Consider the following 60,948-nt stretch of genomic DNA (forward strand, 5'->3'; position numbering starts at 1 on the left):
TCCTATTCTCTACCTGTGGCACATAATGGTCTAGTCTCCTGTGCCCTGCAATACTGTGGTCTAATTTTGGCTGTTGTATTTACTGTGCAGATGCTGGTTGGTGTTGATGGCCTGTGCTATACAGGAGGTCAGACTACACAATATGGTGGTCCCTTCTGGCCCTAAACTCTATGACACTCTGCCAGTCTTTGGATGTCATCCACAAATTTCATCAGCAATGATTTTATATTTACTTCCAAATCATTGATGAAAATATTGATTAGTATGAGACCTACTACCCATCTGTGCAGAATCCCACTAGAAACGCCTCCTGAAATAATGTCCGCCAAGTTGCCCACATCTTATGCAACTCCTATATCTCACACCCTGACCACTGAACAATGTTTCTTGTCTGCCATGTTGTAGTTTTCTTTGAATAAACAACAGACAACAAGTTTCCAGATCTGTCGATCCAGTACCTCTCGGTAGCCCTCAAATTTATTTTTAAAAAAGATTTGAAAAATGAAAATGAAAATGTCCTCTCTTCTAGCTCTACTGTACATGAATGTATCTGTTTCTAAATCTTAACAACAAATACAGTACTGGGCAGATCTAGAATGAAACCTGAGCTGAAATAAGCAAGGATTATTATTTTTTTTAAATAATGCCAGAATAACCTACTAAAGTGTTATCAGTCTAGAATTACAGTAAGCTTACAGTAATCTAAATTCCCATCTTCATCTTTCGTTGCTGTAATTGGGTCATTTGCTTAAGCCTTCTAACCTAATTACTAAACTGCATTGTGCTCGGTAGTGCCATTTGTTACCCCCCGAAATAGTTTTCCTGCTTGAGTTGGAAAATTCTCAAACTATTTGGTTGGCCCTTGCGTGTTCCTAATTCTCACAAGATTAGGCCAACATAGAGCATCTTTGTTTTGCAGTTGTTAGGGCTCTAAAGCAGTTGTTGGCTCTCTGTATGCTGAACATTTCTCACCACTTAACTCCAATCTGAATTATTGGAACTGAAGAGGATGTAGCTCATTGATGAAAATTTTAAAGACAGAGGAAGTCTCTATGGGAAAGTTTTCAGGAGATGAAAGTGTTATGAATTATCTATAGTATTTGCATCAAAGCTGGTCAGAGGGAAAAACAATCTTGCAGAAAATTTCAGCCTTTGTGTGAAAAATTGAAAAGCAAAATATTTTGATTGGGAAACCACGGTGCATCATCACAGAGGTAGTTTGGGTGCCTTGTTGTCCCATTCTCCTCCATAGGCTGGGCTCCTGAGTCAGAATACCTTTCCCACAATGCACTACTGTCTTTGCTTTTCATGAGCTACTGTGGTACAACATGGAAGATACATACCAGTTTGGTCAACATTTTCATCTAGTCAAAACCAATTTTCTTTGGAAAACAGCATCAGTAGGAAATTTTTGACCAGCCCTAATGTGCATCCCCAAAGGGGAAGTTGTATGTGTGTATTTGTATTTGTGTGTGCAATGTCTTCAAAAATGATAAGTGATTCTAGATCCCTCAATTCTTGTACACCTAACTAGAGTTTATTTAAAGGAGCCTGATTTTAAGAGGTCATGTGTTCCGCACTTTCTGAAAATCAGGCCTTTTAAGACATCTAAAGCTGAATATTCCATAATGGAGACACCCAAAATCATTAGTCACTTTTCAAATCTTGGCTGTATAGGTAGATTGATACTATAAATAGAATGGTTGAGTCAAGGCATATGCTTATTTGTGTAGTCAAAGACCAAGCAGATAGTAGTGAGTTTCAGAAATAAATAATTTACATGGGAAAGATATGATCTAACTCACAAGCAGGCAAAAATAATGGTTAAAAAATATAACTATGGTGATATTATTTCATTGGGCAATTCAAGACTAATTAGAGATAAGGAACCCAGTTTGGGTAAAATGGAAAGCAATTCAATCCTTCATCCAAAATGTGAGCCAAATCCCAATTAGAAAATAATGGTTTGGAGGTTTGAAAATATTTGACAACTCTTTTCAAAGTTATTTTTTCACTTTTGTACATTCCTGCCTAGGCTCCTAGTAAATAGGGCACTGGACTGGGAGTCAGGAGAACCTGGCTTTATTCCTGGCTCTGACACTGGTCTATTGTGTGAGCTTGGGCAAGTCACTTCACCTCTCTGTGCTTCTGTTTCCCTATCCAGTGTTTGTCTTGACTAGTTATGCTTTAAGCTCTTTGCAGCAGGGACTGATTCTTACTGTGTGTTTGTACAGCACCTGCCACAGTGGGACCCTGATCTCTGTTGGGGCCTCAAAGTGATTTTATAATGCATATAAATATTATTAATAATAAATCCTGGCCTGGAAGAGGAAAGGCAGCTCTCAAACTATTTCTGTCCCATTCCTGATATATTATAGATCTATTGAAAATATCATTGCCCAATCAAGTTTCACAGATCCTAGAAATTTGGATTAGCATCCAGATTTTTAAGGACTTAGCAAATTCCCTTGCTTTGCCTTTTTTCAGAATAACCCTACACATGAAACAGTCTCTTTCTTCTGATTCCTCCCTTTCCTTCAAATCACACCCCAGGCTTGATCTACACCTAAACATAGGTTGAACTAGCAGCATTCCTCAGGGATGTGAAAAAGTCATACCTTGTGCATTATAGTTAGGTTAACTTAACCCTGACCCCCACAGACACCCCCAACTAAGGAAGAGATCATTCAAACCATCAAATCCTTAAAAAAAAGGGAAAGCTCCTGGCAAGGATAACTTGAATGCAGAATTGTTCAAGATAAATCCTAAGTTAGCAGCATCTATCCTGGCCCCACTATTTACATCAGTCTGGGAAAGGGGAAAAGTACCAGATGAGTGGACCAATAGGGTTATAGTGAAGATACCAAAGAAAGGAACTCTCAGTGATTGTAATAACTGGCGTGATATCACACTTTTATCTGTGCCAAGCAAAGTATTGTGTAAGATCAGAGTCCAGCGTATATCAGAGGCAGTCACTAGCATTCTCAGAAAAGAGCAAGCCTGTTTTCGGAAAGGGCATGGATCTTCACTCTACAAAACATAATAGGACAATGCTTAGAATGGCAACGGCAACTCTACATAAACTTCTGTGACGGGGCAAGGCCAGATGGCTGTAGTAAAGTAGCGGGAGACAGATATATTAGCCACAGGCTAAACAAAATCCCTGTTACCAAGATAAGTAAATGGCAGCAGCTCCAGGTCAATTAAGACACCTGGGGCCAATTAAGATCTTTCCAGAAGTCAGGGAAGACAACTAGGTTGATTGGGACACCTGAAGCCAATTAGGGGCTGGCTGAAATTAGTTAAAAGCCTCCCAGTTAGTCAGGTGGGTGCGCGTGTCAGGAGCTGTAGGAGGAAGCCGCGCTGTTGGAGAAACTGAGCAGTACAAACCATATCAGGCACAAGGAAGTAGGCCCTGAGGTAAGGGTGAAGGAGATATTGAGGAAGTGGGGGTTGCTGTGTGGAAGTGGCCCAGGGAAGTGTACACATCCTGTTTTCAAAAAGTCAGCTACCATAGCTGCTACTATTAGGGTCCTTGGGCTGGAGCCTGGAGTAGAGGGCAGGCCTGGGCTCCCGCCTTTTTCCCTTCCCTGTCTTCCCCCGATCAATCACTGGGACTGGTAGACAACAGAGACTGTGCGAGGGAGGGTTGCTTCTCCTCACCTCCCTTGCTGGCTTATGATGAAAATGGCTCAGTAGGCTGTGACCCTTGCCTCTACAGAGAGAAGGGCTATGTGGAGGGTCACAGTGAGCCTCAGAGGCTAGTGAAATCTACCAGGAAGCATGGGACCCATAGAGACAAGGTCAGAGCTTTGTCACACTTCATAGACTTTGAGAAGGCTTTTGATATCATTCACAGGACCAGCCTATGGCACATTCTGCAGGCATATAGAATCCTTCTCCGTATAATCAACTTCATCAAAAGCTTTTATTTCAACTTTACAAGCAGTGTTGATTACAGTGAGCTCAGTTTTGAAGTCAAAACAGGAGTACGTCAGGGATCCTCTTCAACATTGCCACTGACTGGGTAATGCAGCGTACAACAGAAGACATGCCAAGAGGTATTAAATGGACACCCTTCTCATTCCTTGAAGACCTGGACTTCACAGATGATCTTGCTCTCCTATCACGTACCAAACACCATATACAAGAAAAAAAACAACTCTACTCAACGCATTCAGCCACCACAGAAGACTGAAAATCAGCCGCAATTCATTTAGACTGAAAATCAGCCGCAATAAGACGTATATCATGACCTCTAATATTGTCTCACCATCACCAGTATGGATAGAGGATTATGTTCTCACCAATTTAGAAACATTCACATACTTGGGCAGCACCATCAGCCAGGACGGTGGAACAAGCCAGGACATCCAGAATGAAATCAACAAAGCCAGGAATGCCTTCAGGAGCTTAAATACAGCCTGGAAATCATCAAAATACAACACCAAAAACAAACTCAAGATTTGTCAGAGCTGCGTACTTTCAACATTACTTTATAGTGAAGAATGCTGGGCAATGAGAAAGTATGACATGTCCAAACTGTCTTCATTTCATACAACCTGCCTCAGAAAAATCCTCCATATCTTTTGGCCCAGAATAATCTCAAACCAAGATCTATTGACACAGTGCAGCCAAGAAGATACGAGCACCATCATTGCCAGGAGGTGGTGGAGATGGATTGGCCATGTGCTTAGGATGGAAACTGATTCCATCACCGGAGTGGCAATAAGATGGACACCTGAAAGCAAGCGAAAACGAGGCCGCTCAAAAACAACATGGCAAAGAGCTGCGGAAGCCGAGCTGAAAAACCTGGGGCACAGCTGGGGAACCATTGAAAGACTTGCCAAAAACAGACAGGAGTGGAGTAGCTTTGTCACTGCCCTAAATGCCAGAGGCGTAATAGGAACATGATGATGATGATGATGAACCATGGCTCCCCATAGATGCATCTGGGACAAATGAAGAATCTTTTTATCAACCTAGTTATCGCCTCTTGAGGGGAGGTGTTTACCACAGCGATAAAAAGCAAAAAAACCTTCTATCATTGTAGTATGTGTTGACACTACAGCAGCATAGCTGGCAGCAATGACTTAATCAAACTTGTCTGACTGAAGTTAAGCACCTCATTCCACAGTCAGGCACACAAAATTATAATTAGCAGCTAACCTCGTAACAGCCTGCAAAACTCCTCACCCTGATGTACTAACCGCCCTCAAACCTTTCCCTCTGTATCCACCTCAGCAAATCGATGCATCCCGCATCGTGCCCCAAAGAGTAATATTAGAACTGTCCAGAGGACAACAGTTCTGTTTTGCAGCAGCATTAGAGAGGGTTCAAAACTTGCTTTTGCCCTGCATTTGAACAAAACCTTCTGAATGTTTTTGTGAAATGGAACTGTGTCAAGATATCCATTTTCAAATAAAAGAACTCAGGGTTCTCTGTCTCTCTGGTCAGAAAAAGCCCTGAATAAAATTTAAAAAAAAACCAACCTTTCTGACAAAAGCTTAGTGAAAACCAGGACTCCTCTGCAAAATATTTGGGCTTCAACAAAACACTGTATTTCAACAGAATTTAATTTTGTCAAAAATGTTACAGACAGTTCTAGTCACCATACATAGGCTATCTGGGGCAAAGGACAGGAGCTTGTTCCAAAGCTTGAAGGCCCCCCTCAAGCTTTACTGCCATCTCCCTCTCTTATATACTAAGCAGAGTCCAGATCCAGTGTTTCCACCTATAGTCAGTGTGTCTGTCTGGCTACTTGTTTTCTCTGACATCACAGTGGGACAAATCCCGAGGTCTTTACTCATTGAAGTCTATCACAGTCTATCTAATACTGTGGATGCACTTAGAAAGGAAGGATGGTCCAGCGGTTAGGACATTAACCTAGCCTGCATACAACTCCTTGCGCTGCCACAGGCCTTCTGTGTAACACTGAGCAAGTCACTTAGCCTCTCAGTGCCTCCATTCTGCATCTGTAAAATGGGTATAATAGCATTGCCCTGCCCAGTAGTGGTATTTTAGGACAAATACATTAAATATTGTAAGATCTTCACATACTGCAGCAAGGGGGGCCATATAACTATGTAAGATAGAAAGCACCACTGAAGTCAATGGGATGACTGAAATAATTGCTACTTGGATTGAGGAAGGGGTGGAGGGCTGATTTCTGAGCTAGGACTTGACCAGTTTAGTAGCAGCATGGGCCAAATTAATAAGTGAGATAAGTAGAAGTAAATCCATTTATGTGTCCGCTCTGAGCTAATTAGCTGACCACGCCTCTGGATGCAGTACCTTATTAATATGGTGTTGGAGAAAGTTACACCAGTTCTTTAAAACTGACAACATTGGAAACCTTGACTAGTCATGAGAGCTCATAGACTAAATGAGGTTCTGGTTTCCAGTTTGTGTAAATCAGTAAATTATTGATAACATTTCATGCCTTTAGCAGTATTAATATTTAGCCTACCACAGTGACTTCATGGTGACTATATATTTAATAATTCAATTAGTCATTCTCAAGTGAAGTGTTCTAATTGATTATTTTTCAGCTTCCTCTGGTGATAAAGGTAATGGATGTTTTGGTCAAGCAAATTGGCTTTCTCTAGGTATCTGTTTCTTGATGTCACTGCCTCTCAAGGAAATGGTACAGTCTATTTCTATAAATAGACCAGTGGCTGGCCAAAAAAGAGCCATGCATTTCCTGACAATGCAAATTTCACACTAGTTTAATTACCACAAATTACACACCTGAGTCACTACTATTTCAGGGAGCTTTGCAGGAAGCAGGGAATAACTTGGATGTTATCAGATACTGCTTAACAAACAAAAGCGAAATGAATCAAGTGCTCCTGTGAAATGTCAGTGGTTTTCACTTTTGGGAATTGGCTTTCTCCGAAGAAGGTAAAGCCGAAGCTATGAGCTGTCTCACACATTGAGAATTTATATGACATTTATTCAGCTCTCCATCCAGGCTGCATTTGAAAAAAAAAGAGTAAGCTGTGTGAACATGTGGGCTTGCAAGCACACAATTAGTTCCGCATTTGCATAAAAGTTGTGAAGTTTTGTATTTTATCTATGTGTACAAATAGCTGCATGCAGTTTCACTGCTCCCCATGAAGGGACAAGAAGCTAAAAGAAGAGACAGAGTTACCTTACAATACACCCTGAATGCCAGTCTCTCTAAGGAGCAGTCGATTTCTTTGTGCATTTCCCTCCATCACCTAGAACAGCCTCCCTACCTATCTGCACCTGACAAATATCCTGGCTCTCATTTACATCCCATTGCAAGACTAGCACTGTGCAAAATATTTTTTGTACCTAAAGCAAAACCACTGGATGTTTGGCCTTTTACCAGTTCCACACTGGCTAGGAAGATCATTGGCTTTTTGCCAGAGATGTTTGCATTATTTTATGGCAGTGAAGCAGTTGTTTTTGTGGTTTAAAAAAAATAATCTGCTTTTGCCAACCCCTGGCTTTCCTTTCCCTCTAGATCCAGGCCTAAAGAAAAATAAAATAAAAATAAAAGGCCTGGTACTCTGAGGTTTTTTGGTACCTTCTAGATCGCAGGTAGGTTCATGGAGAAAATAATGAAGGATTCCTTGTCTAGTGTACAGTGGCATCCTTCCAGTTGGCAGTCTTTATGGAATGGAATTGTTTAACAACTACAGCACCTACTAGCTTGAATGCATTCTACAGTGGCTGTGATCCTGTCAGATCTACAGGCAAAACAGAGCAGTGCCAAGATTGTGATTGCATGGGAAACCTTTGAGGAAAACCCAGGGTGGTGCAGTGCCTGAAGATGGTGCTAGGGGCCATTATGCTTCTGTCCTTGGGATAAGATAGAAAAACAAGGTTCTGACCATTATAGGTCCCTAAAGATCCCATGGATTTTCTCATAAAGGAAAAGGTGTTAAATCAGATGTCTAGACCAAATTCCAACTTGCTTCATTACATTCTGCCTTTCTAAATTGCCCTCCCATGTCAATAGGCTATAGTATTCTTCTTTACTACCTATCCTGATGTGTAATATTGCTATGCACTCGCAACAACTGCTGAATGTTACTTTTGAGGTAGATAAAATGATCTTTAAATATAATTTCTATAATCGCTTGTAAAGTAGTTTATGTTAATGTAAAAAGAATTAGAATAATAAGAGGGAAAGATGTATTAGATTATGTTGTCTACCCCCTGTAAGTGCAAGATATGTCCTCTAACAAAGAACATATATGGCGTTAACTGTTTCAGTCCCAAACTCTTCGTAACAATATGAAAAATGCCTTGGCCTTTAGAGGCTCTTAAGAATGTAGTAATTAAACTGATAACACATTTAATATTAGCCATAAGGTGATATTAATCACCCACCAATGTAGGTATTTTGGAGCTATCACTTACTCTAGCATGAATCCAGAGTAACTCCATTAACTTCATTCGAGTTGCTTTGATTTTAACTGGTGTAAATGAGAGCAGAATATAGACCTTAATAAATAAAAACTGTTGTTTAAAGATTTATTTTACTCCAGGATTATGAGCACTGCAGGGTTTGGGTACCCTGCAGTTTCTTCACCTTGTGCCAGGAGCAGTTGAGGGTAAAGACTTTTGCACAGAGAAATTGGAGAGATTGGCTTAACTTTCCTCTATATCCTTCCTTTATCCCTGACTTCTGACTCCTATTTTCTCTATAATACAAAATACAATCTTATTCTTTGAGCACCTCTCCTTGGGTGGTGAACAAAGACATATCTCTATTGATTTTGATGTCTGTTGGTACCAATTTATGGCAGCTGAAGATCTGGCTCTCATCACTGAATCTCTAAATTCCCCATATGATATCCCACTGAACTCACATCCTACTTCAGCAGATGTTACTTGCATGGCACGCAATGATCTACATACTTGGTTTTGCACATATAGCACAAAATTTTACTGGCAGGCTATGAGAGGGTGAGAATTTTGATGGCTCTGAGCATGAAGTGACCATATTTATTGTCAGTTCCAGAAGTTAGGACCTTAAGATTTGTCATACTGAGTAGTACAAACATACAAAACATAATGGGTCAAAGTCATCCCTGATGTAAGCCATTTAGGTCAATAGAGTTAGTTTCAGGAAGAATTCTGCCCAGTTCCTATCAGAACAACATGAGAGCACCAAGAATATTGACTCACTAGCCCTGTAGTCTAATTCCTGGAGATATGTAGTGCTTCTGGGAATGATGATGATACCAAGAAGAGAGGTAGCAGCTCTTTAAGTGTGATATACAGAGATTAAAATACCTCCTTTGCAATCCAAAGCTTCTACCCTGTGTTAAATCAAGCTATGTGTGGGTTGCATTGCAAGTGGGCTGGAGGGAGTCTCAAAGCACAGCTTTTTCAGTTAAATTGAGCAAGACTAATGGACTAGACACTGTGGTGGTCGGCACTATAGAAAGCCCTAAGATAAGCAGTGTTCATATGCATCTGTTTCCTAGTGCTCAGGGGGCTAGCTGGTATGTGGGAGATGGTGCAAGCTCAAAAGGAGAGGAGGATGAAGAAAATATGTTGTGGAACCTGCACAAATGAGCTAGGAATGCTGGCTCCTGGAGGAAAAACTCAAACAATGTGCCGTGAAGATGTGTGAACAAGTTACACTGTGCCTTAGGCAAGTCCAGCTTCTGTGACACATGATAAAAGCCAACACTGACCTCACAGGCATTACAGGTGTCATGTTTTTACTAGGATAGTGATTACAGTGGGTTTTTGACAAGGGGAGTCTTTATATGTCACATGTCCCAGTCTACCCCACAGACCAGTGGTTCTCAACCAGGGGTACATGTACCCTTGGGGATACAGATTGGTCTTCCAAGGGGTACATCAACTCATCTAGATATTTGCCTAGTTTTACAACAGGCTACATAAAAAGCACTAGTAAAGTCAGGACAAACTAGAATTTCATATAGACAATAACTTCTTTACATTGCTCTATATACACTATACTCTGAAATGCAGATACAATATTTATATTCCAATCAATTTTATAATTATATGGCAAAAGTGAGAAATTAAGCAATTTCTCAGTAATAGTGTCCTATGACACTTTTATTTATTGATTGATTTTGATTTTGTAAGCAAGTTGTTTTTAAGTGAGGTGAAAATTGGGGTACACTAGACAAATCAAACTCTTGAAAGGGGCACAGTAGTCTGGAAAGGTTGAGAACCATTGCCATAGACAAAGAATCTTCTTGGAGGAGGAAGAAGTCAGAATGAAATTTTAGGCCATTACTCCACATTTTAGCTACTGGCACTTGAATGCTTCAATTCACTAAACAAAAAACAAGCACAGCTTCAACATTAGCAATGAAAGGGCAGGGCTGATCCTGCAGTTGATTCACACCTAAAACATCCATTGAGAATTTGGCCTTCTAGGAGACTGCAAAATCATCATCATTATGATTCAAGTTGTCCAAATTTGGAATGTCCATCCCTTGGAAATTCTGACATTTAAACATTTGTTTTGGTCCCAAATTGTGATGAAAAATTTTGAAATTTAAAGAAAATTTACATTTCACAGAAGGGAAATGTAAAAAAGATGTATTTGGAAATGTTGAAAAATCATAGAAATATAGGGCTGAAAGAGACCTCAAGAGGCCATCTGTCCAGCCTCCTCTCTAGGGCAGGATTAGGTATAGCTAGACCATCCTTGAAAAATGTTTTTCAGATCTACAGTGATGGTATTTCACAACCTCCATAGGTAACTTATTCTACTGCTTACCTATCCTTATAGTGAGAAAGGTTTTCCTAATATCCAATCTAAATCTCCCTTGCTACAAATTAAGCCAGTTACTCCTTGTCCAATCCTTGGTGGACATAGAGAACAACTGATCACTATCCTCTTTATGACAACCTTTTACATATTTGAAGTCGTTAAATCATGATTGGAGGACTTCAGTAACCCAGCCAGAGGCTAGGGGTCTATTACAGAAGTAAGTGGGCAAGGTTTTGTGGCCTGCAATGTGCAGGAGGTCAGACTAGATCATTACAATGGTCCCTTCTGGCCTTAAAGTCTCTGCCCCACCCCCATTCAGTCTTCTCTTCTCTAGATTAGATATGCCCAGTTCTTTAGGTCATGTTTCCTAAACCTCTTTTGTTGCTCTTCTCTGGACTCTCCAGTTTGTCCACATCTTTCCTAGAGTGTGGTAACCAAAACTGGACACAGTACTCCAGCTGAGGCCTCACCAGTGCTGAGTATAGTGGGACAATTACCTCCCATGTCTTACATAGAACACTCCTGTTAATACACTTCAGAAATACATTTACCTTTCTTTTGCAACAGCATCACATTCTTGACTCATGTTCAATCCGTGACCCACTGTAACCCCCAGATCCTTTTCTGCAGTACTGCTGCCTCACCGGTTATTCCCCATTTTGTATTTGTGCATTTGATTTTTACTTCAAGATTTGCACTTGACTTTATTGAGTTTCATCTTATTGATTTCGGACCAATTTTCATATATATCAAGATCACTCTGAACTCTATTCCTGTCCTCCAAGGTGCTAGCAATCCCTCCCAGCTTGGTGTCACCCACAAATTTTGTAAGTATATTCTCTAGTCCATTATCCAGGTCATTATTGAATAGTACCAGACCCAGGACAGACCCCTTGCTATGTCCCCCCAGTGAACCACTGATAACTACTCTTTGATCACAGTTTTACAACCAATTGTTCATTCACCTTACAGTAACTCAGTGTTGTTGCTATTACACTTTGCATTTTGTTTCAATTACATTTTGTTTTGATATTTTCTGTCAAAACAGAACATTTCAACATTCCTAAAATTGACATGTTTTATTTCAGTTTATTGGCTGACCTGAAATGTTTTATTTTGAGTCAGTCTAACATTCAACTGCATTTTCCCATAATAGTGCATCGGCTCCTGGGGCTTGTATTTTGGGAGCCTGATGCCCCCATTCTTTGATATTTTGCGGCTTTCAAGGCTGACACCTTTTCAGTAGTTGCAGTGTTAGATTTCTGTATGCAAAAGACAGCTTTGTGCCATCAAAAAACTTCACAAACCTTAAGGAAAAATCTCATGCTGATGCAGCAGTAAAGGGGCTGATACTCTGAGGTGCTCAACTAATTCCCATTGATTTCAATTAAATAGCTTGATTCAGTGGAACTTGAGAGTGGCAGAAGGAAGGAAAGATGGTCTTATGTTTAAGACACTGGATTAGCACCAATTCCTGGCTCAGTCACAGACTTCCTGTGTTACTTGTACTCTGTGCTGCTGTTTTTCACCTGTAAGATATTTCACTAATGTCATGAATTTACATTCATTAATATTTGTGAGCTACTAAAGCCATGGAGGCCATATAAATATCTGGATGGATGGATGGATAGAAGGATGGATAGATACCTTTCAGGAGGTACTCATAGTATTGGGACTAACATTCACAAACTACTGGCAAGTTCACAATATGTGGTGAAAATTCACCCTTTTTTACATTCTGTAACTAGTCATGAAATCTCTGTTTTGCTGCATGCATTTGGCAAAAACAAAACCAAAGACCGCAGATGCTTTTCTTTGCATTCCAACAAAAGAGTCGACGACTAAACAGCATAATATGGCTAAGGCAATTTCCCCATATATTGCCACTCAGCCACTGCAATTGGGTTTACAAATCCCATACTGAGCATTGGCAGAAGGAAGAGGAATGCCTTCGCCACTTACAGGCAGCCAGGCTGATCACATCCCAGCACAGCTGCCAAGAACTTCCAGTCAGGGAGGCCTGCACCCCCAGCTGAGACCAATAAGGAAAACAAGCCCAGCTATAAAGGAAGTGGAACAGAGAGAGAGAAGGAGGCAGAAAGGCCCAGGATGGGGATGGGGATGGGGATGGGGATGGGGGCAACAGCCCCATGCCAAGCTGCCTCTAAGAACCTGACGGGGAGGCAAAGGAAGACTGAAAGCCCTTGTGATTAAGGTCTGATTCATTGTAGGTTAAGTTGATGGACTGGGCTAATTCGAGATGAATCGAGGCAGACCAGTAGGAGGAAGCTGGGAGCTCTAGAGAGACTGCCCCAAGAGCAGTTGACAACATAGTACTACAAGTGGGATTGACTTTAACAGTCCCTGCAGAAAAGAAAAGCTCAAAAACAAAACAAAAAATGTTTTTTTTGTGCTTGATATATATGCAAGAGAGCTATGGAGGAGACTCGGCTCCTGCACTGGCTGGCTGACTCTCAGGCACAGCAACAACAGAGGCAGCAACAACTGTTCGAACAGATGGCATCACACCAGCCACAGTTGTTACAACAGATGGCAGGCCTGATACTGGCTGCTATTCCTCAGGGTCCCACCATCAAAGGGAATGCATCCCCTGCACTTCAAGGAACTACTCTGACCCTGAAGCTTCCCAAGATGAAGGCAGACAATGACCTGGAGTCCTTCTTAATAATTTTTGAAAGGGTGGCCCAGGCTTCCCAATGGCTCCCAGATCAGTGGGCAATCCTGCTTGCTCCATTCCTCACTGGGAAAGACCAGTCAGCATACTGGGGATTGGATGATGCAGCATCCCAGGACTATGAACAGGCGACAGCTGCCACACTGGACAGGCTAGGTCTAGATGAAGAAACCTACCATCAGCATTTGTCACAAGCGCTACCTGCCCTCAAAGCAAAGTCATGGTTAATTGCCCAAAGGCTAAAGGTCTTCTGCTGGCACTGGTTAAAGCCAGAGACTCTAACAGGACCCCAGATAGCAGAAGTCATGGATATGGAGCAATTGATACAGATTCTTTCACCAGCAGGCCAAGACTGTGTTTGTAGACATCAACTGGTAACCCTATAAGGACACTACCTGCTGCAGAAGCACCTGCTCCATACACACTGGAGAAGGAAACAGACCAAGTATCTGAGGATGGAGTTGGCCCATATTGGGTAATCTCCAAGAAAATCCAGACACTGACTGGTCATCAGGTAGGACAGTTGGCAGGTGCCCCTCTCAGTGTCCATGTCCCAGAAGACAGCAGGCCCACGACTTTAAACGCCTTTCCAGCCCCATGCCAACACAGCAACAAGAGCCTAGTGAAGTTCAGAAAAAAGACTAAGCCACTGGAGGACAAGGGCCAGACTCAATAGTCTGTTACTGCTTTGGAAAACAGGGACACAGGTTTTGCGACTACATGGAGTGTAATATCAGGCAAAGTGTGGACAGGAAAAAATAGGGCCTGAAAAAAAGTTCCAGGGAAACTCATGATTCCAGTAGAGATGAATGGTCAAGAAACACTGGCCCTCGTAGACACGGGGTGTGACTGGACATATGACAGGTAGCAGATAGTGGGAACAGTAGGGAAACCTTCTACATCCAACACTAAGCTGGAAGTTTGCATGACAAAATGCCAATTTTCTGTCAGGAGAAGTAGCTTTCACCAGCTTCGGCCTTGAGGGGGAGGATATGTAATAGGATTTACAAACCCCATTCCAAGCATAGGTAAAGAAGAGAGGAGTCTTCCAGACTTACAGGCAACCAGGCTGACCACACCCCAACACAGCTGTCAGAACTACCCGACACTGAGGCATGCAGCCACAGCTGGGCTAAATAAGGAAAACAAGCCCAGCTACAAAGGAAGAACAGAGAGAAAGGAGTCATAAGAAAGGTCTGGGACAACAAAGGTGCAACAGCCCCACATCAGGCTACTTCTAAAAAACTGACACGGAGAAAAAGGAAGACTGCAAGCCCAAGAGGTTAAGGGCTGATTAATTGATTTTAGGTTAAGTTGATGGACTGGGCTAAATCAAAGCAGACCAGTTATGAGAAACCTGGGACCTGTAAAGAGACTGCCCCAAGAGCAGACAACAACCACTCTGTTCATGAGTAGCATCACTGTTGCTGACCAAGATGTAATATGTGCAAGATGCATTGCAAAACAAAGCTATTTCTATTGTTCAGTCAAAGTTGGGGAGTCTCTTTGCCTGCAATTGAAACTTATGCTGAAATGTACCTTCCCAGATGCCAGCAGTGTATTGCCATGTGTTTTTTTTAATTTCTTTGTTGATAAATGTCATGCAGACAACACCCCCCACCTGGTCATACAGAATAAAATATCAGAAAGCTATAGAAATCATTTATTGATCAATAAAATCCTTATTCCATACTCAATGTTGGAAAGTCCACTGTATGTTAATAAGTTACAGTTGAAATCATACAGGCACAGAAGTTGAGAGATTCAAAGTTACGGATATTGTAACAACTGCAGACCACAATACATCAGGCCAGATCTCCACTCACTTACACTGGGAGAGGATTTAGCCCATAGTGTTTTATATTACTGTATAAAGTGTTCTTTAACATGTACAATATGTGTATTATAGATAATTTTAATAGTTTAATACTTATGTGCAATGTGACTGAATCACATTTCATGTGAGAAAAGTTCTTCCTTTTGTTTCATGTACCTCATGTGAGCCAGTGGTCTGGATGAGCTCTCCCTGCCATCTTTTGATGGGCTGGGGGAAAAGATCACAGGACCAGTCTGTATTTGCATAGACACACCTACTTTGCCTAGGTGATCAGCAGCCAGAGATGATGTTTAGTTTTCCCAGATTTCTGGGTGGGGACTTAAGACAGTTGTTTTCTAATGTTAAGAGGAACTCCTAGATATTAAACCTGGCCGTTGTTGCTGCTGACACCACCAGCTAGAATGATTACACTCAATTGTAGCATTACACAGTAGCTAGTGCTGTAGGGAGACCATACATCTCATTTTGGCAGGGACAGTCCCTTTTTTAAGCCCTGTTCCAGCTGTCCTGACTTTTTTTGGCAAAGGTGGACATTTGTCCCATCTGCTCTTGCCAACTTGGTCAGTTGGCAAGAGCAAACGGGACAAATGCCCATTTTTGTCAAAAAAGTGGGGTACGGAGGAACATGCAGGGGATGAGCAGCGATGCCAGCCCCGAGTAGGGGGGGCAGGCAGGGCTCGGACGGGGGGCAGGCAGGGCTCAGGCAAGCAGCAATGCTAGCCCCACTCTGTGTCCCATTTTCCCTTTGTGAAATATGGTCACCCTATAGTCCTGGGGCTTTAAAACCACATCAATTTAAATGTATTTTTGCATTTATTTCCTTAAAAGAAAAGCGGCATGTACTTATATAACAATATAAAGGTTTGGACTAGAAATAGCACTGATGGGATGTTCACCTGGCCAATGGCACTGGCACGTTCCCTCAAACAACAAAGGCAAATGTAACGTCTTCATAGAATCTTTCTGTCTTTTTTTTCCTCTATTGATCCATGCGCACTGCAGTCCTTCCAGACTGCACATCTATCCAAGCAAAGATGTGATCATGTTCTCAATACTGTTCTCAGTTTGGGTCCCCCCAGGATTTAGTTTTACCTTAGGTAAAACTCAACAGATTGAGACTGTTTTTGACCCACACCGCATCAATAGCTTTGCAAACAAACAAAACAAAAACTTAAAAAAATAGCTACTTTTCGGGGCTCATATCTCCACAACCCTTAGATCAAATAACCCCAAATTTGGGACACTAATCCTACCCTGCACTCTCTTGAGTCACACCAAATTTCAAAGGAACCCAACCAAGCATGTTGATTTAGAGGACTTAAAAATGTCAACCTTTAAACAGAAAATTGTGCCACAACCTTAATTATTGTGGTGCTGCCACATCACTATAATAACAATAAAAAGAAACATTCCAAATAAAGACATCAAACCTTATCCATCACGAATACTGGTGCCCAATGAACTAGGATCCCTATAGCCCAAGCATGACAATATGAAGAAAAGTTGAACTTCGGAAAAGAAAAACCCCACACCTATCTTCAAACAAAAGTGTGATAAAAGAGGAAACTTTGGGTAACAAATAAGGCTGCCAAGTGATTAAATTAATCATGATTAATCGCACTGTTAAACAACAATAGAATACCATTCATTTAAATATTTTGGATGTTTCTACATTTTCAAATATATTGATTTCAATTACAACACAGAATACAAAGTGTACAGTGCTCACTTTATATTTATTTTATTACAAATATTTACACTATAAAAAAACAAAAGAAATAGTATTTTTCAATTCACCTAATACAAGTACTGTAGTGCAATCTCTTTATCATGAAAGTTGAACTTACAAATGTAGAACTATGTAAAAAAAAACCCCTTCATTCAAAAAGAAAACAACGTAAAACTTTAGATCCTACAAGTCCACTCAGTCCTACTTCTTGTTCAGCCAATCACTCAGACAAAGAAGTTTGTTTACATCGGCAGGAGATAATGCTGCCTGCTTCTCGTTTACAATGTCACCTGAAAGTGAGGACAGGCATTTGCATGGCACTGTTGTAGCTGGTGTCACAAGGTATTTACATGCTAAATGCCCTAAAGATTCATATGTCCCTTCATGCTTCAACCACCATTCCAGAGAACATGTGTCCATGCTGATGACGGGTTTTGCTCAATAATAATCTAAAGCAGCGTGGACCGATGCATGTTCATTTTCATCATCATGAGTCAGATGCCACCAGCAGAAAAGTGAGGTGTTTTTTTGGTGGTTTGGATTCTATAGTTTCCGCATCAGAGTGTTGCTCTTTTAAAACTTCTGAAAGCATGCTCCATACCATGTCCCTCTCAGATTTTGGAAGGCACTTCAGATTCTTAAACCTTGGGTTGAGTGCTGTAACTATCTTTAGAAATCTCACATTGGTGCCTTCTTTGCATTTTGTCAAACCTGCAGTGAAAGTATTCTTAAAACAAACATGTGCTGGGTCATCATCCGAGACTGCTATAACATGAAATATATGATAAAATGCGGGTGAAACAGAGTAGGAGACATACAATTCCCCTCCCCCATGAGTTCAGTCACAAATTTAATTAACACTTTATTTTTTAAAAAAACAAAAACAAGCGTCGTCAGCATGGAAGCATGTCTTCTGGAATGGTGGCCGAAACACAAAGAGGCATATGAATGTTTAGCATATTTGGCACGTAAATACTGGCTACAAAAGTGCCATGTGAATGCCTGTTCTCAGTTTCAGATGACATTGTAAATAAGAAGTGGGCAGCATTATGTGCCGTAAATGTAAACAAACTTATTTGTCTTCGCGATTAGCTGAACAAGAAGTAGGACTGAGTGGACTTGGAGGCTTTAAAGTTTTACATTGTTTTGTTTTTGAGTGCAGTTATCCACATTTGTAAGTTACACTTTCAGGATAAAGAGATTGCACTACAGTACTTGTATGAGGGGAATTGAAAAATACTATTTCTTTTGTTTATCATTTTTATAGTGCAATATTTGTAATAAAAAATATAAAATGAGCACTGCACATTGTATTCTGTGTCGTAATTGAAATCAATATATTTGAAAATGTAGAAAAACATCCAAAAATATTTAATAAATTTAACTCGGTATTCGGTTGCTTAACAGTGCAATTCAAACTGTGATTAATCATGATTCATTTTTTTTAATTGCGATTACTTTTTTTGAGTTAATGATGTGAGTTAACTGTGATTAATTGATGGCCCTAGTAATAAACATTCCAGCCACACCCTTTTGTAATAATTACTGATACAAATGTTATCTAGTATCATAATTATAATACCTCTGATTAATAATAAATGTGTATATTGTTGTGAAACTCACTGCTGTCCATGCAGCTACTAATTTGTGATTTATTAACTTCTGAATCTCACTTTCTCAGGCTCTAACCAGGGAGGTAGTGTCCAAGAATCCAATTCAACTCCCATTGAAGTCAGTCCCATTGGAGTCAAGTATCGGGGGTAGCTGTGTTAGTCTGTAATCACAAAAACAACAAGGAGTCTGGTGGCACCTTAAAGACTAACAGATTTATTTGGGCATAAGCTTTCATGGGTAAAAAAATTCACTTCTTCAGATGCAAGTCCCATTGGAGTTTTCCCATTGATTTCAGTGGAATTTGGATTGGGCTCCATGTATGTAGTCTCCCTGGTTAAATAATGGTGTTTGACTGTCATAGTAATTAATAAAATAAAAGGGTCAGGGGAATTAGCAATGCAAACAGCCCTAGAAACTCATCTACAATCTAATGAAGGGTGATCACTAGAAAGCCTATTGTAAGGTCTTTGTCCAGTTTCATTTTAAAGGTCTGCAGTGATGGAGTTTCCAGTGTTTCCCTTGAGACATTATTCCTGTCTCATTGCTCGGAAGTTTTTCCTGATATTTAGCCTACATTTTTATTTTCTTAATTTTACCAAGAAGATCTGTCCAGTACTATGTACATACTAGATACACACGTGCATGCACAGTTTTCACTTTCTTTTGAAAGAGAAGCAAACAACAAAATCATCTAGGAATTTAAAATCAGTGAGGCCTATTTTATTGACAAAGAGCTCAAATAAGTCATAACTGGATCCTAGCAAGGATTCCAGCAAGCTGTTACTTTCTTTACTTGCCGCTGAGTGCCATACAAGGAGGTACAGAATTATTTGGCTTCTGGTTCTAGTCCTGAATTCCTTAATCAGTCTTTACACTCAGTGACTTCAGTGGGAATTGTACCCGAGTAAGGCTGTTGAGTAAGGTCTCCAGGATTGTTTCTGGTCTTGCACAGGTGTGTGTGAAGACACAAGGAGCTTCTCCACCCTCCTTCCTTTTGTTTCCTTTGAGCAAGGGCTATTTTTATTCATTTGTATTATAGCAGTATCCACAATGGGCTAAATGTTCTCTAAACAAGTGGAAGCTCCTAATCTATGAAGACAAACAGGAGGGGAGAGGAATAAAACACGCAGTGTATTATGTTTGATGTAAATATAAAACATGCCCAGCTTACCCTCGATGTAGCCACTAGCTAACTAGGTAGGTGGGTTTCTTCTTGGGGTTGGGGTAGGGGGTAAGAGAGTGTGTTTTTTTTGTAGGTGCCCTGGTAGAAGTGGGGATTTGAAGGAGAGAAGGGTGGAGGCTTGCAGACTGAATCAGGAAAGGCACTCCATGCCTGGGGACAGAGTAGAAGAAAGTGAGAGACTGGCTGCAGGAGTGGTGGGGAAATGGGAGGTTGAGGTTGGCATAGGGGGTCTTGTAGAAAAAAATAGTATGTGATCATGTAATTACAGTATAATGCATACTTTGCAACTGTGACAGTGTTCCTTTCACATAGGTTTTTTTTGCATGTAATGTGCTGCATTTTTAAAAAAACAAGCTGATAAAACAGAAATACCATCATGTAGCATCACAGGGTTCATCAGCAGGATTGGAACTTTCAGATTCACTGCACACACCTCTGCCACTTGTGTTGCCTAACTAACTAAAGTAGCTGTACGACGTCATCCTCTATGTCAGCGATTCTCAACCGGGGATCCACAGCTCCCTGGGGGGGCTCAAGCCAGTTTCAGGGGATCCACGAAGCAAAACCAGTGATAGACTGGCTGGGGCCCAAGGCAGAAAGCTTGGAGCCTCAGCGCCTTATGGGGCAGAAGCCCAGAACAGGGCTAAAGTCCCAAGCCCATACCCTGCCCCACGGCTGAAGCCTGGAGCCCCAAACCCCAGAACCTTATGGGGCAGAAGCCCCAATCTCTCTCCCTCCTCACCCCACAGGGCTAAAGTCGAGGGTCCCAAGCCCCACCCACAGGGGCTAAAGCCCTAAGTTCCCCCAGGCCCTATGGCTGAAGCCTGGAACCCTGAGCCCCGGCATCCCCCACAAGACAGAAGCCCCTAGCCACACTAAGCCCTGAGCTCCCCATCCCCCACACTGCACCCTGGAGTTTTTTTAGCATGTTTGGGGGGGTCAGAAAGAAAAAGGTTAAGGACCCCTGTTCAGTGTGGACCAGCACTAGAAGGGAGTGAGACAGTGGGTTTCATTGGTATTTGCTAACAGGAGAGGAATCTGTCCCCTATGCCTCCATTTCCCTCCCTGGCTCCAGTTTCAATCTCCTTGCCCAACAAACCAGTTGAAATCTCTACCTTCACGCCTCTGCAGTCCCAGTTCCCCCCATCACCTCTCCTCCACCCCCACCAGTCCTGTTCTTGTCACTTCTGCATTCTATTCAGACAGGTTCCTCCTTCTTACTGCTTGGGACTAGCAAGGGGTAGAGGTGTTGTGGGCAGACAGGGAAAGCACCAGAGAGACAGTTTCTCCCTGTTCCAGTGTCCAGTTCTGTCCCATTCCCCAGTCCCAGGCTCATTCTCAGCAGCCCAGACTCACAACTGCAGAGCAAATCCTGCTCAGCCTTGGACTGGAGCAGGATCAGTGCAGATGGAATCTCTGGGGAATTTACATACGAAGCTCTTTCTAGTCTCCTGAGCATGTGCACATTGCAATTTTTCAAAGGCTTACATACAACTCGGCTAAATTTGGGCTGATCTTCATGGGGTTGGCAAAAGACACTTGCCTGACACACAGGTTACCATCCCATCAAATTTCACGTCCTTGCCCCAAAATATTGGTGCACTAGAGTTTTTCCAAGCGAAGGCTGCCAGAATTCTTTAACTTATTTTTCTCTAATCTTTTTTTCAGAACAGCTGAACGTTTTTGGCTGAAATTTTCCAAAAATCAGTCTGAGTCAGATACCCAGCATGGAAAATTTCAGCTTAAACAATTAAAGTTTGGCAAAGTTATAAGCAATTAAAAACAGGGTCTTAGGACGGGACGTGTCAGACAACTTTAAAAATAGGCAGAACTACCAGCCTTCCTATAATGATTGTTGACGATTTAACAACATGACTTGAGAGATTTAAAAACTATGTAATATGCTACTGGCCTATTATATATGGTAGGCGATGAAGCCTAATAATTTTAATCAACAGGTATTTATTGGCTATGTGATTACTTTCCTATTAATTCTAAATTAAATGTTTAGTTAAGGTATAGTTCAGACATTTTGTTATAATTTAAAGGGTTGCTGATATTTCTTTTCCTATTGGAAAAAGATTACCACTTATTGAAAAGGCAATAAAGCAAATCTGAAAATCTTTAAGCCTGGAGTTCATCTTTCTCACATAGCCCATGGTGTCATCAATAAAACATGTTGTGGACAGCTCACTGCTAGGCAGCGCTAAGGAGGACTATTAAAAATAGCAGGTATTGATCATTTTCTGTCCTGACCCGTCCTAACAAATGTTTTACTGTTCACATTGCTCTTGGATCACGTCTCACTTCTTTAGGACATGTCAGTTCAGTATCCATGCAGCTGACCTAGCCAGCATTCCTAACATTACTTGAGTCAAGCCTCAGTGCTGAGATCCTTAAAAAGCCACTTTAACTGACAGGGTACAGTATGAAACCCCCAGTTTGTCTAATCTGTTGTATGAAGTAGTTTCGTGGCTAGGTGGCCTTGTCGCTTTATTGCTCTTGTAAACTGTAAAGAACAAATTACATCCCCCCCGGTAATATTGAGTAGCATGAGAGAGGACAAGGGAGTGGTTAAATCTCTCACTAACTGAGTATTAATACTTACAAATTACTTTGAATTTGCACATGTCCCTCTTCCATATTCAGTGCATATTACAGTCTTGTCCTTTGCAAACCTGGTGGGTTCCCTTAGCCTTATGGGATTTACGTTCAGTGCAGATCTGTATCACTCAGCCAACATGATTTAAACCTATTCACTGCACCACCCAGAAACAATGCATTATTTTTTGACTCAGGCTGGGATTGGCAAAGAAGCTTCAGGGAGTGAGGTGTCCAGTCCCCACAATTTTAAGGGAAGATGGGTGCTTAACTCCCTTAGGTCCCTTTAAAAATCCCAGCCTGAAATACTAAAAGTAAAATTTTCTCTCCAGTGTACACAATCTGGGTAGGATTTCCAAAAACTCCTAAGTCACTCATGGGAACAAGTCCCATTGCCTTTCATTTGGGACACGTGAAAGTTAGTGGACCTGTTTTTCTAAGTAACGTAGGGCTGGTCTTCACTACGGGGAGATTGATGCTGCTGCAATTGATACAACAGGGCTCAATTTAGCGTGTCTAGTGAAGACCCACTAAATCAACAGCAGAGTTCTCTCCGGTTGACTCCAGTACTCCAGCTCTCCGAGAAGAGTAAGGGAAGTCGCCTGGAGAGCATCCCATCGATGCAGCACAGTGAAGACACCGGGGTAAGTTGACCTAAGCTACATCGACTCCAGCTCAGTGGTTTGAGCATTGACCTGCTAAACCCAGGGTTGTGAGTTCACTCCTTGAGGGGGCCATTTAGGGATCTGTGGCAAAAATCTGTCTGGGAATTAGTCCTGCTTTGAGCAGGGGGTTGGACTAGATGACCTCCCGAGGTCCCTTCCAACCCTAATATAAAAAAAAATTATTCAAGTAGCAGGAGTGGCACCAGGGTTTTTGGCACCCTAGGCGCAGGGCCGGCTCTACCCATTTAGCCGCTGGTCCCGCGGCTCCGGTGGACCTGTCGCAGGCGTCCCTGTGGAGGGTCCGCTGGTCCCGGGGCTCCGGTGGACCTGCCGCAGGCATGCCTGTGGATGCTCCACCGGAGCCGTGGGACCAGCGGACCCTCCGCAGGCACGCCTGCAGGAGGTCCACCAGAGCCGCCTGCCGCCCTCCTGGCAAAATGCCGCCCGCCCCCCCAAATCCTGGCACCCTAGGCGACTGCCTAGGTCGCCTAAATGGAAGTGCTGGCCCTGAGTAGCGTAACTTAGGTCAACTTACCCCCATAGTGAAGACAAGCCTGTAGATGCTTTTGAAAATCCCACCACTGGAATGAGCTGTGCAATAGGAAGGGCCCTGGCAACTGAATTCTCCCCACCCAGGCAATGGAGCCACCTTACTGCTGTTAATGAAATCCCAGGATAACAACACCACAATGTTTGGTACAGCTGTGCCGACCCATAACCATTGGCCATGCCTCCTCCTGAACCCATAACCGTACTCCATGCCGACAGTTCTTCTAGCACCTCGCACAATTGGATCCTGTCTTCTGAGATATGAGGCAGAAGCCAGGGGCCTCAAATGGGCAGCAATAAGCCAATCAGGTGTGAATCCACTGAGCTCTAATACATCATAGTCATTCCTCCATCACTTAGAAGAACGCTGCTGTTCCAAGTGCAAGTTCACAGACGTAGAATACTTCTCCTCAGAAGTAGAATATTCTCCCCCCGGTTGTAATGTCTGCTATTATTAATATTGATATACAATGATTCTAATGTTTTACATTTATTGGCACCACATGCCCAAAGGCATGAATGAATAAAAGAACATAGTTAAGAAATAAATCATGTTCCCTACGATGGGTTTGTTTAAAGTTCTGATTGCTTATGTAGCATAATTAGGTTTTGGTGTTTGAGGACTTACTCAGAATACATAATGTTCAATTTACTTGCAAGTTAAAATCTTCCAAGAAAAGACATTAAAAAGCAGTGAGCCTCCCAACTATGAAATGCCTTTGATAATTCACATCTTTGTGAAACAAAAGGGAATTTCGGTTTGGATCACAATCTTAGGGATATAGGATATCTTAAAATGGACCCAACCTTAGGAAACTCATCTAACTCTATTCTCTTTTGAATTTGACGTTATCTCACAATATTTTATGTGCCAAACATTGTACATATTTAACTTCTTTAAAAACTGTTTACTTTTGTTCTTATTTTTCTGCCTTTTGCAGTTTGCTTTATAATCCAACTTGTGTTATGAACTTTCTCCTAACTTCTGATGAAACCCAATGCTCTTTTAGTTGAAATTCATGTATAGCTGTTCAAAATACAGAATAAAGGCCTGCTTCCCTTCTGCTGAAATCAGTGGGAGCAGAATCAAGCCCTACATTTGTTATCAAGAAGGAAAATAGCGAACAGGGACATGTAGGGTTTATAGGACAAAACTTCTCTATAAGGTTGGTGTTGATTTCTCAAAGTTCAGAGATCATTTCTAGTTTTAATAAAGACCCCAGTGAAATGTTATTTTGTCAGCCAAAGAAGTAGAAGAGCTTTTAACATTAAATGCAAGGTGGGGAGGGGTCCCTTTGGGGGTAATTGGGGATCAATGTGGGTTTCATTGAGCCCTAGAGGGAAAGATCCTGAAAAGAATTAGGGTTGTTTTGAAAAATAAGGATGATAGAAGTATTGGGTAAAAATAATAAATGCAAAGAGGAAAAGTACATGGGTCACCGAGCTGGGACATGGTATTCATTTCCAAGATATGTCTGTTCTGCACTAAAGGGGACCTTTACTGTATGTTTAAAGAACTTAAAAGTTGCCCCCTCTAACCTTGCAGGAAGCTGTGTGTAGCTTTTCACAGTCCATAATTTAAATGATCCCACTGGGGGGGAAGGCGGTGGGGGGTGCATGTGTGCATGCATGCCCTTGGAGCCCTGTCACTGATGGGAAAAAGATTAGACCTGCTCACAGAGACATGGAGCAACATGATAGGGAGGATAACTCAGCAGAGAGTCTATCCCAAAATGATTTTACAAAATTGCAGCAGTTATAAGGAATGTTTGCCTCGACAGCCCCCCACTAAACTGGGATTAGCATCAAGGCTGCAATGTGGGAACAGCTCCAGAGTGACCAGTATTGAAGACAATAGACAATGCTGCTTTCTTTAATCTTATGGCTAGTGAAACAGACCCTTGACAGGTGATGGATTAGCAGAAACTAACACAACTTCCTAATGTCTTCATAGAACACTGTATGGTTTATCGTCAGGCACACTGTAGCCATTATACTGCCTCTCACAGTCCCGCTTTCTCTAATCCTACTCTTTCCTCTTGCTGCTGATTCCTTCTCTTGGTTTATCCTCCCCTCCAAGCTCCCCAGAATCCCCTTAATCAGCATCTAGCCGGCTGCTGTCACAGCAGGAAAATTGATAGGATCTGCATTGCAGATGAATCAGTAGAGCCAGATTAGCTGCTGATGCTGATGATGAGGCATCCTCTCTCAGCACCGCTGCTCTCTGCAGTTTCCTTTGTCTTCTACTGTCTGCGTCTGTGTGCAGTTAGTCAGATGCTTTCAGCTGCTGGTGCCAGCTAGTTGCATTCCTGCTGACAGATGGCCCAGCCTCTGATACAGCAGCACCACCTAGAGATCGATACAGGGTATATTATTACTGGTAATTTGCACATCTGCTGGATGAGAGGAAGTGAAAAGGGAAAACAATCAATCTCAGCTAATACAGGACCAAGTGACATATAGGTCTGGACTCTGGGGTTTGCAATGCAAGGAACAGAGAGATACCATTCATACTAAGAGTAAATGAATCTACAAGGCCTGTGCATTAGGACCCTTAAAAGGGCAAAGTGAGAGATGCTGCTGCTCCCAAGAGTTTCAGGGTCCTGGAGAAAGAGATCATCATGTAGTGGCTTGTATAGACTGAGCTGTGTCACTACTCTGCAATTCACAGTTATGATTCAGTACTTTCTAATCACCTTAAGGGAATCCTAAGGTGACAGATGCACATCAGAGGGATCCAAGCCAAGAATGTCAGACTAAGTAAAGGGCCTGAGGGTTTAGGTTCAAAGTACAATCCATTTCAAGCATTTGGTATCACTTTGCTTGTAAGGGAAGGTGAATATCAGCTAGGGACTACAGCTGTGTGCAAGTTTTCAGATGAATAGTTTGACCTAAAACTGCATTTTTCTGAGAATACTCAAAACTATTCATCAATTCAGGCTGAATTCAGCAAAGAGCTTTAGCCACAAAATATTTGATTGTTTTTTTAAGTCAAAACATTTTGTTTTGACATTTTCAAAAGGAAACAGTTCAACTTTCAAAACATTTTATTTAGAAAATTAGCCAGATTGTTTTTTTAAAAAACAACAACAAATCAATTTGGGGTCAACCTAAACTGAATTTATTTTTCATATTTTTTTGGTTCGGACAATGAACCAAAAAAATCAATTATTCATTCAACGCTGAAAGAGACCCTTAAGCAGATGACTTCTTTAGGTGAGTAGTCCCACTGATTTCATTGGTATTACTCATGTAAAGCTTTACTGCATGGCCCTGTGCAGGTATAGGCATTAGATACCTTATTCTCTTCTTTTTCATTTTTGGTCCTGTGCCTATCACTATGGTATCTGAGAAACTAACTGCCCATTACCATAATATCTGAGCACCACCCAAACTTTAATGAATTTATTTAACCGGCTCTGTTCAATATCTTCATCAACGACTTAGATGTTGGCATAGAAAGTACACTTCTTAAGTTTGCAGATGGTACCAAACTGAGAGGGATTGCAACTGCTTTGGAGGATAGGATCATAATTCAAAATGATCTGGACAAATTGGCGAAATGGTCGGAGGTAAACAGGATGAAGTTTAATAAAGACAAATGCAAAGTGCTCCACTTAGGAAGGAACAATCAGTTTCACACATACAGAATGGGAAAGAGACTGTCTGGGAAGGAGTACGGCAGAAAAGGATGTAGGGGTTCTAGTGGACCACAAGCTAAATATGAGTCAACAGTGTGATGCTGTTGCAAAAAAAAAAGCAAACGTGATTCTGGGATGCATGAACAGGTGTGTTGTGAGCAAGACACGAGAAGTCATTCTTCCGCTCTACTGTGTGCTGGAGGCCTCAACTGGAGTATTGTGTCCAGTTCTGGGCACCGCATTTCAAGAAAGATGTGGAGAAATTGGAGAGGGTCCAGAGAAGAGCAACAAGAATGATTAGAGGTCCAGAGAACATGACCTCTGAAGGAAGGCTGAAAGAATTGGGTTTGTTCAGTTTGGAAAAGAGAAGACTGAGAGGAGATGTGATAGCAGTTTTCAGGTATCTAAAAGGGTGTCATAAGGAGGAGGGAGAAAACTTGTTCATCTTAGCCTCTAAAGATAGAGCAAGAAGCAGTGGGCTTAAACTGCAGCAAGGGAGGTTTAGGTTGGACATTAGGAAAAAGTTCCTAACTGTCAGGGTGGTTAAACACTGAAATAAACTGCTTAGGAAGGTTGTGTAATCTCCATCTCTGGAGATATTTAAGAGTAGGTTAGATAAATGTCTATCGGGGATGGTATAGACAGTATTTGGTCCTGCCATGAGGGCAGGGGACTGGACTCGATGACCTCTCGAGGTCCCTTCCAGCCCTAGAATCTATCCCCGCAACACACATGTGTAGTAGAGTTTTACAAATGGGGACACTGAGGCGCACAGCGATTTAAGGGATTTACTCAAGGTATCTCAGGAAAGTAATATCCGAGTTGACAACTGAACCCAGCTCTTATTAGTTCTAGTCAAGTACTTTAGCCAGTGCTCATACCTCTTATCTAATTGGGCAAGTACTATGTGTCCTGCACTGCAAGCATTCAGTTGTCAAGGTTTCCCTGCCTAGTTGCTTGCATAGGAACAAATGCCTACTAACTACCTTTACAGTAGCTTAGTTTGTACTTCAGAGAAACAGATGTTAACTCCCTGATTTGACCATCTCCCTGGAGCACTGCCCTATGGTACTTGAAGTCCTCTGGGGTATTGTGCTTCAAACTGATATGTATTAATTAAACAAAAGAATTTAAACCTTAGCCCTCCTCTCTGCACAGCAATGACTCTACTTTGCGAGCTAAAAAGGTAGATCTGACTGGAAAGCAGGAAGTTCTCAACAGTTTAACCTGGATTATTTCACCGGGTTTCTATTATGTTTCAAATAATGAGACAAGAAAGACCATGTGGGATTAAACAGAGAAGTTTGAGGGGAGAGATTAACGGTGTAATTAGTTACAGGCCTTCAAACTGGGTTCAGGGAGGCTAGAACTGTATGATAGACTCAAGGAGTAAGTGATGTTTACACAGAGCTGTTTTTAAGGGTGTGTTTTATATGTACAGTTTGTGAGTATGCATGTGTCCATACCCTTTAAGAATAGCATGGAAAGGTCATTATTCTGCCCTTCATTTATGGGTTAACATAACCCTGTGTTTTCCCTGCAAACACAATTACTAAGTACAGCTACCTTTTCTTTCCCTTGCTTAGTCATAAATCACAGAGGACTCAGTGTTTTGTTCTCTGTCCATATGAATGACGGAGGTGGATGATTATTCAGAGGCATAAAAAGCTTGTGGGGGAAGCAGTGAAAAATAACCCATACTTGTCCCTGATAGACCTTGATTGAGCTGCTACGTATTTTCCTAGTATTTCCAGCATTACCAAGTCAAGTACTGTTCACAAAGACTAACACTTCGGCGGAACAGAGCAAAATTGATTAATATGGAAGCCTTCCAGTCAGTAGAGCTATATAGCTGACAAGTTTGTAAGTCCAAACTTTCAGTCAAACCGTGACAAATGTGTGCTGTGACATTGCTGAATAATGTACTATGGTGCTGAAAAAGAATGTCAATGATAGCTAGATGGACTGGGGGGAAAATGAAGTGGAGATGAATACAGCTGAGTCGCCTGGGCTTCTAAAAGGAAATTGGCAACTTATTTCTGATTATTAGTTTTCAGAGGATTTCCTTCAAACTTAATGATGGCAGCACCTCAAAAGGCTGAGAGGGCTGTTTCTGACCAATTGTGTGAAGAGCATGGTCCTCTGCCGTTAGTGTCGATGTTTATATTGCACAGACATACAATAAATGTATAAAACTGTATTTTTGAAATTAAAAGCTTGCCTGCAGCCATGCCACCTCCAGTGCTTCTCAAAGAAGTTAAACAGAGTTGGGCTTGGTCAGTACTTAGACTGCAGACTTCTCACGAAAACTCAGGTGCTGGCAGAGTTGATTTAAGTGTTAATCTTCTCATGGAGGGCCCAGAGTTCTGCAATCCTTTATCACCCTGGATAGTATTTACCTATGAAAGTAATCAGTGAGTTTATTCAGGTAAATTGAATTACATGAGTCCGGATTGTGGCAAGGGGATGGCATTAAGTATGCATTTAACAGCTTTCTTGAATCAGGGCCTAATTCCCCAATACAATGTCAAGGGAGCTGTAGGATTGGAGGTGTTCTCTTATGGCACAGTTGTAAATCTGAGGACCTGACAACTGGTGCTCATGAAAAATTCCCCATGGCACTTTTCATAAGAGCAGAGGCCTGGTAAAATTCCAATCTGGGTAATCATGTTCTAGCAAACTGTGATTTTAACTGGAGAAATTGGTCTCTGGAGGAAGGATGGTCCAGTAGCTACATTGCTAGCTGAGGAGACAGGTGATCTGAGTTCAATTCTCTGCTCTGATAAATAATTCTTGTGTGGAGTAGGGGCCTGGGATGTGGCAGGGGGAGGGCTCCAGCTGGGAGTGCGGGCTCTGGGGTGGGGCAGGGAATGAGGGGTTGGGGGTGTGGGAGAGTGCTCTGGGCTGGGACCGAGGGGCTCAGAGGGCAGGAGGGGGATCAGGGCTAGGGCAGAGGGTTGGGGGGCAGGAGGGGGTTGGGGGGCAGGCTCAGGGCTGCACTTACCTCAAGCAGCTCCCTGAAGCAGCTGCATGTCCCCTCCCCCCCAGCTCCTATGTGGAGGTGCGGCCAGGCAGCTCTGCACACTGTCATGTCCGCAGGTGCCACCCCTGCAGCTCCCATTGGCCATGGTTCCTGGCCAATGGGAGCTGCAGGGGCGGCACTTGGGGCGGGGGCGGCACACAGAGCCTCCAGGCTGCCCCTACGCATAGGATTCAGAGGGGAGACATGCTGCTGCTTCCAGAAGCCACACAGAGTGGGGAAGCCCCAGATCCCACTCCCCGGTGGGAGCCCAAGAGCTGGATTAAAATGTCTGAAGGACTGTAGTTTGCCCACCCCTGGTATACACCAAACCTAATGCAGCTCACTTAGCACACAGAAAATTGCAATAACTTAATTGAAACTACTCACATGAGTGAGGTGAGCAATATTTTCCCCATCTTTACCTTTGTTACTAATAACCTTAACTTAATACTATAACATTACACCCTATTGAATATTATGAAATCTGTACCCATGTAAGGTGAATTGTATCATCATTTGTACTAAAGATTAGCATAACAAAATCCTTCCCGTACAAGCATTCAGATTTCAGCATTTGTTTTCACTAGATCTGGCCCATCCATATCTGATGGCTTTCTTCAGTTCTCTTAGTCCCTGCAGTACGGTTTTCTCATTAGTAATGCAAAGGCAGCAATTGCATCAGAGATTTTTTTTAAAAAAAATCTTCTTAGATTTCTTTGATCTGATGGAATTACAGTTCTCTCTACGTACATTGATCAGGGAAACCTCAGAGTGGTATTTGGAAATGTTTTATTCCTTGGGTTGGAACAAACCTCCAGCAGCCTTATTGTGGAGTTTCTCTGAGACTGACCTCACAGTTCTGCAGTAGAGGATACTGAGTAATGCTGAGAAAGCACAATTAGAACAGGTTGCTGCAGGGAGCTGAAAGCTGTTTTCTCCTTCCTCACCCTTCTGCTCCCACATGTGGAGTGCACATGATTCTGTGGACTGCCAAGAACTGTTAAGGACAAAGAAAACTGATGTGGCAAAAGGCTGAGAGAATAGAACGCCCAAAAATCACACTGAACCTTCTAGCGCTTGTTTATTAACCCTGGGCTGATCTCCCCAAAACATTTTATCACGTTGCTTTTCATCAAGTGAGAACTGGGTCCTATGTTTTCCACATTCTCAGATTGTTATTGAGCTTGTGAATTATGTTTCTTTATACCATGCATGGCGTGTATTACCAGGAACTGGGGGGGTTAATGAACAGTTTGTTGATGTACAACAATTTTTCAAAGCAGGATACTGAATACCAAGGGTGTTTCACTAGCTGACATTTGGATTTGTTCAAGTTCTTATTTGAGTTGCTCCTGGTCAGCTTGGTATTATTTAGCACCTGACTGTAGCTTTGAAATAAGAATGCATGGTAATATCTAAGAGTAAGAAGTTGTTGGAGGGATGAGATACAAGCAGAGATGATATTTCCCTACCTTCACAACTGCTTATAAAGAGTGATCTGCAAAAGGATTTTTTTGGTCTGTTTATAAGATTGCACAAGGAGGGGAAGTGAGGTATCCAGCCTTTTTGTTTAGAAGAGGCCCAGTTTGTCCCTGGTCCTTGCACTGATGTGAGGAAGACACATGGAGGCAAGATACCTTCCTCCTCTTGTGCACTCAGTGCTTTGACCAGGGACCTGATCAAATCCCAGAACCTGGTCTCAGTGTTGTGCAAAGACTATGTGGCCATTGGGATGCACATCAGGACAAGGAGAAGCTGGGAGAAAGCAGAGTCTTGGCAGTGAATCCCCTGTTACGCCCCCCAGAACTGGCCAGGCAAACTACAAAAGCAACCTACACAATCCCATTTCAACCAGATCCAGCTAGAAGCAGATCAATGTACTTAGTTCCGGTCTGATGCTCACAGCAGCAGCTGTCAGTAAGAGCAAGGACAGGTGAACAGAACAGAACACCCAGTATACCAGATAGCATGTATTCAGTGGATTAAATGCTGCATGCGGTTTATCCATCCCTGGTTTCTGCCATTCCTACTCTAAGGGTATGGCTACACTTACAAATCTGCAGCGCTGGTAGTTGCAGCGCTGGTCGTCCAGCTGTGCAGGGCCAGCGCTGGTGTGTGGCCACACTCACAGCTACCAGCGCTGCAGTGTGGCCACATTTGCAGCGCTGTTGGGAGTGATGAATTATGGGCAGCTATCCCAGCATTCAAGTGGCAGCAACGTGCTTTTCAAAAGAGGGGGGTGTGGGGCAGTGTGACAGGGAGCGGGGGGGGGATTTTTGGAACTGACACTGTGCAAAATCAGAAAATTTTCCCACCCCCTTACTGTTAACTGCAAACAGCCTGCATCCAACATACTCTCTTTCCCTCCTCTGCCCCCTCCCCCCGTTTCTCTCAAGCAAAGCAAACACTCAACCCCTGTGAATCACGCAGGGAGGAGGATCTCATTTGATTGTTCACAGATTGATCACAGCAAACAGGAGCTGATAAGCAGCTCCGGTAGAGCAGCTCCGGTAGCAACAGAGCTCCGGAGGTTCACAACAAAACAAAGAGAGGCTGCATAACAAAACAAAGGGAGTAATTTAGTTAAAAGCATTCTGGGATACACCCTTATACCCTGGAGGCCAATAACAGCGCTGGTGTGTGGCCACACTTGATGACCAGTGCTGCAGCACCAGCGCTGCAATCCTTATTCCCCATGCTGAGTGAGGTGTACGGCCAGTGCTGCAGCCAGGGAGTTGCAGCGCTGGAAGTGCCCTGCAGGTGTGGCCACTTACTAATTGCAGCGCTGGAAAGCCTCCACCAGCACTGCAACTCGCAAGTGTAGCCATACCCTCAGGGTCAGAACATTCTGTTTATGTCTGTGAGTGCCCCTAGGGACGATCGGATACATGATCCCGAATAGCTGCAATGCTCTTCTTAAAATCGTTATGCATGAAGTTTGGACCAAGAGACCAAAATGTATAGAAATGTTTATTGCCTTGAAAAAGCTGATGAAGTTAAAACCCATCCTGCAGAATCTGACTGTAGCTCCTGGGGAATCTGAAGTATTTGGCTGCTATTGACCTGGTTTAAGCACAGTCTTAATGTGGGACTTAATCCCCTTTTATTTATTTTCAGCCTCCACATTAGGTTCATTTTGATGATGATGATGATGATACAGCTGCTGGTGCTTTGGGTTCCTATTCATCAGGCAAGCCACTGATGGTGTCAGCAGTTGTGAGTTTAGTGCTCTCTTAGGGTCAGAGTTTTAAAGGTATTTAGATGCCCAACACCCATTGATTACACTGCCAGGAACTGCTTTAGGAAAATATTTCTCTGACTCCTAAACCAATCAGAATCATAGAACCATAGGGTTCGAAAGGACCACGAAGGTCATCTAGTCTACCCCCCTGCCAAAATGCAGGATTTGTTGTGTCTAAACCATCCAAGACAGATGGCTATCCAGCCTCCTTTTGAAAACCTTAATTGAAGTAGCTTCCACCAGCTCCCTAGGCAGTCTGTTCCGTTGTCCTACTGTTCTTACAGTTAGGAAGTTTTTCCTGAGTTTAATCTAAATCTACTATGCTGTAGTTTGAACCATTGCCTCTTGTCCTGCCCTCTGTGACTAAAGAGAACAACTTTTGGCTCTCTTTTTTGTGGCAGTCTTTCAAGTATCTGAAGACAGCTATCATGTCCTCCCTTAATCTCCTCTTTTCCAAACTAAGCATACCCAGTTCCTTCAGCCTTTTCTCATATGGCTGAATTCCATCCCTTTGATCATCTTTGTCACTTGCCTCTCGATCCTTTCCAGTTTCTCTTCATCCTTTCTATATACTGGTGACCAAAACTGGACACAATATTCCATCTGAGGCCTACCCAGCACTGGAGTGGTACTATCACCTCCGATGACTTGCATGCTATGCCTCTGTTAGTGTAAACTTTCAGTTGCTTTTTTTTTTTTGCAACAGCATCGCATTGCTCACTTGTGTTGAGGTTGTGATCCACCACAACTCCCAGATCGTTTGCAGTAGTGCTGCTGCCAAGCCATGAGAATGGAACACGGGGTCCTGGAAGAAGAGAGAGGCAGACGGTGCAGTAAAAACACCCTTCAAAATTAAATACGGGAAACTTCCTGATTTGTATGTGTCTGACTAGCTCTTCAAAAAATGCCCACCTGTATACTCCAAAACTACAAATCTTAGGCCCTGTGTACATCAAGGGCCTTATTCCCAGATACAACCCTTCTTTTGTGTGTACATAACAACATCAAAATGTGCATGTTTTGAATACCCTAGATTCTAACACCTGAATGTGTAAGGGAAAGAATTTATGTACACAAAACCCACTTGTCTAATGAAGGTGTTACCTGCACACCTAGCTGCCAGATTGTCTGTTAATACAGCATTACGCAGTCACAAAAGGAGAGTGGAGGAAGTGTTGTTAGGAGTCTTTTTTGCTAATTCTAATTCCTTAGAGCAATTGTTCCCAAACTTTCTCCGTCATGCCCCCCCTTACCTATAATGGAACCTCTCCATGTTCCCCCCACACTCCCTAAGCTTGCCCCATCACTGCACTCTGAGCCTTTCTGTGCAATGCATGGGGAGCACAGAGACACCTTGCTCATCTGCTCCACTAGCCTCCGCTGCATGCAGTCCCATGGCAGTGTTTAAATTGTGCCCTTACATCTTGCTCAGTTTGACTGCAGGTCAGCAGTTTCAATGGAAGCTGAGCAAGCCAAATCGATAAGTCAGAGCAGATCACGGCCAATTTATGGCTGAAGGTAAAAATCACGCAGTATCTAACTCCAAACAAGGTGAGCTAAGGCCACTTTGCCTACCCTGGAGACATCCATACCCCACTCTCCACCTCTTTTAAGCCTGGTACTGATTTCATCACAGAGTGTTGTGTGCCTGGTCTGCACCCTTTAGAGTATTGGGCACCTAGATCATTAACTCTGAAAGTAGACTTGCAATTATCATACTTAGGTTGTGCATCAGACTGACCATCTTGCACACAATGTGCGGTTTCCCTCTATGGGATACTGAAGCTACAGGATACCCTACAGAATTATAAGGGCCAGTTTCAGACCTTTTATGCTGATGTAAAAATAGTGTAACCCCATTGACTCCAAGGGACTTACTCCAGATTTACATTAGTGTAACTTACAGCATATGTTGCTCCAAAAATCAGAAAGCCTACAAGGAGTGGAAGATGGGCGGGATTAGCAAGGAAAGCTACCTTGGGGGAGGGATAGCTCAGTGGTTTGAGCATTGGCCTACTAAACCCAGGGTTGTGAGTTCAGTCCTTGAGGGGGCCACCTAAGGATCTGGGGCAAAAATTGGTCCTGCTAGTGAAGGCAGGGGGCTGGACTCAATGACCTTTCAAGGTCCCTTCCAGTTCTAGGAGATTGGTATATCTCCAATTATTACCTTATTGAGGTCAGAACATGTAGGGATGAAGTGAGAAAGGGTAAAAGCCATGTAGAGTTGGACCTTGCAAAGGGAATTAAAACCAGTAGTAAAAGGTTCTATAGCCATATAAATAAGAAGAAAACAAAGAAAGAAGAAATGAGACCGCTAAACACTGAGGATGGAATGGATATTAAGGATAATCTAGGCATGGCCCAATATCTAAATAAATACTTTGCCTCAGTCTTTAATAAGGCTAATGAGGAGTTTAGGGATAATGGTAGGATGACAAATGGGAATGAGGATATGTAGGTAGATATTACCACATCTGAGGTAGAAGCCAAACTCGAACACCTTAATGGGACAAAATGGGAGGGCCCAGATAATCTTCATCCAAGAATATTAAAGGAACTGGCACATGAAATTGCAAGCCCATTAGCAAGAATTTTTAATGAATCAGTAAACTCCAGTATGACTGGAGAATTGCTAACATAGTTCCTATTTTTAAGAAAGGGAAAAAAAGTGATCCGAGTAACTATAGGCCTGTTAGTTTGACATCTGTAGTATGTAAGGTCTTGGAAAAAATTTTGAAGAAGAAAGTAGTTAAGGACATTGAGGTCAATGGTAATTGGGACAAAATACAACATGGTTTTACAAAAGGTAGATTGTGCCAAACCAACCTGATCTCCTTGCTTGATAAGGTAACAGATTTTTTAGACAAAGGAAACACAGTGGATCTAATTTACGTTGATTTCAGTAAGGCATTTGACATGGTTCCACATGGGGAATTATTAGTTAAGTTGGAAAAGATGGGGATCACTATGAAAATTGAAAGGTGGATAAGGAACTGGTTAAAGGGGAGATTACAATGGGTCATACTGAAAGGTCAACTGTCAGTCTGGAAGGAGGTTACTAGTGGAGTTCCTCAGGGATCAGTTTTGGGGCCAATCCTATTTAACCTTTTTATTACTGACATTGGCACAAAAAGCGGGAATGTGCTAATAAAGTTTGCGGATGATACAAAGCTGGGAGGTATTGCTAACACAGAGAAGGACCGGGATATCATACAGGAAGATCTGGATGACCTTGTAAACTGGAGTAATAGTAATAGTATGAAATTTAATAGTGAAAAGTGCAAGGTCATGCATTTAGGGATTAATAACAAGAATTTTAGTTATAAATTGGGGACACATCAGTTGGAAGTAACAGAGAAGAAGGAGGACCTTGGAGTATTGGTTGATCACAGAATGACTATGAGCCGCCAATGTGATAGGGCCGTTACAAAAGCTAATGCGGTTTTAGGATACATCAGGTGAGGTATTTCCAGCAAAGATAAGGAGGTGTTAGTACCGTTATACAAGGCACTGGTGAGACCTCATCTGGAATATTGTGTGCAGTTCTGGTCTCCCATGTTTAAGGAGGATGGATTCAAACTGGAACAGGTTCAGAGACGGGCTACTAGGATGATCCGAGGAATGGAAAATCTGTCTTATGAAAGGAGACTCAAAGAGCTTGGATTGTTTAGCCTAACCAAAAGAAGGCTGAGGGGAGATATGATTGCTTTTTATAAATATATCAGAGGGATTAATATTAGGGATGGAGAAGAATTATTTAAGCTTAGTACCAATGTGGACACAAGAACAAATGGATATAAACTGGACACTAGGAAGTTTAGACTTGAAATTAGATGAAGGTTTCTAACCATTGGAGGAGTGAAGTTCTGGAACAGCCTTCCAAGGGGAGTAGTAGAAGCAAAAGACATATCTGGCTTTAAGACTAAGCTTGATACATTTATGGAGGGGATGTTATGATGGAGTAGCCTAATTTTGGCAATTAATTTGGCAATTGATCTTTGATTATCAGCAGGTAAGTATGCCCAGTGGTCTGTGATGGGATGTTAGATGGGATGGGATCTGAGTTACTACAGAGAATTCTTTCCTGGGTGCTGGCTGGTGAGTCTTGCCCACATGCTCAGGGTTTAACTGATTGCCCTATTTGGGGTCAGGAAGGAATTTTCCTCCAGGGCAGATTGGCAGAGACCCTGGAGGTTTTTCGCCTTCCTCTGCAGCATGGGGGGTCACTTGCTGGAGGATTCTCTGCAGCTTGAGGTCTTCAAACCACAATTTGAGGATTTCAATAACTCAGACATAGGTTTGGGGTTTGTTATAGAAGTGGATGGGTGAGATTCTGTGACCTGCATTGTGCAGGAGGTCAGACTAGATTATTATAATGGTCCCTTCTGATCTTAAAGTCTATGAGTCTAAATCACATGAAAAACAGTTGCAGCACAATCACTGCAATTTTAAATGAATTCATATTCTTCTTCACTTCCTGTCTTAAACTGTTGGGTGGCTTGCTGCCTGCCATGTTTCAGGCTAAGGCTGGCTGCATTTGAGTGGTTAATGGGAGGTGTATCACAAACAAGGAGGTGGGAGGATATGGGCAGGTCTCCCCGCTGTCAACTGGAGGAAAGGAAATAACCCTTTTGAGGTGCACACATATTATGTACAAGACCCAAACCCACCGTGACCCTGCCATGTTCCTAGTTAGTGTACAAACACACAGTAAGTGACACTCCTTGCCCTAGAAAGTGTATAGTCACAAAATACAAGATAGAGAAATGGTGGGAGAAAGGAAGTAGTATTCTCAATTTATAGACATACTGAGTACTGAGAGATTAAGTGACTTGCTCAAGGTCACACTGGAAATCTGTGGCAGACCAACGTGTTGAACCTAGATCTTCTGAGTCCCACTCTAGTGACTTAATCAGAAGGCCATCTAGCCGCTAGTGCCTTGCTTACCCAACCACTTTCTCAGGGGTGGGCTGTCTCCTTTTTTTCTAGCTGAAGCACAGCTGTGTATAGTGTGTATATTGTAAACCACAGAGGTAATTCACATTCACAGAGGTTGAATTAAAAGTTACTATAATAACATATACACTATTATTATGACTGGATAGTGCACTGCTTGTATTTGGCCACACAGTACCTCCTCCCTCCCCGAGTACCCACCCCCAAACACTGCTGTATAGCCACACAGGATCTTCTTGGATCTTGGGTCCAGGAGTAGTGGGGAAAAGGAAAAAACAGGGGCTATACATCTAATGCCATCATCCCTTTCCTGTGTGCAAGTGGGTAGGGAGCAGATGGAACAGCTCAGAGTCATGTCTTCAACCTCCCAAGCACTGGGCAGCAGAGCTGGTTGACTGTGATAGAGGTATCCATTCTGCCTGATTAAGAGTTGACTCAGCATACTCTTCCCGCAGCAGATAAGGGGAGCTTCAAAAAGGGATATCTCTGAGGCACAATTACTTTGCCATGTTTCTACTGGAGATTTACAATTAGATACTGCCCCACATGGGGCTGGGCCTAACGGTTCACTCTAGCCCTAATTAGAATCATAGAATTGTAGGACCGGAAAGGACCCTGAGAGGTCATCTACTGCAGTCCCCTGCATTCATGGCAGGAATGTGTATTATCTAGACCATCTCTGACAGGCATTTGTCTAACCTGCTCTTAAAAAATCTCCAGTGATGGAGATCCCACAGTCTCCCTGGGCAACTTATTCCAGTGCTTAACCACTCTGACAAGAAGTTTTTCCTAATGTCCAACCTAAATCTCCCTTTCTGCAATTTAAGTCCATTGCTGCTTGTCCTATTCTCAGAGATTAAAGAACATTTTTTCTCCCTCCTCCTTTTAACAACCTTTTATGTACTTGAAAACTGTTATGTCCCCCCTCAGTCTTCTCTTCTCTAGACTAAACAAACCCAATTTTTTCAATCAGCTCTCAGAGACCATGTTTTCTAGACCTTTTGTCACTTTTGGTGCTCTTCGCTGGACTTTCTCCAATTTGTCCATGTCTTTCCTGAAATGCGGCACCCAGAAGTGGACACAATACTCCAGTAGAAGCCTAATCAGCATGGAGTAGAGCAGAAGAATTACTTCTTGTGACTTGCTTACAACACTCCTGCTAATACATCCCAGAATTATGTTTGCTCAAGTGGAGTGCCCCAAGGGTTGGTCCTGGGGCCAGTTTTGTTCAATATCTTCATTAATTATCTGGAGGATGGCGTGACACTAAACTGGGAGGAGTGGTAGATACGCTGGAGGGTAGAGATAGGATACAGAGGGACCTAGACTAATTAGAGGATTGGGCCAAAAGAAATCTGATGAGGTTCAACAAGGACTAGTGCAGAGTCCTGCACTTAGGATGGAAGAATCCCATGCACTGCTACAGACTAGGGACCAAATGGCTAGGCAGCAGTTCTGCAGAAAATAACCTAGGGGTTACAGTGGATGAGAACCTGGATATGAGTCGACAGTGTGCCCTTGTTGCCAAGAAGGATAATGGCATTTTGGCCTGTATAAGTAGGGGCATTGCCAGCAGATTGAGGGATATGATCATACCCCTCTATTCTGCATTGGTGAGGCCACGTCTGGAGTACTGTGTCCAGTTTTGGGCCCCACACTACAAGAAAGATGTGGAAAAATTGGAAAGAGTCCAGCGGAGGCAACAAAAATGATTAGGGGGCTGGAGCACATGACTTATGAGGAGAGGCTGAGGGAACTGGGATTGTTTAGTCTGCAGAAGAGAAGAATGAGGGGGGATTTGATAGCTGCTTTTAACTACCTGAAAGGGAGTTCCAAAGAGGATGGATCTAGACTGTTCTCAGTGGTCCCAGATGACAGAACAAGGAGTAATGGTCTCAAGTTGCAGTGTGGGAGGTTTAGGTTGATATTAGGAAAAACTTTTTCACTAGGAGGGTGGTGAAGCACCGGAATGGGTTACCTAGGGAGGTGGTGGAATCTCCTTCCTTAGAGGTTTTTAAGGTCAGGCTTGACCAAGCCCTGGCTGGGATGATTTAGTTGGGAATTGGTCCTGCTTTGAGCAGGGGGTTGGACTAGATGACCTCCTAAGGTCCCTTCCAACCCCAATATTCTATGATAGGGCTCCAAGGAGTTTGTTAGCTGTGGAGCAACTTCAGGACTTAAGTAGCTTTCACATGACCACCAACATAAATTTAAACACCTATGGGACATTAGGAGGCAGCTGAACAGTGGTTTTGAGTATGCCCATGGCACCTAAATTTTGGAGTTAGTTGCTTAGAGACAGAAATAAGTTTTGAGACTTCTGCTCTAATGAAGTTTTGATACACTGCAATGAAAGTTATGGAATTCATTATCTATAATAGATTATCCATTGAAATCCAGGCCCCAAATTTTCTTTATTCAAGTGGAGTAGGAGTCCAGGGGAAAGGAGAAAGTATGACAGAAGTATACATGGTAAGATAATGAAAGAGAAAACAATTTTAGGTTGAATTAATAGAGGCATAGCATGCAAGTCACAGGAGGTGATAGTACTGCTCTACTCAACACTGGTTAGGCCTCAGATAGAATATTGAATCTAGCTCTGGTCACCGCTGTATAGAAAGGATAGAGAGAAACTGGAAAGGATCCAGAGGCGAGTGACAAAGATGATCAAGAGGATGGAATGCAAGCCATATGAGCAAAGGCTGAACCAATTGGGTATGCTTAGTTTGGAAAAGAGGAGATTAAGGGAGGACATGATAGCCATCTTCAGATACTTGAAAGGTGGTCACAAAAAAAGATGGCGAAAAGTTGTTCTCTTTGCCACAGAGGGCACAACAAGAGGCAATGGGTTCAAACTACAGCATAGTAGATTTAGATTAAATCTCAGGAAAAGCTTCCCAACTGTAAGAACCATAGGACAATGGAATAGACTGGGTAGAGAGGCTGTGGAAGCTTCTTCACCTGAGGTTTTCAAAAGAAAGCTGGATACTGGATAGTCATCCGTCTGGAATAGGTTAGACAACAAATCCTGCATCATGGCATGGAGTTAGATTAGAGGATCCTTATGATCCCTTCTAACCTTATGACTATGATTAAATTTAAAGAAATCTAATTGTTTCATATACAATTTGGAGGGATACCTGCCTCCGAAAGGCTTGCTTCTTGGAAACTTTCTTCTGAGTATATCCTCTTCTGGTAATGGAATAAAGAAACAAATTTACCTTTAGCAGAGCAAAAGATTCGTGCAAGAGACATCTAGCTAACTTCCTAGATGTTTGGGTAAAGGAAAACATGATGCCATTTACCTTTTCCCTCAAAAGAAACTCTCTGATTTAAAATTTAAGGGTTGCCGCATGCTGTGGGGCTTCTAGATGGTACTGTAAGTACTAAACAATACATCTGAAGAGTGTAAATGGCACTGAAGGGATACAGACTTTCCATTAGCTTCTGGGATGAATATCACCTTTTGTGTCTTATTTTCCCCTCCATAACATAGGAATAATAATACTAGGCTTGACCAAGCTCATCAGTGATTTAACACCACTAAAGTAGATGAAAAGACCTCAGGGATGAAATTTGACCCTCTTTCCTTATTTGATCCACCTTCCTTATTCCTAGTTCCATGAGAGTGGTGTGCTACAAATGTTAATTGATATAATCTGGGAATGTTGTAAAATATGAGATACCCGTAGGCCAAATTTATAATTACTTACCAGTCAAAGTAATCAGTCCAAGAATAAAAGGAAATCCAGTAACTATCATGATGGATTTAGTAAGCATGAATGAAATATAAAAGCTAAATTATGTGAACAAATCTTTACTTTTATCTCTGCGCTCACTGATTTGACCTGAAAAAAAAAAATCTTTCCCTCTTTAGACTGTAAGTCATTGAGCACAAATATATTTGAAAGCAAACACTGAATCCAATATGAACAGCTTTTTATTTTCTGGGAATCTTTTTTAAGGTACCTATAGAGTAAAAGCAAGGGCATGTGAGTTACTGCTGACATAGGCTAGACGCTAAACCACCAACCTCACCACCCTGTGGTTTGCTCAGCAGCCAGGGATATAAGGAGCTATTTAGAGAAACTGGTAGGCCTTGCCTGGTGCTGATGTAATGATGCATTCCTGTGGCTTGCAGGCTGTTTTAGAAGAGAGATATGCTGTTCATGTGCAGAGGGGTGGGAGCCCAGGCTCTGCTACATCCTGCCCAGAGGCCAAAAAAGGAAACACAGCAGCAGTAAGAATAAAAAGAGAACAGGCAGCATATAAGATTTTGGAGGGGGGGAGGGGAGAAAAAACAACCTTTGAGTGAGTTGGAACAGGGAACAATACAACTTTATGCAAACCCGCACTCCATAAAGAATGATGTGCGTATGGCTCAGTGAAGGGTTTTCCTTAACCAAACCCCTCTGTAACCACAGTTTAATGGGCCTGATTCTCTTCTCCTTCACATCAGTTAAATTAAAAACAATGGAATTTTGATGGCATTTTCGTGTAATGTAATACCCTAGAAAGCACCCGAACTTCCTACAAAAAACACTGTGCGTGCACACACTCCCCTGCTTCCCTCATGGGATAGAATGAGGGAACATCTCATGTGATAGATGTTCACCACACCTCTTAATGCACTATTGGAAGGCTCTCTGATACCATGGTGATGAGGGAGGTGTCAGAGCCTGTATAGAACAGGACACAATTGATTTACTCCTGATTTAAGAATCAGGCTGGAATTTCTTTTCTGAACCAACTGATACAATTTTTTTTTTTTAATACCATCTGGATCCTACAAGAAAACCAGTAGTAGATGTCATAACACAAAAACAAACAAAATGGACCCAGCCCAGAAGTCCATAGTCACTCTCTGATCAACCTTCCACTCTCTTCTGTGGGAGTTCTGCCTGAGCAAGGACTAAGTAAACCTGAGCCAGGATTCTAGTATTTGGCTAATTACGAATGTACAAAAAGGTGTGTTAGAGCAACGCGTCCAGTTGAAAACTCTTAACTGTTCAACTTCATACTTTTTAACTGCAAAGGGAAATATACTAAAGAAAACTGGAGACAGTAAATAAGACCTGTTTCTAGTGTGTGAATATTAATATTTATTTCTTGGGTGCTGGCCAAGGGCTTGGTGCTGCCTTGAAGGATGGTCCCTGTTTTAGGGGATTTATGATCGAGAGGCAAAACAGTTCAGACAAATATTACACAGACCTAGGAGCAAGAAGGTGCAGACATGAGCCCAAAGTCCTCACAGAAGTAAAGTGTGTTGTAAAAAGTAATCTCATCTTGAGACCCATCAATGATGCTCACAAGAAGTGAATTTAGCAGTAATATTAGACAGTAGTAATGAGCCCCAGCTAAGATTTTCCCACATGAATTCAGTCTTCTGAATGGGTATTTGAGAAAGGTTGCACTTTGGGTGAGGACTTTATCTGTTCTGTACAGTCACATGCAGTTTTTGGCACCAAATATATTTTTTAAAAGGAAAGGACTCTGGGCTAGATTGTTGGAACCTTTGCTCAGCCACACAGGAGAATGAGAAGAGAGTGAGGTGTGAGACCTCCCTTACTTCTTTTCTCCAGCTTGCTCAGATGGTGACTCTGGCTGTCGGGTAGAGAACAAAAGCCACTTGCCTGATACTCCCTGGTCAAGAAGTGCTTGGCTGAGCATATCAGGGTAGTAAGCTGCGGCATGAAAAGCCACAAAGTAGCTTGTTCCACTTTACTCCCTTCAGCAAGGGGCAGGGGCAGGAGAGGAATTGAGAGTCTCAGTTCATTCTGTGCTTTCTCCTGGGGAGGTACAGTTAGGCACCACACTCTTTCAAGGCACAGTTAGTCTAGCCCTATAATATCCCAGTTATATACAGTATACTGTACTACGTACAGCTGCTAAAAGGAGGGATGAACTTTGAATTCTGAGCTCAAGCATCCTGAATGTCCACCCTACCCAGATGCCAATATGTTGTCAGATATGCTAGGATTTCAGAGTGATGAACACTGTTCAGCCGATGCACCTGTTTGGTGCTGCAGGGGATTCACATACAAATAAAGATACAGTATGTTGTTTCAGTCCAGTATTTATAAACAGGAGCCCAGTATATAAATGATTGCTCTACCTCCTGGTCATGTGACTCATTACCGTTTTTGGTGTCAGTGTTTTGCACAATCCTGGAAAGTGAGTGAGTGTGTGTGTAAATATGTAACTGAATGATGGATATTGTAAATCATGAAGGGAAAGTTGAATATATTGATCCTGCTTCTGCTCCTATGGAAATCAGTTTGACTACAATGGGTTCAATGTTGAGTTCTGTGTGCTTAAATGAGTGAGCCTTTTAAATAGAAAAAAGAGTCAGACTGTTAGAATTTGCAGGAGCTGAGGTGGTTCTACTATACCCCAATTTCTCAGCGCTGCTGCCAGTTTTAAAAAGTGAGGGAAGCTGTAAAAGGGTGAAAGGAGACCAGCACTTTCTGCAGAGCAAACTCTCTCACTTTTCAAAAACAGAGTGGACACTGGGCATTAATTTAAAAGGGTTTGTTGAAATGTTATTGATTTGTTTTGTTTTGTTTCAAATACAGTATACCTTTTACCTCACTTTTTCTTCCTACAAAGGTCATTCATTTTAGGGAACATGATCAAAGCTATCAAAAAAGGAAAAACTGGCATTTATGATTATTAAAATATGTAAAGTCTCTTTCTGTAATTACTTATTGTTTTCCTGATGGAAATATGAATGGCTGCAAACTACATCATCAGATCTCTTATGAGCTCCAAGTGGGCTATTCTAGTTCTTGTACTACTCTTATCATACTATCCGAGTACCTTCCAGATGAGTTTCATGCTAAATTCATTTCAGGATTGGGTCCTATCCACCCAATCCTGTTCCCACTGAAGTCAATGGAAGTTTTGCCATTGATGCCAATGGAAGCAGGCTCTGGATTTATGTTAGTACTTTGTTTCCAAATCATTGAAGGACATGAAGCTTTTAAAGAATTTAAAGTTACTTTTTAAGTAGGAATATGGAAACTGGCATGTCAACACACAGCAGTGGTACATCTAGGCTAATATTCCTAAGATGTTTATACCTGATGTTTCAAAGCAAAGCATAACATCTCCATAATTTACTTAATTGTGTGATTCTGTATCCTGGGGAAGTGCTGCCTGACCTGTTTGTGAAAAGTTTTTGCCCTGAAATAGGATGGTGCATAGTTATAATATTTATCATATGTAATGTAACTACTAGGACTGTCAATTAATCACCGTTAACTCACACGGTTAACTAAAAAAATTAATCGTGATTAATCACAGCTTTAAGAGTGTGATTAAGCAACAGAATACCAATAGAAATTTATTAAACATTTTTGGATGTTTCTACATTTTCAAATATATTGCTTTCAATTACAACACAGAATACAAAAAGTGTACAGTGCTCACTTTATATTTTTTATTACAAATATTTGCACTGTGAAATGAATTGCTACTATTTATTTTATCACCTCATACAAGTACTGTAATTCAATCTTTTGATCATGAAAGTTGAACTTACAAAGGTAGAATTATATACAAAAAATATAACTGCATTCAAAAACAATGTAAAATTGAGAGCCTACAAGTCCACTCAGTCCTACTTCTTGTTCAGCCAATCGCTAAGAGAAACAAGTTTGTTTACATTTACAGGAGATAATGCTGCCCACTTCTAATTTACAATGTCACCTGAAAGGGAAAACAGGCGTTTGCATGGCACTATTGTAGCCGGCATTGCAAGGTATTTCCATGCCAGATACGAATGTTTAGCATATGCCCCTTCATGCTTCGACCACCGTTCCAGAGTACATGCTTCCATGCTGATGATGCTTGTTAAAAAAAATGTTAATTACATTTGTGTGACTGAACTCCTTGGGGGAGAATTGTATGCTTCCTGCTCTGTTTTACCTGCATTCTGCCATATATTTCATGTTATAGCAGTTTCAGATGATGACCCAGAACCTGTTCATTTTAAGAACACTTTCACTGCAAATTTGACAAAATGCAAAGCAGGTATCAATGTGAAATTTCTAAAGATAGCTACAGCACTCAACTCAAGTTTTAAGAATCAGAAGCGCCTTCCAAAATCCGAGCAGGATGAGGTGTGGAGCATGCTTTCAGAAAAAGCAACACTGATGTGGAAACTACAGAACCCGAAGCACCAAAAAAGAAAATCAACCTTTTGCTGGTGCCATCTGACTCAAATGATGAAAAAGAATATCCAAAGCAGTGCAGATATTATCGAGCAGAACCCGTCATCAGCATGGATGCATGTCCTCTGGAATGGGGGTTGAAACATGGAGACGTATGAATCTTTAGCTCCTCTGGCACGTATACATCTTGCAATGCCAGCTAAAACAGTGCCATGCAAACACCTGTTTTCACTTTCAGGTTACATTGTAAACAAGAAGTAGGCAGCATTATTTCCTGCTAATGTAAACAATCTTGTTTTTGAGCTATTGCATGAACAAGAAGTAGGACTGAGTGGACTTATAGGCTTTCAAGTTTTACACCGTTTTGTTTTTGAATTAAGTTATATTTTTTGTACATATATTCTACATTTGTAAGTGCAATCACTTTATCATGAAAGTTGAACTACAGCATTTTTACATTCACCTAATACAAATACTATTTCTTTTGTTTTTTACGGTGTAAATATTTGTAATGAGAAATATAAAGTGAGCACTGTACACTTTGTATTCTGTGTTGTAATTTAAATCAATATATTTGAAAATGTAGAAAACAAAAAATATTCAAATAAATGGTACTCTAATCACAATTGTGCTATTAATAATAATTTTAATTGCTTGATAGCCCTAGTAACTACACACGCTACCATTATTCATTTAAATATTTTATCCTTTTTTTAAATATCTTATTCAGCTATTTGCCTCAAGAGTATCCTATTGTAGTGAGTTCTACAGAGTAATTAAACATGACAAAGTAGTTTTCTATTTTAAATTGGCTACATTTTAGTTTGTAGGCCCCTTTTGTTTTTGTAACAATAAAATTGATTTTAACCTTGTCACTGTACTGCAGTGACTGTGTGTATGTATCCATGTCTCCATCTAGTGGGTGGCTCATAGTAAGAATAAAGGACTGACTACTAGGGCCAGTTCCGACAGATCTCCTTCAGCTCAGCTAGAGATCTGCGCCTCTGGAAAGGAAAGAAAGGAAAGGAAAGGAAATCCTGGTTCCACTGAAGTCAATGGCAAACTCCCATTGACTTTACTGGGACCAGAATTTCACCCCAGATGCACAGACTTAGCTCTCCAAGTGCATGTAAGATTTATCTCATTGCTGTGTTTGTTGTCTATAGCACATGCTTTTATCACACTGCTGCTTCCTTTCCCAACCTCCTCACCTTTTCTAACTGCTCCTCCAGCCTCCACCATATCTCCTGCTCCAACCGTATTCCGCTCCCTTACCATTCCAGTTAACACTCAGCTAGATGTTCAGATGAGTTTCCATCTCTTCCCAAATAACTTGGGAATGAGGGGCATAATGTTTGATTTAAATGATTGCCTTTTGCAGTGTCTGTCTAATAATGCACAATTTAATTAACAGTGAGGGAATAATTATTTGGTTCAGTGGCCAAAGAGAAAAAAAAAATGGTCCGCCTCAAACAGATTCCACCCCTCGCCCCACTGAAAACAACAAACAAAAACCAAACAAACAAAAATCATTTCAAGTCAAACAAAGTTTTGTTCAACCAAAAATTGCATTTCATTTTGGAATGTTTTTATCCTTTTTAAAGAAATAATTCTAGATAAGTTTCAAAATGAGAAACCATTTTGAAACTAAAAGTAACATTTCACTTCAAAAATGTTGAAAAAAAAAAGCATTTTGACTTTTTGGAAACATGTTTCTTTTATTTTTGGCTGAAACTAGTTGCCAAGTTTGACCCAAATCAACAAATAGTTTTGGTCACCCCAAAGCTGCATTTTTGGGCAAGTAAACTGCCCAGCTCTAAGTTTAATTCCTTGAGTTTGGGCATTTTAAATATTTTAAAGGGGTTGTGGTAACCACAATCAACCATATGTTACTTACAGTCAATTGTGTCATCAACCTATGGAGAAAGTAGGGATGAGAAAGTCAATAGACCAATATCATTAGATGGTCCTCGTATACATTCCCAGACAGAACCAGCAGGCAAAATGAAGCTCCCTGCATAATGTAATTTGCAGCACCTCCTAAATGATCTCCCCTCTGGAGATGGGATTCATTATGCTGCTCCCACTCTGGGTAGTGAGAAAGTAAGACACTTGGATGGCTGACAACCCTTCTTTCCCTGGAAAGTTTGGTGGTAGAAGAAATAAAAGTAGATCAGGCTCGCTGGGTCAGATCTTAAGCTGATATAAATTGTCACAACTCCATTGAAGTCAATTGACACCAGCTGAGGATCTGTCCATATAATTATTTCTTCTCTAATGATGAGCTAAAGCACCAAACCCTCAATAACCTGAGAGACTCTTGGGGAGTTGTTTCAACACATCAAATACTTGCTGAGGGCTAATGAGCAAAGCAAAAAACTAGCTGAATGATCACCAAATGGTGTGCCAACATTTTTTTTTTTAAACTGGTGGTGCTACTTTTTTCTACTACGAGTGTCTCACTACTAGCATCACTCCCTTGTGTTCTTGGTTTGTTTTAATGCCCTTTAAAATCTTGTAGCCCTTTAATATTTTCTTCTGAGATAAAGTAAAAGGAATCTTGCTCTGAGTCTAACTACCCTCACTTACATTGACGTAACTCTGGAGTAACACTACTCAGATTAACAGAGTTCTATTGGTGTAATGCTGGCGAGGGAGAAGAATCAGGCCCTTTATGTCTATGTATTAAATAAAAGCTAAATTGTTTTGCAAAGCCTCCTGAGTTTATTACATAGCTCTAGAGGCTTTTTGTGAAACCCAAACCGTCTCTGTTACCTTGTCCATAGTAGTTTGCATTCACATTTCACATTCAGATTTCACTGCATAAAGGGCAAGGAAAGTTTACTGAATGGAAAGACCTTCGGGTCTACAATATCAAACAGTGGAGTGACCTCAAAGGAAAACATATTTCATTTAAAAAAAAATGGTTTCCTTGCAAATCCTGCTTGTTTTACCCACCCAGCTCTGACTCTTTGCTGCCTCTGTGGTAACACATGTTTTATATGAATCAATATAAAGATGAATTTTAACATACATATAACTAGATGCAGCTATGCAGTAGGAGGGAATTCCTACAGGATGATGTCAAGTTTTTAAGCAGTAAAATTAAAAATAGCGCATAAAACCTGACCAGTCAACTTGGCTTTGAGCCAAGTCAACACATTTGGGAAACATTATCAAGTTTATCAGGGGTAATGTATCACAGAAAATCTGCTTCTGTTTATATACTATTTATTATTCATTTTTGACATTTTCCTTCAACCTTTTTCCCCCCTAAGCAAATCTATGCTAGACTGAGCTGAAACATGAGATAACAGAATAGCCTCTTTTTTCCTTCCACAAGACAAAAGCAGATCTGACTAGAAGCAGAAACTCGTAAGTGAAAAGTTATGATTTGCTGTTTCTCTCTTCTAAGAAATATAACTGCAGGAAGCAAATTTGAGTTGACAAGGAATATCATTTGCCAATAAAGGAGAAAACTGACTCAATGAAAAACCTTACAAAAATCAAAGGCTTGGGTAGGTGAGACTGTATAGATCATAGCATATAATATTCAGTAGCATCTGTAGCAAATGTTCCTTTTTCTACAGTGGATCAAATTCTACTCTGCTCTATGCTACGATATATGCATATATCATATACTGTAGGACTTACACATTGCTCATTGCCAACCTCTTGCTCATAGGAGTACATCTCTACCTCAATATAATGCTGTCCTCAGGAGCCAAAAAACCTTACTGCGGTATATTGAACTTGCTTTGATCCACCAGAGCTCCCAGCCCTGCCCCCCCAGAGCGCTGCTTTATTGCGTTATATCCAAATTCATGTTATATCGGGTCACATTATATTGGGTTAGGGGTATATTGACATATTTTAGTCAAGAGATCAAATTCTCTAGTGGGGTAAAGTACTTTGAGTTCAGTGAGGTTATTCCAATAGAGAATTTGGCCCATGAGTTGCAGGAGTTTTACAATAAAAAAAGGTTAGTAGAAGACAGGCCTAAGTCGGGGCAGAACGTGATCCAATGAAAGGAAGTTACCAACATGGTAAACACCTTATTTAGACTACATGGGCCCAATCTTACAATCCTTACTCAAACAAATTCCCATTGAGAAACTTTTAATGGGAACTATGCCTTACTGAGATTGAACACTCAGATCTTATATTAGCTTTCTGGTCAGTCTTTATAGTAGAGTTGGATGAAAGGAGAACCTGATCCAAAGGCTCTAAAATAAATGAGTTTTTCCGTTGACCTTGTTTGGCTTGGGATCAGGTCCTCAATTAATTTTCCAGCAATTTGTCCATCAATGGATCATTTCCTTCAAAATTCATAATTTTGAATTATTCACCAATTGTTTTAATAAATAATTATTTGACTGCATCTTGTAAGCATTTTATTGCAAGTGTCTGATATTCAAATTTCAAGTTGGACAGCATGAGGCGTTTTCTGTTCCCTGACAGGATGAGCAGAAGTCTTAATCAGATTTTTGGACCAATTCCTGATAATTAAAAAAAATAAAATTCACTTTCTATTAATATTCTTAAAAAAAAAAACCCAAAACAAACCCCCCCCACACACAATCCATATCACTAGCCACAGACATTCCTACCAGTGCACTTGTTTCCCAGAAAGATAAAGCAAAGCATATGCAACAAGGGGCAGGAAAATGGCTGAGGCCAATTTTGAAATTCAAACAAATATTCTCAGAACATTTTATTCAATATTTACAACTCTATTGAATGCTGTAGGCATGGATATAGTGGGGGGGGGTGTTAAATGAGGAATAAGCATAATTCCTTAAATATTTGCTATGATGTGTTCTTTGGTGGGAAAAATAGATAAAGATAGAAAATCAGTGACTTTTATTAAACCAGAGAAGTTTTCTCAAAAATACTTAAAATTGCAATGTGTGATGAGTGTATACATTCAGGTTCAGATTGCTATTTGGAATATTTTTGGTCAGCTCTAAACAATTATGACTGGCTATAAAACTTGTGCTGCAGCAAATGGAACCTGTCTTAAAACACAGTAGCATTGGAGAGAATCTCTGTTCAAAGTGGACACAGATGGAAGAGAGACCCAGAGAGAGTAAGTGAAAAGGAGTTCCAAGTAACCCAGTAAGGATGAACTGCTGAACTCTTCTGGAGAAACTAGCATTGCTTGTTAGCCTGTCAGGTAGCCTGTGGCCACCAGAGAGAAAAAGGAGGATTTACTGGGGAACATGAGGATGTACGTGGGGTACAAAAATGTTAGAACTTGGAATAACTGCTTTTTAGTTTTGTTTTCTTTTTAAAGTTCATAATAGGCTCAATCCAAAACACAGTGGTTTGGCTTTTGATCAGTTTCTAAGTAAACAGCTATATGGGAGCCAGGTCACTGGCTTTATTTTCCATTGTTCCCACTGTGGTCCAAGTACTTCTCTTTGGCAATTGCAGTCCCCTCAGCCTGGTAGGTCCCAGAATACCAGGCGCACCTACACCAGTCATTTATAGTGGGTCGGTGGGGGGCGTGTCTATGTATTATAATTGTTAATATGTGCTGTTGGTAAAGCACTGATCTGATTGTAGTCATGAAGGTCCATCCATCTGCATCAGCTTGCAGGACAGGGGCGTAAGTTTCAGACACACCAGGGTGAGTGAAGGTGACCATGTAGGTGAGTTTGCAGTCATGGTACATTTTCCTTTGATTGAAAGTGCACACCCACAATCAGTTAATTCAGTCTGTAGTTTAAATGTGTCCCCGAATTCCTCATTGATGCTAAGTTCTCACATAGCAGCATCTGCACATAATGCTTTCCACCATCTCTGCTAGGCTATGGAAGGAGATTCCATCCCATCTGAAGTTATACATGTCTTGGTCACCTCCCATCTGGACTACAGCAATGCAATGCAGGGCCGCCCAGAGGATTCAGGGGGCCTGGGGTCTTCAGCGGCAGCGGGCCCCCACGGCCGAATTGCTGCCGAAGACCTGGAGCAGAAGCAGCTCTGGGGGCCCAGGCCCCTCGAGAGTTTTCCAGGGCCCCTGGAGTGAGTGAAGGACCCCACTCTAGGAGCCCTGAAAAACTCTCGTGGGGGCCCCTGTGGGGCCTGGAGCAAATTGCCCCACTCCCCTCCCCACCCCAGGCGGTCCTGATGCAATGTACCCGGGCATGAAGCTGTCAACCCTTAGCAAACTCCAACTACTTCAGAATGGAGCAGCACTACTCCTCAGCTACTCAAGCTACCAGCAGCACATCAAACTTGTCGACTGCCATCTATATTAGCTTCTTATGCAATATCGATTAAAGTTTAAGATCTCAATCCTTATTTTAAGGCACTCCATGGCCTGGGCCCAGCATATCTAAAGATCAACCAAAGCTCTGGAATGAGGACCATAGTGGAATGACTCTGTTTCTTTGGACACAATGGGACTTTCTACCATAAGAATATAGCTCATCTATGCAGGAGACATAGCTTTCTCTGAAGGAGATCAAATTGTGGAACAATATTTTCTAGAAACTCTCTTCACAATCCTCCCCTCCTTCTGCTGCAAGTCCAAGGTGCTTGTCTATGACCTGCCTTCTTAACATATATGCAGAGTAGCATGTATATGAAAAACAAAACATCCCCACCAAAATAAAAAACCACTCCACTGCACATACAATTCTCTCCCTGGGGAAGAGAATGAGCCACATGGCAGTCACATCATTTAATGCATTTCAGGAAGATGCTCAGACATGATAATAAGGATGGTTAAAGACCCTGAATAGAATGGAAAAGAAAGGAAGAGACGGCATGAGAAAGGACAGAGGGGACAGCTTTACAATCATATAGATGCTCTGATTATGCATGGACATCTCTTTTATTGACAATAAATAAGAGATCCACTAAGATAAGAAAGCTAGCATTAATTAACATAAGGATGGCCATACTGGGTCAAACCAATAGTCCATCTCGCCCAGTATCCTGTCTTCTGGGAGGGGAGTTCCCCTGCGTGCCGTCCCCCCCGCCACTTGCTGTAGGTGACACTCCCCGCGCCCCCCTGACCCAGCTCCCTCCGCCTAAATGCCAGCAGCAACCAGGGTGGCCAAAGATCTGGCTGCCATGGTTGCCGCTGAAGAAGATGCTGCCCCCCAAATCCTAGTGCCCTAGGCAACCGTCTAGGTCGCCTAATAGGTTGCACCAGCCCTGATTCCAATATGCCTTTACTGAGATGGGGCAACCAGAACTGCATGCAGTATTCAAGGCATGGGCATACCATGGATTTATACAGTGCCATTATGATTTTTTTGTCTTATTGTCTAGCCCTTTGCTAATGATTCCCAACATTGTTTGGTTTTTACTACTGCTGCACATTGAGCAGTTTTCAGAGATCTATCCACAACGACTCCAAGATCTCTTTCTTGGGTGGTAACAGCTAAGTTAAATCATATCATTTTTATCTATGGTTGGGATTATTTATTCCTATGTGTATTTCTTTGCACTTAACATTAAAATTGATCTGCCATTTTGTTGCCTAATCCCCCAGTTTAGTAAGATCCCTTTGTAACGCTTCAGTGTCAACTTTGGACTTTACTCAAGATACAGTTTGCAGACAACACAAAATAAGTATCTTACTGTTCACCCTTTTTCCCAGATCATTTATGAATATATTGAACAGCACAGGTCACAGTACAGATCATCAGGGGACCCTGCTATTTACTTTTCTCCACCGTGAAAATTGACCATTTATTCCTATCCTTTGTTTCCGGTCTTTTAACCAATTACTGATCCATGAGAGGTCCTTCCTTCTTATCTCATGACAGCTTAGTTTGCTTTAGAGCATTAGGTGAGGGACCTTGTCAAAGGCTTTCTGAAAGTTCACGTACACTATATCTACTGGGTCACTCTTGTCCACGTGCTCATTATCCCCTCGAAGAGTTCAAATAGATTAGGGAGGCTTGATTTTACTTTACAAAACCCATCTTAACTTTTCCCCAACAAATTGTGTTCATCTATGTGTTTGATAATTCAGTTCTTTACTAGAATTTTCAACCAATTTGCCTGGTAGTGAATTTAGGCTAACTGGCCTGTAGGTACCAGTATTGCCACTAGAGCTGTTAAAAAAAAAAAAAAAAAGCATTACTTTAGCTATCCTTCAGTCATCTGGTACAGAGGCTTATTTACATTCCACAGTTAGTAATTCTTTGTTTCATATTAGGGTGAATACCATCCAACCCTGGTGATTTATTACTGTTTAATTTATCAATTTGTTCCAAAATCTTCTCTATTGACACCTCAACCTGGGACAGTTTCACAGATTTGTCATCTATAAAGAATGACGACAATGTGGGAATCTTGCTCACATACTCCGCAGTGGAGAATTCATTTAACTTCTGCACCAGGGCCTTGTCTTCCTTGAGTGCTCCTTAGGCACTTTGATAGTCCAGTGGCCCAACTGATTGTTTGGCAGGCTTCCTGCTTCTGGTGTACTTAAATATTTTGCTGTTAGTTTGTGTCTGTTGCTAGCTGCCCTTGAAACTGTTTCTTGGCCTGCCGAATCACACTTTTACATCTGACTTGCCACAGTTTATGCTCCTTTGTATTTTCCTCACTAGGATTTGACTTCCAATTTTTAAAAGGACACTTTTTTGCTTCTGATCACCTCTTTTACCCTGCTCTTTAGTTTTGGTCCTCTTACTCAAAAAAAAAAAAAGTATATGTTTAGTCTGAGCCTGCTAGGAAGTTTTTGGTAGTTTCTGTGCAGCTTGCAGGCATTTCACTCACGTGACCATTCCTTTTAATTTCCACTTAACTAGCCTCATTTTTGTGTAACTACCAATGCTACTTGGTGGGTTTCTTTGGTCCCCCCCCCCCGCCATAACGATGTTAAATTTAATTACATTATAGTTGCTATTATCAAGCGATTCAGTTATATTCACCTCTTGGACCAGACCCTGTGCTCCCCTTAGCACCAAATCTAGAATTGCCCCTCCTCTTGCGGGCTCCAGGACTATAAGAAGCAGTCATTATAATGGGGTTTAGACATTGTATCTCTACATCCCATTCTGAGGTGACATTCCCAGTCAATATGGGGATAGTTGAACCCCACCCCCCCATTATTATTGAGCTTTGTTTCTGTAGCCTTTCCCTCTGACACACACCAGGGGAATCTGAATGAATAGAGGGATTATGATGAGAGGAAATTATGGAGGAGAGGGCAGGAGTTGTCATGGTGCTAGTTATGGCTGCCTGATTCGATGGGCCAGTCTATCTTAGGCTATGGCTACACTTAAACTTCAAAGCGCTGCCGCGGCAGCGCTTTGAAGCGCTAAGTGTAGTCAAAGCGCCAGCGCTGGGAGAAAACTCTCCCAGCGCTGTCCGTACTCCACCTCCCTGTGGGGAATAACGGACAGCGCTGGGAGCGCGGCTCCCAGCGCTGGGGCTTTGACTACACTGGCGCTTTGTAGCGCCGCAATTTGCAGCGCTGCAGAGGGTGTGTTTTCACACCCTGCTGCAGCGCTGCAAATTTGTAAGTGTAGCCAAGCCCTCAGAGACAGTTCTAACATATGCCAGTGGATCAATAGGGTGGAACAGAGCTCTGCTCTTCCCCTAACATATCCTCTCGCATCTTTGATATACTCCCTATGCTGCGCTGGAGGTGAGGGAGTTATCACAGGACCCAGTAAGCACGACATAACACCAGGAATGTGGTTTAACTAGGCTGCCATTTTATTAATTTATGCATTTGGCAACTATCCAGCAATAACTCATCCAGTGCAGGTCCTCCTTCCTTCGTAATACATTCCACCTGCTAGAGCGGCAGCCATCAGTCCCTCACCCTATTAACCTGGTCCCAGCACCATTTGTGAGCCCGCACTGCCTTCCCTTTATCTGAAGGCTAAGGGGGTGAGGAAAACCCCATTCCTCACCTTCTTTAAGAGAGGTCTTCCTCTAATCCACTTCTAATTCCAATCCCCTCATGAACAAGTACCTGCAGCGGGCACAAACCAAGTTGCGATAAAATGAATATTACAGCCTCACCTACCCACCAGGTCTCTGGGCTCTTAAGTTGAAGGCAAAAAACCCACCCTCCCAGACCAATCTGGCAGGGAGGAAAAATCCCCTTCCCAGCCCCCAAAAGGCAACTAGCATGATGCTCACAGCAAAGGAAAAAAAACAGTCCTATTGTAATCCCAAGGAGGCAAAAGGTTTTGTAAGTCTTCTCCTTGGGTGCATAGGAGCCAATAGATTTATGCTGAATCCCAAACCAATCAGCCTAAGCCATCCTCCTCAAGCCCATGAGGAGGGGCCCACGAGTAGGGGAGAAAAAACAAAGGTAGTTTTGCCATCTTTAGAGAGGCCAGCGGTTTTTTTTTGCCATGCTGACCCAGACAAAGCCACCTCTGAGGCTGCTGGGGGAGCAGGAGGAGGGGGCCCTTCCCAGAATTGTGCTGATATTGGTGTATAAATAAAGCAGGGAACAATCACAGTTAGGGTCTCCCCGTTCATGCTGAGAATCATATGCAATATATTTCATGTGATGTCTTTTGCTGGCAGCATTCAGAAGTCTACGCTTCCCAGGGTTCACTTCAGTTCCATTGGACATACTGAAAAAGAGGGCTTGGAAGAAATAAACCCTGCACCAGATAGACAAGGAGAGAATAGGCCAAGGAAAGAGGTTTTATTTTCAAGCTTTTAAGTGGGGGAGGAGGAGGCAGCTAGTAAAAATAATATTAAAGCCCATTAAAAAGTAGTTGAGAGAATGTCTTTTTAACTGCTCTAATACCAGCACTCTGGCCGTGAATTGTTTTCATACTGCTTTAGAGATCACAGAGGTAAATGGCCACCACTGGAGAGGTTAAAACACTATCTTTCATTTTTATGTTTCTTGACCTGTGAAGTCAATAAAAGCTATGTCAAAGGAGTACACCCAGCAAGAGGCAGTTACAATTACCATAGTGTGTAATACAATGGAACAGGAATCCCCTGAAAAATGAGCTTCCCAGGCACACAGAGCTTTAAGAGACTTTCTGCACTAGGCTAAAAAAGTGCTAGTTCATTGGGAGCTGTGCCTGCTTATTTGACTCTTGTTTCACACTGAATCTGATAAGATACAAAAGAACCCTCATCTGAATTAGTCTAGATACGGCATCTCCTATACTGCCAAGGAGTATCCATTCTTCTCATCCGCTTGTTATTCTTCATTACAATATGTAAAAAGAAAGCAAGCTGCAGCTTTCATTCAACCTAATAACTTGATGGCTGATTACTTGTAGGCACCATACGTGATTGATTCTTGGGGAGGGATTTGGAGGAAGAGAAGCAAGCAGCTTTGCAGACTAGCTGAGGATATGTCTACACTACAGCTTACGTTGGCATAATTTATGTCGCTCAGGGGTGTGAATGAACTGTTCCCTCTGAGTGACATAAGTTTCACCTACATAGCACTGTCCACATCGATGCTGTTCTGCGTGATTGCTTCTCCAGCTGACATAACTTCCACCACTCAAAGAGGTGGCTTTATTATGCCGATAGGTGAGCTCTCGTCAGTATAGAGGGTCTTCACCAGACGTGATTCAGCGGCACTGTATGTGTAGACATGCACTGAAGGTACGTTTTATATGTTCCCTCACAGAGCCATTGTTTCAGACTCCCAGCAGATTCAGGCAGAGAGCACTTGAAAAGTTTGTACCACAGCCTTGAGGACTAGAAGCTTTTGCCCCTATAAAAAGTGACATCTTAGATTCTGCAAAATGAATGTGAGCTACATAAATACTAGTATTAGTTGAAAATTTTCAACTGAAAAGTATTTTGGTTACAGACTGGGCTTTCTTCAAAAGCAATATTTTCCATTAAAATATTGTTGACATTCAATTCTCCATTTTCACACGAAAGGTCACTTTCCACAGAAATCATTTCATTTTAAATCTTTTTTCTGACAAAGCAAAACTGAAATTTTTGTTCCCTTTGCTGGTCGAAGCAGAAAGCTACACAATTGTATTTCCTTCCACAGAAATACTACCTATACTGAATTATAAACCTAATTCAGAATAATAGCTGCTGACTGTAGTGGCTAAAATAAGGACTTGTATCACAGGACCCACTCACCATCACGGTGCCTCCTCCTGGCTGCTCTGGGGAAGACTCCTTCAAGAGCTGACACCCCCTTTTGCCATCTCTCTCGGTGACTCAAGGTATTCTCTTTTCTTCATGGCTTGGCCCTCCAGCCAGGTCACTCTAGTCCTTCCCTTCCAGGGTAGCAAAGTCCTATTGGACAACTGTTCCAGGTAGTCTTCTGCTCCACTGTCCAGTCTGTGCCACTCGCCCAGTGGTTGGTAGGACCCAGGCCTGCTCTGTATTCCAGGTTCCATCCCAGGGACTCTGTGTCTATCAACTGTGGTCTGTTTTCTCCCAGACACTGTTGTTCTTTCCCTGGACTCCTTCCTACATCTTTTGGCTCCCTCCCTGGGTTTAACAGCCCAACTCTCTCCTCCCAAGGAGTAACTGCAGCCTACTCAACTCCAAAGCCCTAAAAGACATCCTTCTTCTTCCAAAGGGTGACTGAACACTACTTCCTTACAGCCCTTTTTTACTGCCAACTTCCTGGCTTTATAGCAGACCCACCTGTTCCTCCTCATCTGGACACCATCATGGATCAGGCTTTCAGTGGCTGGCTCTCCCCAGGTGCAGCCTATCAGATTAATTAACCTACTTTAACCAGCTCTGCCTTATGTGGAGTGGACACCTCATCACAGTTTCTCTAAACAATTAGTTCAATGCAAGCTGGGTGTGAATGTACCCCACACTAGCCTTCTGTGGATTAGTTGTGTGTGTGCCCCACAAGCTAACAGTTCATTAGAGCACTCTGAGCCAGTCCTGTTTCAAAGATGACTAGATCAAAGTGTTCTCAAGAGCTGTTAATGTGCTTCAGAAAGGTGCAGGTGGTCGTTTGGTCCACAACAGGCTACTGCAGAGTAGATTCAGACCCCAGCTTGCCACAAACTGAATGTGCATGTAGGCAAGTCCTAAACGTTTACTGTATTTTACTCCTGTTCACTTTGAGTGGCCAACACATGTACTGTGAGCTGGATTTTATTCCTATTTGTGCATTATCCACATATTTGTCTATTAAGTTCCAGTCATTTATAGCTAGACAAATCTATTGAAGGCTTTAGCACTCTCTCACAAGACTAGGGTGATCAGATAGCAAGTGCGAAAAATTGGGACAGGGGGTGGGGGGAATAAGAGTATATATAAGAAAAAGATCCCAAAATCGGGACTGTCCCTATAAAATCCGGACATCTGATCACCCTACAAAAGACCTAGTTGTCATTCCAAAGTCTAACGGTGTAAAAACTTCATATAACCCAAACAATGGAAACAAGATTATTTTATTATCAATTAAAAAACAAATGACTACAAGGAGATCATTAGAAACATCAGAACTGGAGCCATAAGACCTAATTCTGATGTTGCTCACACCACTATAAATCAAGAGTATTACCACCGATGTCAATGGACAAATGCCCATTGATTTCAATGGGGCCAGGAATTTATACTATGTAAAATGGATGTAAGTGAGAGAATTGGGCCCCACATATCCTCATGTGTACTAGACTCTCACTATTCAGAGCAGGCCGTCAGTTATTAACCTAATTAATTTCTCTTTTCTATATAACTTTGGGTGTATTATCTTAATGCTAGCAGCATAAAAAACACTGAGAACAGCAGGAAAGCAGGCAGAGCCACAAGGTCAATGCACTTATAAAGGGGAGCAGCTCTTTCTTTTTTTATTGGGTCCCTATCTACTATTCATTACCAAATGTAAAATCCTTGACATTTAATTATCTCTAGATGTTCTTATATGAATCATTGCCACTGTAAAATACAAAAGGCTGGTGGTAGCTGGTTTGACCTCAAACCAGCTTAAATTATTTGGGTCAGATCGTCATCTGGTGTAGCTTTGGAATAGCTTTATTCACATTGATGGCACAAGAGCAATTTGCATCAGCTGAGGATCTGGGCAATTATGTCATGAGTGATAAAAATAAAGGTTAATTATTCAAGCTTAAATGCATATCCCACTAAATTAATTAAAATAATTATAGCTGTGCAAGACATCATCAGAATGGTAAGCCTTAATGTGAACATGAAACCATTGAACAAAGAAATCTTCATTAGCTTATTTAACTTGTTAATTAATAAAACAAATGTCATTCTGACAGATTAAGTTAAATAAATGTGGCCTTTACTTTGTAATTTTAAAACACAGCGGCACAGAATTCGCTGGGCTAGGAGCTGGAAATACTCTTTAAGGGTATAAATATTAAGATATTATT

General features: G+C 41.8%; 1 long non-coding RNA gene across 1 annotated transcript; it reads right to left on the minus strand.

The window, feature by feature from the left end:
- Window positions 1–25,217: 25,217 nt before the first annotated feature.
- Window positions 25,218–59,175, minus strand: LOC120402181. Its single transcript, XR_005597042.1, has 3 exons — window positions 58,718–59,175; window positions 56,539–56,600; window positions 25,218–25,963 (listed from the first exon to the last, which is right to left on the minus strand). It is a non-coding gene; the product is annotated as an uncharacterized LOC120402181 (long non-coding RNA).
- Window positions 59,176–60,948: the final 1,773 nt, after the last annotated feature.

This window comes from Mauremys reevesii, linkage group 3 (genome assembly GCF_016161935.1).
Source record: "Mauremys reevesii isolate NIE-2019 linkage group 3, ASM1616193v1, whole genome shotgun sequence".
Taxonomy (NCBI): Eukaryota; Metazoa; Chordata; order Testudines; family Geoemydidae; genus Mauremys; species Mauremys reevesii.